Raw genomic sequence first — 72089 nt, forward strand, 5'->3', positions numbered from 1 at the left:
CCCTTTAAACTGCTGTTGAGAAGACAAGGAATTAAGCTTATTTTGAATATTAAAACAGGATATGCACATTTTTTTCATTGGAGCCTTTTTGCTTGTAAAGGGACTACAGAACAAAGTGCTGCCACATTTAAGGTAGGCAAATGTGATCAGAATCGTGTATGCAAATTGAAATTGCCAAAATGTACAATACTAAAAAAAGCACACTATTGTGTTTAGAAAAACGAGAGGCCTTCAAATCAGAAACGCATCGATTCGAATAGCCAGCAAGAACTTGGGTGATTGAAACAACAGTACTCAGGTATAATGGCTTATAATGAAGTAATCGTAGTAGGAAAAACGAATAGAGTGAGAATCTAAAACATTTTTTTGATGTCACATGAATCTTTTACAGATGTAAATGAGAAAGCCCTGATGAGAGTCCTGTGAAAGAGATATCAGTACTCGAAACGAGTGGGCACATTCCTAGAAAATATCGAGGATTTGTGGTTAAATTCCACTGTTCAAATAAGGACTAAATCCCTTCTTGTTCAAACTTTATTAAAAAATATTAAGGAACATTTGTAAAAATTAGATGACCTATTAAGATATGATACAAGAAGTAGATGTTTGTTTTTGCTTTTGTATATTGTTTTAGTTACAAATGTTAATCAAAAATTCGGTGATGTCTTTTGTAGAGCACAATTAATCACTTGTATATTCGGAATGTTTTAAGAAACATTATGTTACTTGGGTATGATTTCACAATGTTTTCACTTTCCATGTGTTAATACATTAAAAAAATCGAAATAAAAGAAGAAAAGGTCAAATAAAAATACGAGGATAAACAAAAATCGTAGGTGTTTGTCTATGGAGCTGAAATCACTTATGCTTTCTAAAAATCCGAGGCAGAGGCGCACCCCCAGTTGTTCTATTCTGTTTTTATATTAAGGCACGGTCTAAACATGCATTACTCTTAGCTCCGAATTTCATCGAGGTAACCCGGGAGCTGCAGGCAGAACAGCTCGGGAACAGGAAGAGGCAACCATGAGCTGTGCTGTCTGCAGCTCATGTGCTCCCTCCAAGAAATGTCGAGTTAAATTGGAAGATGGAGTTCTGGGCCAGCTTTTTTTCCAGTAGTGACCCAAACGCTGTTTCTTGGCTCAATTAAATACTGTATTTACTAAATTGAATGGGTAAGTTTATTCAATTGTCACCTGGTGTTAATGACAACATGTTTCTAGGATTCCTCATCCAACTAAATGTGTTAATATGTAGTTCACATAATCCAACAAGCCGCCTGCCAAATCAATTACTCTCTCTGTACCAGTACCTGTTAAACCTCATTGGGCACCACCATAATGTTACGGAATGGAGCCTTGTGTTGGTTTTTAGTAGTTAGGGCAACATTTAATTTTGCCTTCTGGAGTGCTCCTTATAAGCTAAAAAGAGGTTTTTGTGCCTCTTGAAATAATTGAGAGTCAATTTAAATTTACTAATCTGGCATTATAGTAGCAGCAGCCCCGGTTTAATGCTTAACCATCTGAACAAAAAGGCCTTTTATGCATGTTTTTCTGAAAACCAAGCAAGAAAGAAACTTCTAACATATGCTGTAATAGTACAGTGTTTACGAATCGAGCAGCACCGGGCTGACCCCGGAAATGAAAACTCACAGTCTCTGCCCCTTGTTTATTGAAAGGCCTGTTCTGCTCAGTAGACACAACATCTCCGCCTGAGGCGGGTAAAAACTCCAGTGTGAAAGCTGCGGGAGCCTTAAATAGACTAACTGGAATACTTCGAAGTCCATATAATCTGAAATCAAAGAAGTGCACTGTAGAGTCACTGCACGGCTAGAGCTGGGAGATTTTATGGAATAGAACAACCCATAGGCGAAGGTTCAGGTCATATTTCATCACTCTTACTGCTTCCGACGATTCTGACAAATTTACAGCTGAGCATGACCTGCGCTGACGCAATAATACTATATCTTGCCTTAACATCTGCTGACCATGGCAAGACATTTGTCAAATGTGTGACAAGCTCCTCGTCTTCAGGAGAAAAAAATTATCAATGACAAGCTTCGAACGGAATGCGAAGCCATTGAGCATTTTAAGAGATGAAACTTCGGCTGAGTTGTGACTCAATAAAATATGAATAATATGAAAGTGAATGATCCTAATGTGACATCTACCGCTATTACTACTACTAATAATAATAAAAACACTGCAAGTAATAATAATAATAATCAGAAGAAGAAGAAGAAGAAGAATAACTGGTATTACTATTATTATTGTTATTATTATTATTATTATTATTATTATTATTATTAGTAGTATTATTATTATTATTATTATTATTATTATTATTGCTATTAGTATTGCCATTGTTATAACTTTTATTATTATTATTACTAGCAATATTATTAATGATAATACTACTACTACTAATAATAATAATAATAATAATAATGATAATACTAATAATAATAAAAAGGAGAAGAAGAAGCAAGAACATTTGCGCATTTTTTATAGTATTGGGGTATACTATGAAAGCTTAAGGTACTTCCTGCTGAAGTTTGAATCAAAATCAAAAATGTTGTAAAGCGAGTGTGTTGGGTAGGACAAAATTCAGAAGCCTTCGTTTGGCAGTAGAAACTCATATGGCTGAGATACCCGCCACCCCCTCTCAACACAATCCCCAAAGGAGGGAAACAGGAAACAGTTCTTGAAGTTTTTGGAAGAGGGAGGGAGTGACCCTCCCGGCCGTATTCATTAAAAACAAAATTAAAACATTAAATCAACAGTTTCATATTAATGTACAATTTCATTACCACATTGCGATGTTTGGCTAACCTTAACAGATTCTCTAATACAGAGGTTCTCCTAGCCGAACTAACATCCTACAAACATTTACTTGAAATTATGAAATTGTATATCCTAACGTTTAAGGGCCAACGGCAAGGTCGTAACCGGTGTCAAGATCCCTAACCAGAAATACCCCCCCCACTTGTGAGGGGCGACAGCACTGAGGCGTACCTCAAGTGCAACTACCAATTTCCCTTTGACTTGACGGGGGCACCAATAAAACTCGACGCCACTTAAAGGTCGTTCGAGGACTCGTGTGAGGTATCTAGAAGGTAGCGTAGACCCCCCCCCAAACCCCGCACAACTTACCACATCTGCCGTCGCAGACGTCACTGGCCCCGGGAAATTCCCCAGGAGGGGGCTGTAACCCCTCCTACACAGGAAGGGGCCTTGACCGCCTTTCCTTTTCTTTCGGCGACCCATCCTTAGAAGGGACCGCCTCCCCGTTGAGGGGCCAATGGCCACCTCTCCCGAGCGCTCCCATCCGTGTTGGGTGACGCCCACTCATAGGGATCTTCCAATTAGTGCTCACCGATCATGACCTTACCGCCCGACCAAAATAAATACGACAATGCTAACTAACCTATTAAACTAAAAATACATTGGCTACTACGACCGTACTAAAAGCATGCTTATAAATGAACACTAAAGCCGAATTTCTTTAATCACAAGACATAAATGAAATAGACCATTCTTTATTACACACTCAAAATCCACACGATAATATCACAACCTGTAAACGAATTTAGAGTTATCCATCAACTTTTATTCAAAACAACTGGCTGTCATCAGGGGCTGGTGGGTGGGTCAAAATTGGCTCTTCGTTCCGTCTCGAGCTCACGTGCAGCGAGGATGTGCAGCTTCAGAGCACAGGAACAAGAGGATGCCTTCTGGTCTTGCGTCCCCTTTTATCCGTCTTCAGGGCGGGCGTAAACCCGCCCCTGCCTGCCCCGAGGGCGTGGCCAGCCGCGTCAGTGTCTAGGCCAGCCCACTCTAGGGCGGGAAAAAGCGCACCCCGGCTACGCCGCTTCGGGCATACCAGCCGAGACACGCTTCCCGCCCAAGATGGCTTCCCGGGGGGATCGTGGTACTCTGCCATACGTGCGGGGGGACCGATTGGTCGCCCCTTTCCATATGGCTGAGATACCCGCCACCCCCTCTCAACACAATCCCCAAAGGAGGGAAACAGGAAACAGTTCTTGAAGTTTTTGGAAGAGGGAGGGAGTGACCCTCCCGGCCGTATTTATTAAAAACAAAATTAAAACATTAAATCAACAGTTTCATATTAATGTACAATTTCATTACCACATTGCGATGTTTGGCTAACCTTAACAGATTCTCTAATACAGAGGTTCTCCTAGCCGAACTAACATCCTACAAACATTTACTTGAAATTATGAAATTGTACATCCTAACGTTTAAGGGCCAACGGCAAGGTCGTAACCGGTGTCAAGATCCCTAACCAGAAATACCCCCCCCCCCACTTGTGAGGGGCGACAGCACTGAGGCGTACCTCAAGTGCAACTACCAATTTCTCTTTGACTTGACGGGGGCACCAATAAAACTCGACGCCACTTAAAGGTCGTTCGAGGACTCGTGTGAGGTATCTAGAAGGTAGCGTAGACCCCCCCCCAAACCCCGCACAACTTACCACATCTGCCGTCGCAGACGTCACTGGCCCCGGGAAATTCCCCAGGAGGGGGCTGTAACCCCTCCTACACAGGAAGGGGCCTTGACCGCCTTTCCTTTTCTTTCGGCGACCCATCCTTAGAAGGGACCGCCTCCCCGTTGAGGGGCCAATGGCCACCTCTCCCGAGCGCTCCCATCCGTGTTGGGTGACGCCCACTCATAGGGATCTTCCAATTAGTGCTCACCGATCATGACCTTACCGCCACAGGCCGGATAGTTGACCGGCTATCCGGACCCCCCACAAAGCTCCTACCTAAAGGTCATGTTTTAACGTTTTTAACCATGCTAAGAAGTCTCCTATGAGTAACTCATTCCCCACCCGAGACAAATGCACACCATCCCCCAAATACATACTGTCATCATCAATACAGCCATGCGAAATAGAATGCAATGTCCTGGAACGGAACAACCTACTCACTTTGTTATTAAGCTTTCTCACAGAGTGATTCAAAGCAGGAACAGAAATCGCCCCTCGCCACACCTTTCGTGGGATCATATGGGACCACGCAATTGTGCACCCCGGAACTCTCCTCGCCAACCAACTTACAGTGGAAAGCATTGCCTCCAGGAGAAGTCGTCTACCGGTGGTGACCAAATCATTGCCCCCTAGATGTACTATGACTATAGACGGCGGTGACCTCGTCCGCCCTAACAAACCCTCGAAAAATGCTTGGAACTGGTCAATACAGAGACCGCCTCTTCCGTAGAAGGACACACTGTACCCGTATTCCCCAGCTACGTGAATCATGTCACCTGCTTTGAATACGTCCGCGGCACGCCTCACGTATGAGTGGCCCACGACCCACACCTCCTTTTTCACAGCCGGTGATGTCTGACCGCTGGCCCGGTGTTGGGTCGACTGCATAGTCCGCCCCGCCTCGTAGGCTTGCGCAACTGAAAACCAAACAAAGAGAAGAAGCGTGAGTACATCATTACAGCTTCACAACATGTGCAACCGCACATACCTCTTATACCACTTGGAGGACCAACGCCCCACTCGTTTTACTTGTTCAACATTAAGACCCCTAGCTGTAGCTTCCGTAGCAGCCCCTATCCGAAAGGAATGGGTCCCAAACTCGCCCGGGTTCAAGCCCGCAGCGGCAATTGACATCGCAAGCACCCGCTGAAACTGAAATTTCGTCAGTGGGGTGGCGTCCGCGTGTCTCAACAAGGTCCCCCCCCATGATGCCACCCTTCGTGCTAGGTAGTCTTCTAAACACTTTACCGGACACATGGAGGACCCGGGAATCCTGCGTATGATTACGCAGTCACCCATCCCATCTTGATCGGTCTTGGACCTGACAAAGGAGACAGTCATTGTCTCTCCCCTGATCTGAACGTGTTCCTGGCACAACCCCCCTGTCACATCCCGTTTGTTCCTTGCCACCAGTTCGCTTACCCGCATCGCTCCATGAAATGCCAGCGTAAAAGCGGCTCGGAACAACACCGTCTCAAACTGAAATGAACATGTGGCAGGGAGTGTGGCCAACAACTGGGCCAACCTATCCAAACCTATCGGGCGCCTCTCATCTACTCTGCGACCCTCAAGGCGTTGCCACCCACGCAGCGCTTTCTGTACAACGAAAGACGCTGTCGGGTCCTGGATACCATGAGCCCTGGCAACAAAGGAAATGGCAGCACGATGCCTCTGGGCCGTAGCCACCGATTTCCCAGCCCTACGTAAGGACATCAGAAACTCCACTACCCATTCCTCGTGGCCCCAAAGCCCCTCTCTATCCGTCCCCAAAAAGGCTAAATAGGACCGAAACGCCCCTTCATATGCCTTCCTTGTCCTTGGTGCTAGGCTCTCTCCCACGAGGTGACGAAGTTCGGGGCACCGAGAGACCAGAGAGCTTCGGGAAAGGGTGCCGGCTCTGGGTCCGCTGTGGGAAGGAAACCCGAGAAAGCCTGCATATGAAAACGAGACAGTGCATCAGCCGCCTGATTCATCACCCCCGGGACATGTTTTGCTCTGAAATAGCACATTCAGTTGCATACATAGTAAAACAATTTCTTTGAGCAGTCGTAAAATTAGTTTACATCGTGCTGCCTGGCTATTGATGCACTCGACCACGGTCATATTGTCAGACCAAAATACCACAGAGTGATCTTTGAACCCTTCGGGCCAGGTTCTCAGAGCCACCAAAATGGGGAAAAGTTCCAGGAAAGCAATATTACTTGTCAGTCCATTGTCATGCCACCATGCCGGCCATCTTTGTGCCGACCATTTTGTGCCGAAGATGGCACCAAAACCTATGCTACCTGCCGAATCTGTCCATAGCCCCAGCTCTTCAGAGGACACGGGCGGTTTGTTCCAGACGACTCGACCATTAAAATCCGCCAGAAATGCTAACCAAATGCGCATGTCCTGGCGGACCTCAGCCGATAGTCTCGTGCGATGATGACCCTCCTTTAGGCCGACCATAGCTTGGGCAATAGAACGGGAAAAGGGGCGGGCCATCGGTACAACCCTCAGGGCAAAATTCAACTGTCCCACCAACTGCTGTAATTGATGCAGCGTAACTTTAGATCCATTTATGCACATTTGCAGGGCTGCCCTGAACCTCCCCACTTTGTCAGCTGGTAAACGAAAACAACCCTCACTGGAGTCTAACTCGATCCCCAGAAACTCGAGGCAAGTTGCAGGACCCACCGTCTTACCTGGTGCCAATGGCACACCAAACTGCTTCATTAACACACAAAATTCGGCCAAGGCCTGGCCACATTCGAGATCCCCGGCTGCCCCAAGGAACAGAAAATCATCAAGGTAATGCATTACATGTTGGAAACCCGTCCTCTTTGTGAAGACCCATTGTAGAAAACTACTGAATCTCTCGAAATAGGCACAAGATATAGAGCACCCCATCGGCATACACCTATCCATGTAATAATGACCCTGAAACATGAAACCTAGGAGACGCTGGTCGTCTGGGTGTACCGGGAGCAATCGGAACGCTGACTCGATATCTGACTTCGCCATCAGCGCCCCGGGCCCCAGGCGATTCAAAATGGCTACGGCCTCATCGAAGGATGCGTACCGCACCGAACACACTTCTGGATCTATTGCATCGTTAACAGAAAGACCACGTGGAGCTGATAAATTATGAATCAGTCGGAACTCACCCGGGTCTTTCTTGGGGACCACCCCTAAAGGAGAACAAACAAAATTCTGCACCGGGGGTACACTAAACGGGCCGGCAACCCGACCTCGACTAACCTCTTTCCGGATCTTATCCTGTACCACGGTCGTATGTTGCAGGACCGAAAGTTGATTTTTACACTTCTCCACACCCTGAAAGTCCCCTACTGGGATGCGGAAACCATACGAAAACCCGTTCCGCAGCACCCCAGCAGAAGTACGATCCGGGTATTCACTGAGCCAGGGAATCATCGCCAAGGTATCAATCGGGGTAGGTAGAGGCGCCCCTCGGACTATGTTAGACCTGTTTGGCGCCTCCTCTACCGCCGTTATCACCCGTTTTGGCTCTGCACGTGGACTCAGGATGGGACGACCCGCACCCACTACATTCGTGTTTAAATTTACACGATCCCTGGGGCCTAGTACATTTACCTCTGTTGAAATTCCAGCAGAACCCCCTTTTCCCTGTATTGCTGGCAGGTCTCGAGTGATCGTCGGTACCCGTACCTGATCGAAAGGGCGTCCCCGCATATTGGCGGGAGGATTCGCCAACATTACTCCCTACCAATGGCATTTTCAACATACCTGTCTCCTTCATTTTATCCCATGTCAAAGAATCGTAACAATCCCAGGTCAAGCTTTTATTATGCTCTTTAGCCTTTCTAAAAAGATTATTGTAGCAGAACCAATGGTTACCCTGGTGTGACGTCGAGTACCCCATGATTCGCGACTGATAGGTCGGCAACTCGGAAAGCAACTCGGGCCTACGTTCCCCCAAGATCGACCTAAAAATCCCCCATGCTTTGCCCCAATTGCCAATATTCTCATTCACTTTAAAGGCGGCCATTTTTGCGCGCCAAACACTCGGATGCATGAGGTCTTTCTGGCCCTTAACATGCTCCACCTCATAATGATCAACAAGCAACGAGAAGATGTTCACATATTCCCCCGCCCAAATCTTCTCTTTAATTGCCAAAGGCACATGTTGACCCAACCTTTCTCTACGAGAGGGTGCTGACTCATCCCTCGCAATCGGCAATGGCCGCTTACCTGCACCGGACGCTGCCTCTGCGGTCGCAATCGTCCCTTGTGGCTTGTCAATTACTGCAGCCGGCGCGGACACCTTGGCTGCATCCCGTTTCTCGCGCAATTGCTTCATCAGCGCCTGCGCGTCGACAGCCGTGGCGCCCTCGCTACTTTCGCCCAACCACGCTGCAAGTTGTGCTGCCAGCTCGGGCGGCATATCTTCATTGGACACCGGGGTGACCACCACGGGAATCGGATTCCCCTCCACGGGTACTGGGGTTGGCGCTTCGAGCGGGGTACGGGGAACCGGGACGACTCCCCCAGCTGGTCCCCTCCTTGGCCTCTTGGCTCTCCCTCCTGGGGCTGCTCCAGCCGAAGGACGTTCCGGCCCCCCTTCCCCCTCTCTCTCCGCCACCCGCTTTTTCAGCTCGGTCATCTCCTTCATGAGGACCCGAAGCATCTGTTCAGTCGTCATTCTCTTTCCGCCTTTCTTGGGCATTTCTCCGACAGAGTATCTGTAATACAAAAGAAAGATTAAAACGCTCAAAATTGGCTCTTCGTTCCGTCTCGAGCTCACGTGCAGCGAGGATGTGCAGCTTCAGAGCACAGGAACAAGAGGATGCCTTCTGGTCTTGCGTCCCCTTTTATCCGTCTTCACGGCGGGCGTAAACCCGCCTCTGCCTGCCCCGAGGGTGTGGCCAGCCGCGTCAGTGTCTAGTATTTACAAAAAGGGGTGGTGAGGGACAGAGTCTCTGAATTAAGCAGAAAGCTCTCACCCAGTCAAGAGATCAGGGCTAGATCCAACACCGTTTTTTAGCTCACTGCACCATCCCAGTTTCAGAACCTGGCTGTATGCAAATTAGTCTGTTCCTGTCCCAGTGCATGATGGGAACAGGGCAAACCAAACTACAAAAGCCAATTCTTACACTGGGAAGGAAACAAGCTCCCGGGGACCGGTTTCTGGCATTACAGCCGTCTTCGGCCCGGTTTGCTTGAATCCTGATGGTGCAATGAGCAAGGGTCTCACATCTGAGAATACCCTTCCACGCTTAGGGTGGACAAAAATATTTACAAAAAGGGGTGGTGAGGGACAGAGTCTCTGAATTAAGCAGAAAGCTCTCACCCAGTCAAGAGATCAGGGCTAGATCCAACACCGTTTTTTAGCTCACTGCACCTGCCCAGTTTCAGAACCTGGCTGTATGCAAATTAGTCTGTTCCTGTCCCAGTGCATGATGGGAACAGGGCAAACCAAACTACAAAAGCCAATTCTTACACTGGGAAGGAAACAAGCTCCCGGGGACCGGTTTCTGGCATTACAGCCGTCTTCGGCCCGGTTTGCTTGAATCCTGATGGTGCAATGAGCAAGGGTCTCACATCTGAGAATACCCTTCCACGCTTAGGGTGGACAAAAATATTTACAAAAAGGGGTGGTGAGGGACAGAGTCTCTGAATTAAGCAGAAAGCTCTCACCCAGTCAAGAGATCAGGGCTAGATCCAACACCGTTTTTTAGCTCACTGCACCATCCCAGTTTCAGAACCTGGCTGTATGCAAATTAGTCTGTTCCTGTCCCAGTGCATGATGGGAACAGGGCAAACCAAACTACAAAAGCCAATTCTTACACTGGGAAGGAAACAAGCTCCCGGGGACCGGTTTCTGGCATTACAGCCGTCTTCGGCCCGGTTTGCTTGAATCCTGATGGTGCAATGAGCAAGGGTCTCACATCTGAGAATACCCTTCCACGCTTAGGGTGGACAAAAATATTTACAAAAAGGGGTGGTGAGGGACAGAGTCTCTGAATTAAGCAGAAAGCTCTCACCCAGTCAAGAGATCAGGGCTAGATCCAACACCGTTTTTTAGCTCACTGCACCATCCCAGTTTCAGAACCTGGCTGTATGCAAATTAGTCTGTTCCTGTCCCAGTGCATGATGGGAACAGGGCAAACCAAACTACAAAAGCCAATTCTTACACTGGGAAGGAAACAAGCTCCCGGGGACCGGTTTCTGGCATTACAGCCGTCTTCGGCCCGGTTTGCTTGAATCCTGATGGTGCAATGAGCAAGGGTCTCACATCTGAGAATACCCTTCCACGCTTAGGGTGGACAAAAATATTTACAAAAAGGGGTGGTGAGGGACAGAGTCTCTGAATTAAGCAGAAAGCTCTCACCCAGTCAAGAGATCAGGGCTAGATCCAACACCGTTTTTTAGCTCACTGCACCATCCCAGTTTCAGAACCTGGCTGTATGCAAATTAGTCTGTTCCTGTCCCAGTGCATGATGGGAACAGGGCAAACCAAACTACAAAAGCCAATTCTTACACTGGGAAGGAAACAAGCTCCCGGGGACCGGTTTCTGGCATTACAGCCGTCTTCGGCCCGGTTTGCTTGAATCCTGATGGTGCAATGAGCAAGGGTCTCACATCTGAGAATACCCTTCCACGCTTAGGGTGGACAAAAATATTTACAAAAAGGGGTGGTGAGGGACAGAGTCTCTGAATTAAGCAGAAAGCTCTCACCCAGTCAAGAGATCAGGGCTAGATCCAACACCGTTTTTTAGCTCACTGCACCATCCCAGTTTCAGAACCTGGCTGTATGCAAATTAGTCTGTTCCTGTCCCAGTGCATGATGGGAACAGGGCAAACCAAACTACAAAAGCCAATTCTTACACTGGGAAGGAAACAAGCTCCCGGGGACCGGTTTCTGGCATTACAGCCGTCTTCGGCCCGGTTTGCTTGAATCCTGATGGTGCAATGAGCAAGGGTCTCACATCTGAGAATACCCTTCCACGCTTAGGGTGGACAAAAATATTTACAAAAAGGGGTGGTGAGGGACAGAGTCTCTGAATTAAGCAGAAAGCTCTCACCCAGTCAAGAGATCAGGGCTAGATCCAACACCGTTTTTTAGCTCACTGCACCATCCCAGTTTCAGAACCTGGCTGTATGCAAATTAGTCTGTTCCTGTCCCAGTGCATGATGGGAACAGGGCAAACCAAACTACAAAAGCCAATTCTTACACTGGGAAGGAAACAAGCTCCCGGGGACCGGTTTCTGGCATTACAGCCGTCTTCGGCCCGGTTTGCTTGAATCCTGATGGTGCAATGAGCAAGGGTCTCACATCTGAGAATACCCTTCCACGCTTAGGGTGGACAAAAATATTTACAAAAAGGGGTGGTGAGGGACAGAGTCTCTGAATTAAGCAGAAAGCTCTCACCCAGTCAAGAGATCAGGGCTAGATCCAACACCGTTTTTTAGCTCACTGCACCATCCCAGTTTCAGAACCTGGCTGTATGCAAATTAGTCTGTTCCTGTCCCAGTGCATGATGGGAACAGGGCAAACCAAACTACAAAAGCCAATTCTTACACTGGGAAGGAAACAAGCTCCCGGGGACCGGTTTCTGGCATTACAGCCGTCTTCGGCCCGGTTTGCTTGAATCCTGATGGTGCAATGAGCAAGGGTCTCACATCTGAGAATACCCTTCCACGCTTAGGGTGGACAAAAATATTTACAAAAAGGGGTGGTGAGGGACAGAGTCTCTGAATTAAGCAGAAAGCTCTCACCCAGTCAAGAGATCAGGGCTAGATCCAACACCGTTTTTTAGCTCACTGCACCATCCCAGTTTCAGAACCTGGCTGTATGCAAATTAGTCTGTTCCTGTCCCAGTGCATGATGGGAACAGGGCAAACCAAACTACAAAAGCCAATTCTTACACTGGGAAGGAAACAAGCTCCCGGGGACCGGTTTCTGGCATTACAGCCGTCTTCGGCCCGGTTTGCTTGAATCCTGATGGTGCAATGAGCAAGGGTCTCACATCTGAGAATACCCTTCCACGCTTAGGGTGGACAAAAATATTTACAAAAAGGGGTGGTGAGGGACAGAGTCTCTGAATTAAGCAGAAAGCTCTCACCCAGTCAAGAGATCAGGGCTAGATCCAACACCGTTTTTTAGCTCACTGCACCATCCCAGTTTCAGAACCTGGCTGTATGCAAATTAGTCTGTTCCTGTCCCAGTGCATGATGGGAACAGGGCAAACCAAACTACAAAAGCCAATTCTTACACTGGGAAGGAAACAAGCTCCCGGGGACCGGTTTCTGGCATTACAGCCGTCTTCGGCCCGGTTTGCTTGAATCCTGATGGTGCAATGAGCAAGGGTCTCACATCTGAGAATACCCTTCCACGCTTAGGGTGGACAAAAATATTTACAAAAAGGGGTGGTGAGGGACAGAGTCTCTGAATTAAGCAGAAAGCTCTCACCCAGTCAAGAGATCAGGGCTAGATCCAACACCGTTTTTTAGCTCACTGCACCATCCCAGTTTCAGAACCTGGCTGTATGCAAATTAGTCTGTTCCTGTCCCAGTGCATGATGGGAACAGGGCAAACCAAACTACAAAAGCCAATTCTTACACTGGGAAGGAAACAAGCTCCCGGGGACCGGTTTCTGGCATTACAGCCGTCTTCGGCCCGGTTTGCTTGAATCCTGATGGTGCAATGAGCAAGGGTCTCACATCTGAGAATACCCTTCCACGCTTAGGGTGGACAAAAATATTTACAAAAAGGGGTGGTGAGGGACAGAGTCTCTGAATTAAGCAGAAAGCTCTCACCCAGTCAAGAGATCAGGGCTAGATCCAACACCGTTTTTTAGCTCACTGCACCATCCCAGTTTCAGAACCTGGCTGTATGCAAATTAGTCTGTTCCTGTCCCAGTGCATGATGGGAACAGGGCAAACCAAACTACAAAAGCCAATTCTTACACTGGGAAGGAAACAAGCTCCCGGGGACCGGTTTCTGGCATTACAGCCGTCTTCGGCCCGGTTTGCTTGAATCCTGATGGTGCAATGAGCAAGGGTCTCACATCTGAGAATACCCTTCCACGCTTAGGGTGGACAAAAATATTTACAAAAAGGGGTGGTGAGGGACAGAGTCTCTGAATTAAGCAGAAAGCTCTCACCCAGTCAAGAGATCAGGGCTAGATCCAACACCGTTTTTTAGCTCACTGCACCATCCCAGTTTCAGAACAAAATTCTGCACCGGGGGTACACTAAACGGGCCGGCAACCCGACCTCGACTAACCTCTTTCCGGATCTTATCCTGTACCACGGTCGTATGTTGCAGGACCGAAAGTTGATTTTTACACTTCTCCACACCCTGAAAGTCCCCTACTGGGATGCGGAAACCATACGAAAACCCGTTCCGCAGCACCCCAGCAGAAGTACGATCCGGGTATTCACTGAGCCAGGGAATCATCGCCAAGGTATCAATCGGGGTAGGTAGAGGCGCCCCTCGGACTATGTTAGACCTGTTTGGCGCCTCCTCTACCGCCGTTATCACCTGTTTTGGCTCTGCACGTGGACTCAGGATGGGACGACCCGCACCCACTACATTCGTGTTTAAATTTACACGATCCCTGGGGCCTAGTACATTTACCTCTGTTGAAATTCCAGCAGAACCCCCTTTTCCCTGTATTGCTGGCAGGTCTCGAGTGATCGTCGGTACCCGTACCTGATCGAAAGGGCGTCCCCGCATATTGGCGGGAGGATTCGCCAACATTACTCCCTACCAATGGCATTTTCAACATACCTGTCTCCTTCATTTTATCCCATGTCAAAGAATCGTAACAATCCCAGGTCAAGCTTTTATTATGCTCTTTAGCCTTTCTAAAAAGATTATCGTAGCAGAACCAATGGTTACCCTGGTGTGACGTCGAGTACCCCATGATTCGCGACTGATAGGTCGGCAACTCGGAAAGCAACTCGGGCCTACGTTCCCCCAAGATCGACGTAAAAATCCCCCATGCTTTGCCCCAATTGCCAATATTCTCATTCACTTTAAAGGCGGCCATTTTTGCGCGCCAAACACTCGGATGCATGAGGTCTTACAGGCCCTTAACATGCTCCACCTCATAATGATCAACAAGCAACGAGAAGATGTTCACATATTCCCCCGCCCAAATCTTCTCTTTAATTGCCAAAGGCACATGTTGACCCAACCTTTCTCTACGAGAGGGTGCTGACTCATCCCTCGCAATCGGCAATGGCCGCTTACCTGCACCGGACGCTGCCTCTGCGGTCGCAATCGTCCCTTGTGGCTTGTCAATTACTGCAGCCGGCGCGGACACCTTGGCTGCATCCCGTTTCTCGCGCAATTGCTTCATCAGCGCCTGCGCGTCGACAGCCGTGGCGCCCTCGCTACTTTCGCCCAACCACGCTGCAAGTTGTGCTGCCAGCTCGGGCGGCATATCTTCATTGGACACCGGGGTGACCACCACGGGAATCGGATTCCCCTCCACGGGTACTGGGGTTGGCGCTTCGAGCGGGGTACGGGGAACCGGGACGACTCCCCCAGCTGGTCCCCTCCTTGGCCTCTTGGCTCTCCCTCCTGGGGCTGCTCCAGCCGAAGGACGTTCCGGCCCCCCTTCCCCCTCTCTCTCCGCCACCCGCTTTTTCAGCTCGGTCATCTCCTTCATGAGGACCCGAAGCATCTGTTCAGTCGTCATTCTCTTTCCGCCTTTCTTGGGCATTTCTCCGACAGAGTATCTGTAATACAAAAGAAAGATTAAAACGCTCAAAATTGGCTCTTCGTTCCGTCTCGAGCTCACGTGCAGCGAGGATGTGCAGCTTCAGAGCACAGGAACAAGAGGATGCCTTCTGGTCTTGCGTCCCCTTTTATCCGTCTTCAGGGCGGGCGTAAACCCGCCCCTGCCTGCCCCGAGGGCGTGGCCAGCCGCGTCAGTGTCTAGGCCAGCCCACTCTAGGGCGGGAAAAAGCGCGCCCCGGCTACGCCGCTTCGGGCATACCAGCCGAGACACGCTTCCCGCCCAAGATGGCTTCCCGGGGGGATCGTGGTACTCTGCCATACGTGCGGGGGGACCGATTGGTCGCCCCTTTCCATTTGGCACAGAAAGGCAGAACACACCATGCTATTACTCAGTGTCAGCTCATAATGTGGGGACGGGTGGGGTGGGCACACACATGCACACTCTCTTTCAAAGAGATGCTCACACCCAGCACATACACAGGGACATCCTATTCAAAGCATGCACCACAAACACACAAACATTCATACACACACACACACACACCCAGCATTACAAAAAGACATTTACCTGGCTGCATCGGGGGTCGCAAGGGAGAAGTTTTAGTGATATCTGGAGGACTGAGTCTATCACCTCCTCTCAAAGGCTGCTGACCGTTGCACAATGAGAGGAGGTGGCCGCCACTTACTCATCACAGAGTAGGATGGGGTCAGTGAGACTTGAGAGGTGTGGTGCAGCGGCCAGGGCACAGCGTTCACGGTTTGATCCCTGGCTCTGGTGGCAGCTCAGCTCAGCACCATGTGACGTTGGGCAATATTGCTTACTTAATTTACATGACGGCTCCCAGCACCTTGAGACCTGTAAGGGTGAGTAATACATGCTTTACAAATACGTATTATATATTTTTTGTATTTACTTGCTGACCTCACCCCATTCCACTCTGTGACGAGCATCCCTGATGAACACTCGGCCCTGGGCACTTCAGGGCTTAAAACTGAAGCCCCCAGGTCTGAGTCTACCAGTGATGCTCCCCTTTGCCATGATGGGGGAGGCTCATAGAAGACTTTGCTGGACTGTTGAGGTCACATCCACTAGGCCGTGAAATCTTCAACCCAACACATTTTGGCTCAGGCACCTTGGACGAGAGGGCCCTATAGTTATTGACTCATTTCTGGGTGTCCTGTTTTACAAAACCTAATGAGGATGATAGTTATCCATCAATTACAATCTCATGTGGAGGCCCATGGTGTCCTGGATTAACAATCAGTCGGATGTAGAGCAAACCATGGAACTAAGACAGCCCAGTTTGATGTATAAGCCCGGGGCGTTACAGAAATCCCAGCATCCCCAGCAGTGCACGGGATGGGGCCAGTCTTCTATACATAAATGTGGCCCCCTTACTTTTTCTATGCTATAAATGATGCTCCTTTCTAATGCAGCTACAGTGTGCAGCATGCTCTGAGCTGGCAGGACCGAGGAGAAAACAAATAACTGATTTGTTTCCCTTTCAGTCAAAGCTGGCCCCTTTATTTCAACATGTTACACGTGAGGCCCTCCATACCAGCCCCCACTCCCCTTCTGGCTACAGTTCCATTTTCCCAGGAGCCCCTTGCCTTCTTCCCGACTTTTTCAGGCAAGAAAATGAAAAAAAAGTCACCTCTGAGCAGGGAGGTAACACGAGCTTCTGGCCTCCTGAAGCATGGAGTACAGGGGTAGAGGTAACAGAGGGGTTAGGAGAATGGGAGCTACCCCTGAGTATTACTTCCATCATGCATGCATCTGCACTTGCAGATCCCACTGGACTGCTGCCAGATCCTGAAACGTTTTTCCATTAAATGTACTCTGCTTGGCTCATGCTCACACTGTGATTGCAGTGATGGGCCAGTGAGAGCGTGCATTTTATCTGTCAGGCCCAGGACCCACGGTTGGAGGAGGTAGGAGGCAAGGCTGAGGGGTTGAGTGTGTGAGTACATGCCTTTGCAAGTTTGCCTTTGAGGTGCAAGAGCTGCACACTCGCCCCCGCATCTCGGCCTTGAGGAGTCAGTTACTGCCAGTGCTCGCTTTGTAAGCACAGTACACTTGTTTGATGATCTGTTGGGATGACCATCTTGACCCCTTAAATCAGGTGAGACAGCTGCACGAAACAGCCCGGGCCTTCTACATGTAACATACCCCACACACTCGATTTAAAAAGAATGCACTACAAACGTATTTGTCTCTATCCATAAAAAAAATGGTGCTGATGTTACCGACCATAAAATAATGAACAACTGAATCTGCCCTGACGAGATCGGAGCTGCTGACGACACATTCTAAGTTCCTTCTCTCTAGTGAACTTAGCTTGCTTTAACTTTTTTGTATGAAGTCTCACAATGCACGGAACAGTGAGGGTTGATGTATGTGCAACTAACATGCAACAATTTCATGACTCTGCTTTGCAGAGGTCGCTTGGCCCAGAGAATTCTCTCATCAGCTTGCTTTTCTATGGCACTGCTAAAAAGAATAAGTTACAAGTAAAATATTTCCAACTATCGACTCTACCCATCTTGAATATGGTTGTGTGCCCAATGTGTTTTATGTGGGAGTTGGGAAAGCTTACCTGTTGTACTTATTTAAGGTTGACACACTTGATGGTTTTTATCCTTTACTAATATGTTAATATAATTTGTAAGGCGCCTGAATCACCCCAGAAGGGGTATCTCCGCACTACTGTGAAACACGGGCAGGTAGTATTAGTTTCTGAAAAGCTCAGTTTTGAGAAGCTTTCTAAAGTGAAGGTGATCCGTGCACTTACAAAAGGTGAGAGGGTAGAACATTCCAGTTAAGGGGGGCCAGGTAAGAATAGGCTTTGCCCCCGGAGCGTGCTTTCCTCAAACGAGGTGTGATGAGAAGAGATTTCCCCCCCAGATCGCAAAGATCTGCTCGGCAGGTACGGAATACATTTGTCTGTCAGATAATTAGGTCCTCTGCCATTCAGTGATTTGCGTACTATACAACAGACCTTGAAAGCATTTAGGAAGCCAATGGAGTGAGTGCAAGAGGGGGAGAGAGGCAGTTCTGGCTGGCAAATTCTGGACTAGGCAGGCAGCCTTTTTCTGAACCACCAGGAGTTTGTTAAGTAGAGTCTCACTAGCAGTAGCCAAAAGAGCGTTACAGTAGTCCAAGCGGCTGATCACCAATGCTGAACCAGGGTTTTTCACACAGAGAGTGGGAGCAGTAGGAAAACTCTACGCAGAAGGCATATCATGTGAAAGCAGGTGCCCCTGGTAGCCACTAAGTGAACTTTCATAGTAAGAGTCTGATCCAGGCAAGCACCCAGATTTTTAACCAATGTCAAGTACTGTCTCCAAGCCTCTAGGCCACCACTCCGGAGACCAGAGCACTTGGACTTTACCAAAAAGCATAAATTTGGTCTTACTAGCATTCAGCTTCAGAACAATTTCCGTGATCCAAGGCAAGATGGTTTTCATGTCCTCAGAGAAACGTGCTTTAGTGGTAATTATTTGTTATTAAAGGATAAGAGAAGTTGAGCATCGTCCGCGTATAGGATGGGGAGAATCCATAATCTCTGATAGTTTTGGCAAGGGGGCCACATATATGTTGAACAATGTGGAGCTAAGACAAGAGCCCTGTCGGCCCCCTTGCTGAGCTCTATGGTGCGGGATCTGAATGGTCCAAGATTGATAGTCTGTGAACATTAGAAAAGTCGAAAACGATTGTAGAGCTGGGCTACAAATACCTATCTCTTCTAGTCTCTGAGGCAGTTTAAGGTGGGGCACTGATGAAGGCCACTGCCAGATCCAACAGCACCAGAAGAGCAGCTTGGTTGTCAACTAGGGAATTTCTAATATAGTCCGTTACCGCTATTAGAGCTGATTTAGTGCTGTACATAGGTCTAATTCCGGACTGTGAGTAATACAGGCATCTGATGAACTCTATGTGCTCTGTAAGTTGAATATTAATGTGACCTTCTAAAAGTTTGCTCATCAGTGGAAGTAAAGAGATAGGACAGTAATTTGACAGATACGATGCTGGGAGATTCTCCTTCTTGCAAAAGGGAATCACCTGTGTGGGCTTCCAATCTAGTGGAAGCTGTCCTTCCCCCATCAACAGGTTTAACAGAGGGCAGATGGAAGGGGCAAGTTGATTGACTAGCATAGATGAGATCCTTGGCTGGCACTGTATCTAAAGGCGACCCTGATTTAACGGTTTTCAAAATGTCACAGACGCAGGCAGCCCTAAGGGTGAACAGGCATTATGTACGTTTGATGAAATCCAGAGAGGTACTTCTCTCAGATGGTCACTTGCTCCAGTGAATTTATCGTAGATCAGATTATCCTCAAAGGTGGTTTATTTGGTTAATTCATGTGGTGTACATACACAGGTGCAGCTTGCAGATCACAAGTTTGAAGTGGGCTCAGCCATTCACCATTGTGTGGTCATAAAATAAATACCCTTGAGTTGTTAATAGTAATACATAATATTTACATCAGCAAGATGCACAAGACTAACTATCAATATGTAACTATTATTGTTAGCAGAGGTGGCCTTTAATCATAGGGGTGTACCATAGGTCCCTGCAGTTCCTACTGTGCAGGTTGGCCCTCAACCCATCAAAGGGCCCCCAAACATTTGCGTGGGGCCTACCAGCCCAAGGCCAATGAATATCTGTGTGATATGGGAGACTCATCACATTCTGCAGGGAGCACCATTATGTTGCGTTACGTCACTGGTATACAGTGCTTGAATTCATGCACCATGGCGGATTTGATCTTCCGATATTCTTTGCTCTCGCACGACAACTTCTGATACTGTAGACATGTCATTCTGGTCCAAAGGTTGAGGGAAGTAGTAGGGGTGAACACAAGATCCAGATGATTTCTTATTTCCCTTCTCCAAGTAAAGGATCAGGGAGTAGAAATTACCCTTTTTTCCTCTTTCTTCTCCTCTATGCTGAATGCCACAATATTGTATATTATAGCCATATGTTTTTTACACCTATCTAAGAGCTCTTATGTTCGGTTGAGGAATTATAAGTTACATGTCAGTTATATGCAAACAATACTTAGATGCTTTAAAAGAAACTGAAACTGAACTGCTCCATTCATGTCTAGACGTTATTGCAATATTGATGAAAATATTTCGCTGTATTTACTTTGTGGACAGTTTTTACTCTTGCTAGTTGCCACTCAAGTCATGCTACAGAATTTTGATTTGCATCCTCAGAACACTTATCTGTTGGGTGCAAATTATAGCACCTAAAATAAATGTAGAAAATCTGATGCGGTGCTTGAATGAAAGCCGCTCCATGAAATTCAGGTCTAAAAAATGGGAAAAAGATCATATTCCTTTCAAAATGTCTAAAAAATCAATTATTGTATTCTACCAAAATTTTGTGGATTGCTAATTGAACATGTACTGAATTACTGATATGGCTAAGGCGATGCCCCATAGTTAGGGATTACCAAATATAAGTCAGTACTCCTTCAGAGATCTCAACACAAAGGTATCTGCCTTGCAGTGGGCTGAAAAAGAAAGGAGCTCTTTTCTACAACACAAAGGGCCAGATGTAAAACCAGTGTAAATTGCGAGTCACAATTTGCTCTCAATTGTGAGTTGCAATTTGCCAGCCGCAATTTACAATGTACAGCAGTGTCAGAGACACTGATTGCGATTCCCAATGGCGTTGCAAAATGCGAGCCTCATGAATATTACTGAGCACTCGCAATTTGTGACCCCATTGGGAATGGCTGGCCCTCCCAGGGATGGTGGCCTGCTGGGCTCAGCTGATCTCCATGTCTGGGACTGCTTTTTAATAAAGCAGTTTTTTAAAAAATGCAGCCCGTTTTCCTTAAAAGAAAACGGGAGGCATTTAAAAAAAAAGAAACGTTTTTGTTTAATTTGATAAGGGCAAGTAGTGGTCCTTGGGACCACTGCCTGCCCCTAAAAAATATTTTCCCCTACATTCGCAAAGGGGAAGAGGTACCCTGGGGACCCTCTCACATTTGCACCTGCATTACCACCCTCTTGAAGACAATGGTAAATTGATAGTGTTTTGCAACCACAATTGCGGTTGCAAAACATTTGTACACAGCTTATGAGTCACTATTAGGAAGGGAATGCTCCTTCCTAATAGTGAGTCGCAAAACACTATTTTGCAAGTTGCAAATTATTTGTGAGTCGCAAAATAGTGTTTGTTCATGGCCCTATCAGATTTAGCATGCGCAAACGGGTCGCAAATCCGTTTGCGCATGCTAGATCTCATCGTACATCTCACCCAAAGTCCTCCACTAGCTCTTATTGGAGGCTAAAATACAAATGTCTTGGTGCTCTATTTAAATGTGCGAGATGTGCAAACCCCCTTCCCAATATTTAATTGATAATGTCAAACTCTACAACACTACTAAAACACTGTGCTAAAAGGAGAGACATTTTGGACCAGATGTGTGAAACTGTTTTGTGGTTGCAAACACTACGCTTTGGAAGCTGTGACAGTGAAATTGGTTTTAGCTATGTACAAAATCCATTGTAGGAGTCTATAAAGTTTTACACACTCCTAAAATGGCAAAGCAACTGGATACCCATTTGGAATTTGGAAGTGGCAGGTTTTAGGTATCACATCCAAATATTGAATTGGTTCCAGATGAATCAATTGTTTGCAACTAATATTCACGTTTCAAACCATTGCAAAGTTAACTTCTCTCAAAATGAGCTGGTGATTAGTTTGCAAATGAGAAGTGGGCCCCTTTAGACTCCTTTTCCTGTGTGAATTGAAGTGTAAGTTTTAGAGAGAGTAGGCATGTGGTTCCATCTCATTTAAGGAAATCAGGCTGCTTAAAACAATCTATATTTAAAAGCAATTGCAGGTATGGTGGCCAGTTGATCCTTGTATGCATCCATTGCTGTGAGTGTGTTCAAATGGAATGAGCCACAATGTCTCACAAACCTAATTAACATTAATTAACTAGGTCAGATTATGAACCACTCCAATTCCTCATTTTGTGAGCCGATCTACTAGTATATAGATCAGCTTTTAAAATACGTTTCTGTTCACAAAAGACTAGCAGGAAGATGTGAACACATTTTGCAACCAGAACAATAGTCCATTTGTCCACCAATTCAAAAGTAAACTAATTACAGTTCATGTTTGCAGAAAGGTATTTTTATTTAATTTATTGAAAAACATAAGCTTTATACATCATGTGGTGAAGAGAAAGTTGACAGTCATTAGACATTTACAGACCTGTAGTTTTATTTATTTATTTATTTATTTAAAGAGTTGTATAAAGAGCTGGCTAGACTCAAAGGTATCGGAGCGCTTTACATTAGGTTCCACTATGTAACAGAATATGATAACAATTACACATTATGTAAAAAAATAAGCAATACATTGAGAGAGGAGAGAAGGAGAGACATAAGTAGTGGAGGGTGGAAGGGGAAGTGTGAAGAGGGAGGATGAGGGCACAGACGACAGGAGAGACGAAAGGAAGTCTGTGTAAAGACTGACTGGGTAGGTGACGTCCAAGGAGGGAATCCACGGTTCGTCTCCCCTATAGCTAAACAAGGTAGCTCCATTGGGCATCAGTCAAAATAGCTAGGTCTCAGTTGATGAGGAAATGTTCACAGATAAACAGGGAGGGGACAAGGACAGGTGAGGGCAAAGGTCAGTAGCAGGAAAGAGGAGAGGAGTAGAGCAGAGAGGGGTGGGGGTAGGGTGAAGGGGGAGGGAGATAAGGTCAGGAGAGACGCAGGAGGGTTTGCCCAAAGACTGTCAGGGTAGGTGATGGACAAGGAGGGAATCCATAGCCCATCTCCCCTTTAGCACGCTAGGTAGCTCCTCTGGGCATCAGTCAAAAAGGCTAGGTCTCAGCTGTCAAGGGAAAGGGTAGGACCATTATGAAAAGAGGCAGTTTCCAGAGTGCAAATACCACTTGGGAAGCAGGCACGGCAGGCAGTTCGAGAACCAACAAATGGGATGGGAAAACCACTGCATAATGTGTGGTATTGGGGCATATATAGCCGGGCACGGAGTGGTCATATATGGTGATTGAGTGACCCACCCGAAGATGGCCACCGTAAGTGAGTGTGGGAGTATAGGTAGTGAGTGCCCAATCCAAGATGGCCGCCATAGGTTGGTAGAGCGGAAGGCCCCTTGCTAAGTCCATGCCCTGCCAAGCATCGAGCCCAGGGAAGGGAGCGCCATCTTCAGATCCGAGAGGGATAGAGGGGGAGAGCAAGTCAGTAAATACAAACAACAAAAAATAGGCCAAAAACAAAATGGGAGCTGATAGCACCCCTAAAACAACAGCCCACAAGGAAGATGCAATTCACGAGGGGGAAGTCCAAAGGAGTACTCTCCACAACAATGCCACATCCACTGTTTCCACCAAAAACACTGGAGACATTTGCTCCACAGTGCCCACACACAAATCCCGGCTCAGTCAGTGCAAGAATAGTTCCATGTATAGGTGGGCGCAACACTCAATTAGGCCAGTGGAACTGCCAGAAGGTGCCACAGAGGCAGGGAGAGAGGGAAACGGTCGTGGGAAATGCCAAAATCGCGGGTGGGGGAAGGGACGACCTCGTCCTAGGTGGCAGCCGACCCACCGCCCTCAATGCAATCAAACTGGCCTTCCCCGTGTCCCACAAGACGGCGGCCGAAAACAGACCAGTCCAAGAAGTCAGGATGCAAGCATTTAAGAGGAGTTAGCTTCCCAGCGGGGACTTCATGCCGAGACCGATCTCGGGCAGCAGGCGTCAGGCAGCAGCCGTCCGGAGCAGGGGTCAGGGAGCCGTGGAGATCAAGCCAAAGCAAGCCGGCAGACGAGGCCAGGATGGGGGCTCCAGAGAGGAAGGTGGCCGGGACTGATCCCCGGCAGCAGGCGTACAGAGTCGGTGCAAGAAGGGAGGCGAGGACAAAGGCAACCATCGCGGCAGGATGAGGACAATAGAAATCATCAGAGCAAAAAGGGAGCAGAGGACAAACGCAATTATCACACAGGATGCACCCTGGCAGCCGGCGCCGTTGAGAGAGGCTCCGTGTCATGACCAACTCCAGGCTGCAGGGTTCAAGGGCAGCCCACACAAATGCATCTCAGCTCCGGGCACGGGTCCTCAACTGGGCTCACCCAGCTGGGAGGCTACACACATGCTGTCTCGCCATATGTATCACCTTCAGGATAACATACTGCAATCTAATAGGGGGTTGATAACTTATTAGAAAATATATTTTATGTTCAATCTTTGTTCTTGATTCCTGAAAACTTAAACCACACTATTTCACAATCACTTTTGGGGCCTAATACCTTTGGAAGCAGGGAAGCAGTTCGGTGTAATCTTAAGAATTCAATGCAGTAATGCAGATCATTTGTATACCTGTTAACAGTGTATCTGTGATAAAGTGGATCATTAGTTGAAGTGAATGGTAGTCCCTTTAAGAATGGCACTATTCTTTACTAGGTCCAGTTAGGTCTCAGTAAACAAAATGTCGGATCAACACCCGGTAGGTGTAGTACAGACCAGACAGGTTTAACTTAGAAGAAATGTGCAAAGCATTTATTTAAGAGGTAATGCTCTCATTATTCTTAGGAATATAGGCACAAAATTGCTGTATCTTAGTTTTTTTAAAATACCTATAAATCTTTATTTGATAGTTAATTAAAACCTTTCAAATTTTGTTGAGACTTATACATTTCATTTATCACAAAAGTTCTTATTAAAAAATCCTGAAAATTGTTTAAAGATATAAATATGTACAAAGATAAGAAACAGCAAGATGGCCAATAGTGAAAGTGCAACGTGAATAATGGGGTGAATCAAAGCTGTGCTGTGCTTGTGGTTCTCCCAGGTTTCATCTGTAGAGCTGTTCTTGGGGCCACGTTCTGCATGAACTTCACAAATCACGCAATAATCCTGCAGTTCCTACCCTGAGAGCAGTGATCAATTGCCTCCTGGCATAGACATTGTTTTCAGTTCTCAGTATAGTGGCTTTAACCAGAATCACGTTTTTCCACTCCAACCAAGGATAGGTACACAGTTCATAGGCCAAGGATTCCTTCGAGTAGGGGCAGAAGCACCCAGAAACTGTATTCACGTATATGTTTCCATCCTTTGCTATTTCCCCGAAGTTGAATCAGCCCTGTTAGAAAAGGAAATACTGGGATCTGAGGCTCCCTCCTGGCACAACTACATCCACTTGTGCATCCTCTGTCTCCTCAGCTTCTCTGGCCTCCCACCAGGCGCTCAAGGCCTTCTGCTGCTCCTCTTTCCTAGCGGCGCTCCTCATGGGGCATCCAAGGCTTTTGCAAAATTGTCTGAGCTGATTTACTATGTAGGTATGCAACCTTTCAATGTCAAACTCCAATTCTGCAACTTCACTCACTGGTTTACCATTTAGAGACATAGTGCATGGATACTTCAAGGGTCTATCAAAAATAGAACCAAAAACACGGTATGTGGTTACGTGGTAGTCTGCACTAAACTAGTGATGTACACCAATCACTGGGGGTCAAAGATAAATACAAGTCCAATCCTCACCGCTGACCACCAATTTTAGAACTGGGGGCCTCTAATTGGCAGAGGTATGCACCTTTGTCCAAATAGGGACCTGTGCTTCTAAGCATGATAAGGGGGCTACCCACTTTTAGATAACTCCTGCTCAGCCCCCTGGTAGCTTTGCATGAGCAGATAGGCTTATCCCAAAGGCAATGTGTAAAGTATTTGTACTCAAAACACACAGTAATACAGTGATAACACCACAATGGACACCACACCAGTTTACAAAAATAAAGTATCTTTATCTAAACTCAACAAGACCAAAGCAACAAAAATCCAACATCCATGTAGTAAAATAGCACTCAAAAATTTCCACAATAAAGTTTGTAGAAAACAAATAGCTCTCCCTAGTGCTAATACGATGCTGTGACAGCAATAATTCCAAAGTACAGTGCCGACCGCGAGGTGCGCAACATTGGGCACGGAGTCACACAGCCCCCCAAACAAACAGTACCTTTGGATAATGAAGTCTATGACGATGCATGACATCGTGGAGATGAGGCATCGGTGCCGACGTCATGGCCGGCTCCCTGGCTGCCACCGAGGAGGTGAGGTATCGAGTCTACGAGGAGGTGACATGTTGATTCCAGGACATGGGAAGTTGGTTGCGTCGGTGACTAGACATCGGTTTCAGTGACGTGCGAAGTCAGCTAGTTTGTGGAGTCACCCTCTGCGGTTATCGGCTCCGCTATAACAGGATGCAGGCGCTGGCGGTGATGGAATCTGGGCGACCCCTGGCATCGGGAATGCTGATAACTGCCGGTGTCGGCAGGTAACAAAGGGCATCGGAGCTGTGCTGCAGGTCAGGCGGTGCATCGTGCACTTCACGAGCTGTACCTCAGGTCTCAGTGCAGTTCACAGCATCACAGTTACATCGCTGATGGCGTTGGAGACAAGTTTTCTTTCTTCTTTCAAGTTGCTTACAGCTCCCAACAGTAGAAACAACCCCCAGATGCCCAAAACTGGAATAAGAACTTCCTGGCAGGTCGGAACTCTCAGCAATAGAGTTCACGGGAGCTGGAGATGCTGGGGGTGAAGACGTTTTGACCCTAAGACTTCTGAACAGGTGGCTAGCACACACAGGCCCTTGGAGATTCTTCTTCAAGCAGGTTTCTCAGCAAACTTCCAGTCTATGTCCTTTTCTTAGCAGAAGAAGCAACTGCAGGCCAACACCACACAGCACACTGCAATCGGGTAGCACTCCTCCTCACAACTCTCCAGCTCCTCTCCTTGGCAAAGGTTTCTCTTGAGTCCAGAGGTGATCTAACGTTCAGGGGGTTAATGTCCACTACTTATAACCCATTTTGTATTTGTTCTTCTTTGTGCAAGGGTCTCTGAGGCCAGGCCAAACCAGTTCTGTCCTCTCTGGTGCAGTATGACCATAGGGGGTGGAGACATCATTGTGCAAGAGAGAGAGGTCCTTTCAGGGACAAGGAAAACTCCTCCCACTACTCTAAATGCAGACAAGGTCTATTCAGCTCAGCTCTGAGTCATCCAGGAAGGGCCAGACACACCTCAACCTGCCCAGTGGCTGTCTATAGTGAATGCACACCCCCAGGCTCTGTTACTCCAAAACCAGACAGTCAACACAAAAAAAGGAAGAGGCACACATATTGGTTAAACAAGAAAATGCCTAATTTTCAAACAATTCATTTAAAAATCATCTTTACTAAAAGAGGTGTTATTACATTTTGAGTTCAGAGAGCCTAAACTTTATGTCTCGATCTTTTCCCAATGGAAAGTTATACTTGTAAGATGTTACAAAGTATCTCCTATGTTATCCTATGGGGCAAATATCCTTTCTATTGTGAAAAACAAAATACACTGTATTTCACTATTGGAACATGCCACACAACAGCACATGTCCTACTTTTCACATACACTACACCTTGCCCATGGAGGTACCCTGGGCCTACAATAGGGGTATCCTATATGTAAGAAAAGGTAAGGCTAGGGCCTGGCAAGTGGGTCCACATGCCAGGGTGACATGGTAGTTACAAACTGCATGTGCAAACACTACAGTGAATGGTCTGAGATACATTTACAGGGCTACTCAGGTGGGCGGCACAACCAGTGCTGCAAGTCCACTGGTAGCATTTGATTTACGGGCCCTGGCACACTTAGTGCACTTTACTAAGGACTTACCAGTAAATTAAATATGCCAATCATGGATAACCAATTATGTTCACAATTTACTCCAGGAGCATATGTACTTTAGCACTGATTGGCAGTGGTAAAGTGCCCAGAGTCCTAAAGCCAATAACCACAGGGTCAAAAATAGGAGGCCAAAAAGCAAAAAGTCTGGGGGTGAATCCGCTGAAAAAGCCAAGTATAACAGGCCCATCTGTAATCTTAAGAACTTTAGTGTGAAATAGCTTCACAGGAGGAGTGTCAAATAGAGTTGAGGATTCAGCTCACCGTAGGTCACAGCTGCAAGCTGATTATGGGACTTTATTTGTAATGTGAAACAGTTGTTTTTTAATGAGTGGCTTTTGCCAGTCCTCCATAAAAGGCATTTGAATGAATCATATGGATATTCAAGGGCCAAGGATTTTTTATTTGTAAATCGATGAGGGCCTTCCGAATGGCAGGCTGTTAAGGAGATGAGGGCGAATTCTACATATCTTTACCAAGATGGAATATAAAGCTCCCAATGTCTGCCTCCTTTAATTTGAGCCACAGTTTCATTAGATTGGCTTTCTGTGCCAGTGTTTGATCTATGAGACCATATTCTAATCTGTAACAAAACAGTTAAAAAGTAGAAAACGCAGCACAAGAAAAATCCCACTCCAGTTTCTAAAAATAGATTTTTTTTAAATAAGCAAATAGACATCAATACAAAAAAATCGGATGTAGGGAACCTGATACATGATTTGTCAAGGATTTTAATGTTTCTAGAGCCAAAAAGCACAAACCGTCAACTGCAGGTACCTGGTTGTGCCAGACCGGGTCAAAGTTAAAAGTCAAGGATGATCGCGATGGAGCGCAAGTTGGATGTAGGGGCTAGGTTCGGTCTGGTGGAAAGTTATACCTTATGACTCAGGAGCATATTTACAAGAAGGTTTGTGTCGCATTTGCACGATGCAAAGTGGTATATGTGTGATGCAAACCTTAAGACAGATTTATGAAGCCGCCTGAGGCCACTTTGCATAGTCCTGAGTGGCTCCATAAATTTGGAGTAAGGCTACACAACGCAATTCTCTGTGTTGCCTTACTCTGTGCTAGGGATGCATTCCATGGGTGTTGCATGGGTGTTCCCACGCAACTCCCATGGTTTTGATGCATTTCCAGATTTACCAGAATGGGTAGACCTGGGAATACTCCAAAAAGTAACGCCTTCCAGGGGAAGCGTAACTAAGAGAAATATTTGTATATCTTCTTGTTACTTCATCTGTCTATGTGTTCTGCATTCTATTTTTTCAGTATTGTTTTTGTGCAGGGAGGTGCCCCTTTCTGCACAAAAACAATCCTGCGTGCAACAGAGGCACCCTTGTACCATGGTAAAAGGGTGCCCGCATTGGGGCTAGGCTGCCAAAAGAGGGTCTGTTCAGGGAAAAGGCAGGAATGCACCATTGTTGCTTTAATATGGTGCATTCCTGCCCTTTCCCGGTCATGCAGTGCCGCGCAGCATGGTGAGTTGCTGTGCAGTGTAACTTTTTCATAAATAGACCCCATAAATAGACCCCTTAGTCTGTGGGATGGAATTTGAAAATCCTCAGTGGGGCAAGACAGCAGCTGTAGCAAGGGAGGGTTACACAAGGTTGAATAGCCAATTAAGCTGTTGACTTTGGCTCTTCAAGCAGGAGAAATGCATCATTCTTGCCCAAGGAAGGCCTGTAGCTTGCCAGATAGTGTTGGCACCTTTGCTTGGTAAACATTTCTACCTCTGAACTTTGAAATATTTTGGGAATTCAGGATCCTTTCAGCTGGGCAAGCCTGCAAGTTGGTGGCTATTGCTTGGCGAAGGTCTGGTGATTGCCTCTGGTGTAGTGTAGTTCCTATTTTCCCTATAGGCCTTGGGCATTGGAATAACATAAACAGCAGTGTAGACGTAGAAGTGCGGTCTTCCAGGTCTCTACTGACTATGTTAAACTTAATTGGGTTTGTACCAACTAGCTCAGAGGTCACTGGAAACTTTCTTGACTGAATAGGAAGTGATCAGCTTCCCTGGCACAGACAAGAAGGGATTCAGTTTTCCCACAACCGCATAAACATGACAACTTTGCTCCTTAGAATAAGAGTTGTGTGAAACAATAGACAGTTATTTTACTCAGTCAGATGTGCAGATTACTTTCACCAAGATGCAGAGAATAGAGAGACGGGCGTTTTAAAAAAAAGGTATTATTTATTGAACAGTATTTCTTCTCATGCAAGAGAAATGAATTGCCACAATTGCAAGACTAGTTATTATAAAAAGTGCGTACAGTAAAAAGAGGATTGCAAAATAATACTGTAAAAGCACTGATATGGTTTCTTAGCCATACAATGGTTAAAATGAATAAAATATATACATTCATATATACATTAGGCTAACGTACTCAACTGGTGCTTCTTACTACGCGCCTACCCCAGTGTACCTGACCTAAGCCTAATACCTGGGAGGGAGTAAGTAAGTAGCAGTTTAAGTTAAGTTGGTTTTGCCAAGGTTTGCTTCAAGAATTCTCTTTAAGGGTTTAGTCAACACCATACCTCTGGAATAGAATGTTGGAGGTCTTGTATCTCCTTCCAGGACTCGATATCCCAGTCACTCGCAAGAGTAGGCTGGAAACGCCGGAGCTGGATTTTCTCGGCAAGAGAAAAGACAGCGTCTCTCTCAGCGCGTCAAGGAGGAGGAGGGGCAGCGTCCGTGGGCTGCTTGCATCTGCTGGGCTCTGCAAGGGACAGCTGTTCGGCTCCTGTATTCACCACACCATCGTTCGCGCTTAGCTTAAGGCAACGCTTGTATTATTTATACCTGAAAGGTGCCTTGTTTGACGTAAGTTTTTGGACATAAGATGTCAATAAAGATGTCACTAGGAAGTGATCGTCCTTTCAGTGCTCATTAGAGTTCTATTACTAATCAAAACATAGCAAGCGGGGTTTTCCCAGGTTGCTGGGTTTTATCTTGTTGAAGAACTCGGAGTGTAATCTAGGAATCTTAGATAGTGGCTTCTGCTGTGTCATTTACCGTAATGAGCTGCAGAGGTGAGTTTCTGAAATATGGCTGAATTATGGCTCTGATCGTTTATGCCATTATAGGGGTATGAATGGATTATATCCGTATAGGGGCAAAAGGTCACAGTATTGATCGGGGTCCTAGATTAGAACACGACACCCACCCCACAAATTTATGTCCATCAAATTACTAAAAACTAAAGCAATAAGATGGATGTGTAACATTGCCCACCCCAAAATACATATTTGCATTTGAAATGGCCTATTTTGAAATACATGAAAATATAGGTACTGTACGTTTTTAAACATAGAAACCATTCAAAAATTATAGCATATGTAATCATTTGAACGATTTTGCTAGAAAATTACACATAAAATATCTCTTAATACAGAAAAGAAGGGCGAGATAATTTCATCACATATAAATGCATTTGCTGTCAAATGTGCTAGAGGCTGAGGTAAAGTTATTTAGTCTCTAGATTTACTAAAATAGAAGTTCTGTTCTTTATGAATAGGTCTACTTTAAGCAAAGAATTTCGTGCCAGAAAAAAGGTAAATATTTTGGAAAATAGTTCAATTAAAAAAAAAAAAATTCTTGGTGAACAGGGGAATATAGTTCCAACGCTTTTCAGTAGTTTTTGTTGATCAAAACTGAAGGCCGAATTCAGAGTTCATGGGAACGCTGTGTGTCGGAATGCTTTTCAAAAATTATTGTTTCTGTTCAGGGGAGAACATCATATCAGACAGGCTCTCAAAAAATAGGTCTACAAAATCAGGTGACAGTTCGACCAAGTTCGATAATGCTGTAACTTGGCAGGTGTGAGAATGATTGCTATCATCAAAGTCTGGATCAGCAATGCTCACAGAGGGTCGTACCTGGGTGATGTTGCTTTTATTTCTCGCTCCACTGTTACCCCCTAGTCGTAGCACAGGTGTCTCAACGAATGCCGTCATCAGGATTGGTAGCTGCTGGGGACAACACAATGCGTGAGCCGTTACAGGACTTAGCAAAGTATTGATATCCATTGGTACTGCTGATGGAAGTGCAAGACAGGTGTCCAACACGCATTCTTCTCCGCATAGCATACATCGAAGCACAGGTAAGATGCAGGTCTGCCATATAGGTCTGAATGAAAGAAACCAGGTCATGTTTAGATCTCTCAGCCTGGCCAATCCAAGGACTGTAGTTATACGGTCCCGGTAGCGTACTGCTAGGATCGTATCTTCCATCCCTGCCGGAGTCATGTCTGTGTTTTGGCTTGCCATATCGGAGCAGGAGGGTGTAATGGCTGGATTTTCTGTTTAGATGGGATCAGCCCCCAGGGGCCCCTGTGACCCAGCCAAAACGTACTCACCTTCCCTTCTTAGATCGTATTTACACTGAGTAGATATAAAGATGAATATACAGGTCGCACCTAAGAATGGGGAATGACAATATACATATATGGATTTTCTACAATATCTTATTCACATCAGTTGGCCTCGCGGTCGCCCCGACCCAGACCGTTCTACCCTAGGGCAGATCTGACACACAATCCGGCGTGTCTACACACGGGCCTGCAGAACCCAATGCTCCCTTTTCCAAATCGTTCGCGATCCTGCGAAACATACACGGTGATCTCCCTCTCACCGCTCTCATTAGTCTTATGCCACAATCCGGTGGCTTTACACGGCGGTATCCCTCCCGCCGCTCTCATTAACGCCGCATATCAACGACGACCACATTCCTATGAAACATTATTGGGATGATATCTCAACAGTCTACTTAGGATAAAACTAAAATAATAACTTTGGATATGGATTCAGATTGTATAATGTACTCCGTGCTCATAACATCAAAGGTCCACTCACTCCCTCTTTATTTGGCTACCATTTGTCTGATCGGGATTTCTCATCCGTTCGTCTAAACAATGCTCAACTAGGAGTGCCATTTACCAAGATCGAACACAAGCACCAGGTACACGATAATTCTATATGAATTAGGGTATTTATTGACAATAAACATAAATCACATTACTAGGCAGCATTACATTTGCAAAGGGAATAAAAGATAAAGATTAGAGTGCACGCACTATAAGAATCGGTCGGACTTCACCTGGTTAATGGGAAATCGGGACTCGGCAGTCATCTAGGCTCCTGTCTCGTCTCTGGGTCCTGGCTCGCCTTGCAGTCACCCTCAGCCGTCACAAGTACACGTCTGCACCGATAGGCTCAAACTCGTCTGCTCTCCCTCAGGACCTCGGAACCTTGCTGTTAATTAGCTACCGTCTCTCTCTCTCTGCATTAGTGCGCTCCGCGCCACTTCTCGTTCAGTCTATTTTCAGAGAGTTTCGGTCTTAAATCTTTCTCCGACTTCAAAGATGGCGACTTGTCCACCATGAAAATGAATAATGGTAGAGATGCTAACGGCTAGATGCCGCCTACGGACTAACTGACTGAAAGACTAACACCTTCGCTAATATCAAAGCCCGTTCCTTCATGGAAATTCACGGCCAGTAACCTGCCGCCCACCAAATTCTTGTACCTCCCCGTACCAAGGACACTTTCCCAGCCGGCCGGCCTGAAGTTGTGTCTTCGGAGTGGAGAAAAATACATTCCTTCGATAAGGGTCAGCCTGAACCGGTTCTCTCCAAGCGAACAACAGCTTGAAACTAAAACATCACTCTTAACCTAGAAAGCCTTCTCGAGCTACCAGGCAGAAAGCAAAATGGAGTCTGTCTCGCTTAAGGCCTACGGAGCCCATAATATACATAGCTCCATGAGAAACAGATCGGCATGTTAGCAAATGAGTAAATCATGACTAATACTTATATATCTAACCCCTCACTTAAATTCATAAGCCTTACTCTAAGGGAAATGGCACGAAAATGCCCTTATATTTGTAAGACAGGGTCCCTGTCTATCGGCCTAATCCCTATGCTATGAGGGTGATAGGCTGGAGTCACTCTCCATCATTCTCCTTCTCCAGAGAGCTGGCAAAAAGACAGCCATAACATTACACCCCTTGACTCCAGTCTATTTACCAATAACTAAATGGAACTAACGTCAGTAGACGAATAATATGAAACAAAACTAACTGATCTACGATTCTTCGTAAGTCTAAAAAATTGTAGCAGGGAAGGGATACACTGAATAAAACAGCAAATCGCTATAAGGATGCAGACAATAATAATAACCCCTCCCAAAATTTGTCGTAAAAAATGCATGTCAGGGAGCCAATTAAAAAGCCAGTCAAAGAAACCCTGATCTATGTGTTCTCTAATTTCTGCAGTCAAGTCGTGGAGTTTATTAATATGGGATTGGATATCTTTAGAATGGTCAGACAAATTAAAACAGCATAGACCTTCAAATTCAGAGCATTCATGCCCGTGTTTCAGCAACAAATAATCGATAGCGGCACGATTCTGCAAAATAGCTCTACGTTCACCTTGGGAATCTAATAATAAATCGGACAGAACAGTAGAAGTTTGGTTGATCGATTTGACCATCCAGCAGGCCATCTTGCCGATTGTTTTGGCATTATAAACGGCCAATGCAGGAACACCAATAATAGAAAAAGCTAAACCAAGATATTCTGATCTGGAATAAAGATGAACAGAGGAATCACAATCTTCATGCAATGACATGGAATCTCGAACAATACGGGAATGTGAAGGAGGATGTGAAGAAAACATTAGCAAACTTAATCTAGTGATGGCACACGGGCCACCAGAAATATTCGCAGGAATATAGGGCCAAGATGAATTCCCGCATGAAAAGAGCCATCCAGCCGGTAACAACATTGAACGATAATGGCTAGTGGCAACAACTAAACTTTTGCAAGTCATATTGTTCTTCACTGAAAAACATGAATTAGGAAGTCTTTTCATACATAACAAACGCTGGTGAAATGAAAAAGTAGTAGCGGCTTGGAGTTTCAACCGCAAACATTCAGAGATGGCTTTAGGATTGCAGGTCATCATAAAACAAAGGTCACCAGGGGTAATATTAAAAGTAGTGATTCTGGAATTAATAAGGACATCCTGGTCTGGAAGAAGAGTACATGAGGGACAATATTCATGGGCCAAGAAGTCGCCCAAAATGACATTAGGTCGGGCACTGGATATATTAAATACATGACGAAGTGTATCAGTAGATGCAGGGACAGCAACCAAACAGGTTGATAAAATATCAGTAACGGATTTCATGGGTGTAAGGCAAAAATGCGGAGAGTTCGTCACTCGCTTCGCGAGTGTGATCCAAAAATTGGAGGACTTCTGCCACGCGGATCGCGCGGCTCTTGTTATCCCATCACTCGGCGTCGGTAGATGCTCTCCTCTCCCGGCGTAGCAAGCCAAAAGGAGTCCAACGACGACACATCCTGCAGCAGCAGTCCAAAGAATGATCTGAAAGAATACAAACACAGGCCTTAATCATTCTCGTAAATAACATTTGTCAGCTGGGACAGCTTCCCAGCCATCTTTCCCTGGCTTCATCACCAAAACGGTGTTGTCATGACCGGTCGCAATAATATCAGCCTGTTCAGGAGGATTTTTAGGCGATTGCACCCATATTTTAGCTCCAGGAAGATCAGATGATCCGAAGCCTTTTTGTCCACGCACAGTTAGCAACGTTGGGGCAGAGCCTTTTTTTATCTCACCACTGAAGACAGGTATAATCAATAACTGAGCAACACGGTCAGACTTTTTGATAAACAAATCCATCTCACTGCTATTAAGCAAGAGAACCTTAACCTCTCCCTGATAATCACTGTCGATCACGCCACCAAGGACTTGAACACCTTTCAGGGCCAGGCCAGATCTAGGGGCAATTAATCCAAAACTACCGGCAGGTATAGAGACACCTATGCCAGTTTCAACAATGATTCGATCCTTTCCTGGGAAGTGTGCATCATTTAAAGCATGCAGGTCGAGGCCTGCGGAACCTGGGGTTGCTCTACATGGAGCCAAAGCACCGGGGGTAATTTCCCAATAAGTGACAGTACTTCCAACAGAATTAGGTTTCGCATCAACATGTGGAGGAAACAAACGCATCAAAGGAGATTCAGCATGCAACAAAGGACGATTATTCAGTATTAACAAGGCTTGAAGTAAGACATCTCTCCACTGGCTGTAACGGTCATCAGTCAACTTGCGCAACTGTTCTTTCAACAAACCGTTCATTCTCTCAATCAGTCCTGAAGCTTGTGGATAATATGGAATGTGAAATACCCAGTCGATATTGTTTTCCATACAGAATTCCTGCACCAATCTTCCACGAAAGTGGGATGCATTATCTGATTGAATTTGGAATGGGACACCATAATATAGGATAATCAGCTCCAGGGTTTTAATCGTGTTCACTTGGGTAGCATTCTTGCAAGGGAAAGCGACCAAAAGGCCACTGTAGGTATCAACCACTGTACAAATATATTGACAATTTCTGCTCATAGGGAGCGGACCAATATAATCAATCTGCCAAATTTGGGCGGGCAATTTACCTCGATGTAAGTGACCTCGAACAATTTGAGGCACCTCTTTCTTTCTAGAATGCTGGCAAATGGGACAATGTAGAATGGCATCTTTAATTAAAGAAAAGGGAATATGAATTCCTCTATCAGCAGCCCACCTGTTAGTGGCTTTTTCTCCAAAATGTCCTGCTTTCTGGTGGGCCCATTTCGCCAATCCCGCCAAATCAGAATCTTGCATGTCAACCACTGCCTCAGAAATTTTAGACTGTTCATCTGCAATGTTATGGAAAAATTTGTCAAGGGAATCGATTGGAGTATGAGCATCCACGTGAAAGATTGTTACAGTACTCTGCGGAAGCAGTTCCCAAATTTCTTGCCACAATTCTTTACCCCATAATTCCTTAGAATGCAATTCCCAATTGTGCGAGTGCCATGTAGGCAACCACACCGCTAGTCCATTTGCAGTGGACCAAGAATCAGTGAAAATATGACATGTACCTGGTAACTCTTGTTTCAAAACTTGGTAAATCGCATAGAGTTCAGCATATTGACTACTCTTACCGTCTCCAGTTGTGCTCAACAATTTCTTAGTAGTCGGGTTATAGGAGACAGCTTTCCAATGTCTCTTGTCACCAATGAACTTCGCAGAACCATCCGTAAACCACACATGTTTACTATCCTCCACGGACAGATCATCAAATGATTTACCCCACTGCACGGGAGACTCCTGCACTACGGGAACCGAACGCTCACTTTCAGCCTCATTGGAGGGCGCCTGCGCCACTCGCTCATGTAGAACCGCAACACCTTTCGGACCCACACGTGCCCTGTCCTGAATGTACCATTTCCATTTAATCACACTAGCCTCCTGAGCATGTCCAATTCGATGGGACTTCGGTGAACTCAAAACCCACTGCATGATGGGAATCTCAGGCCTCAAAATCACAACATGGCCTAAAGTCAATTGCTCGGTATCCACCAGAGCCCAATAACAAGCAAGCAACTGTTTTTCAAAAGGTGAGTAACGCTCACCAGCCTCTGGTAACTTTTTGGTCCAAAAACCTAAAGGCACTTTTTGTCTGCCCTGCTTTTGCCACAAACTCCAATTGGCATACAGACCTTCCACCGACACATTCAAATCCACATTACCCTCACTCACGGGCCACAAATCCAAAGCATACTGAATAGCTTCTTTAGCCAAATCAAAAGCAGTCTGTTGAGGTTCACCCCACTCAAACGCATTCTTTTTACGAGTGACTCGATACAGTGGAGCCAAGATTTGACTCAAATGTGGAATATGTTGACGCCAAAATCCAAACAACCCAATGAAGGATTGCGCCTCTTTCCTATTTCTGGGAACAGCAAAATAAAGTATCTTACGTTTAACTTGTGGGATCACCTCTCTGTGACCCTCATGCCAGTTAATTCCTAAAAATTTTACAGCTTGGGATGGAGTTTGTAATTTGTCAGGATTGATTTCCCAACCTTTTGCTCGCAAACAGTCAATGATTTGATCTAAATGGGACTGTACCTGGTCTTGCGTTTCACCTTGAATCAAAATGTCGTCAATATAATGACAAATCTGAACTTGCGGAATCATAGGCACTTCAGATAAATGTTCCGCCACCAGCCGGTGACAGATTGTAGGGCTATGTACATAGCCTTGAGGAAGACTCCGGAACGTCATTTGACGTCCATTCCATGTAAAACTGAATTGTTCTTGGCATTCGGGGGCAATTGGAATCGAAAAGAATGCATTAGCAATATCGATAGAAGCATACCATGTACCTGGATGCTTTTGAATTCTCTCAATCAATGTAACAATGTCAGGCACTGCCACAGTCAATTTAGGTGTATGTTTGTTCAATTCTCGATAATCAACAGTCATGCGCCAAGAGTTGTCACTTTTGCGCACTGGCCAAACAGGATTATTCCAAGCAGATGTGACCGGAGTAATGACTCCTGCGTCAACCAAATCCTGAATCGTAGCAGTAATTTCTTCATGACCACCTGGGATGCGATATTGTTTTTGAGAAATCACTTTCGTCGCTAAAGGGATCTTAATAGGTGGCATGCGTAAACGGCCAACCCGTACGGGTCTGGTCGAAATGTACTGTCTAGTACCAAACTGATAATAACCATCATCCAAATGCAAAGTCATACCTTTCAAAATGTCAATTCCAATAATGTATTCCAAAAGTGGCACAACCAACACAGAGTATTCTCTACGAGGAATCCTACCAATTTTAATCTCAAGTGCAGTTTGAACTGCGGGTGTTTCTTTACCACCCAGGCCGGTAATTGAAAAAGACTGTCCATGAAATTTCCGTGATTTACCATGAATTAAAGTGGCCTCCGCTCCAGTATCAACTAACGCTCGGGCCCTTTGGATATTACGATGTTTCCAAAAAATCTCAATATCTACATATGGTCTGTAATCTCTGTGGGCCCACCTGCGTACCGGAGCTTGACCTATTTCCTAGTCATTTTTCCTGCGTTCTGTCAACCAAGACAGATCAGGGTAGATGTTTTCAGTTTTCTTCGGTATCAGAATTTCTTGTTCATATCCGTCTCCAGTACGAAACGGATTAGTGTCAGGTTCAAAAAGTTGTGAGTTACGGTCAGAGAGTCTGTTACGATCCTCCCTCCTACGTACATCAGGGGAAAAACTCCTTGCATCTCTACGTCTGTTAGAACCACGATCATCTCTTCCCCTTTCACGATCATCCTGTCTCCCCCTCCCATCACTCCGACGGGGGGAATCACCACGTTCTTGGCGCCGATCATCACGGCGATCAAAATTCACACGTCGTCTCTCATCACCACTGTCATCCGAACCACGATCATAATCATTCTTTCGCACACGACGGGCACCTTCCTTCCGATCCAAACCACGCTTACGGAACATATCCCATAGGATATTATTAGGTTCACCATCGATCTCTTCCCTTTTCACACCATCAGCAATGAGAGCAAGAAACATGTCACGTCTAGAGAACTTATAGTCCCCTCCAGTACGACCCTCAGGTCGGGACTGTCTTTCAGGTTTAAACCATTCACCCAGCTCACCAAGCTGACGAACAGACTCAAGCACAGCAGACAAAGGATTGCCAGTTTGATTAATTAACAATGTCATCATGACCTGCTTGTAAGCAACAGGAGAAGTACGTATAATGCGGTTACGCACGGAAGATGTTAACAAACCATCCAATAACCTGTCAGCAGTACTAAGGAAGATACACGTTTTCATGACTTCCTCCTTTAAACGTTGCGACGCATCGCGCAGAGTATACCACGGCTTTTCATCAGAGGGCCAATCAGACTCTGTTGGATATTTATGATTACAGCCATCAGACGCAAGCTGGAGCAAAGAAGTTTGGACATTACCATTAAAATTCCGAAAATGGTCCTGAATAGTAGAATCAGAACTCAAAGAGCAAAATCGTAAGCAATCAACAGCATCGAGCATAATACCGGAAGCGCCAAGCTCATAAAGACGCACCATCCAGGTAAGCAAGGCCTCACCAGGCCGTTGTTTAAATCGTTGCAGGATGTCACTAATCTCCTGCTGAGTAAAATCTTCAATACAGTCAAGAGGGATGCCACCCGGATTACCAGGGGCTTGTTGTAATTTCCGTCGAAAGATCGGGTGAGCAGAAACTGCGGGAAGAGCTTCCGAGGAAGCCCGCATCTTAGATTTAACAGAACAATCAGGGCAAGCTACGTCATCCGCACGGGAAGAACGAGCACAGTCAGAATCGGGAGTCAAATCAATGCATGAAGCAGATTTACAATCACGTCCGGAGCGAGAAGACTCGCGCTTGTCACCCTCCTCTGCCGAGGAGTCAGAAGTATGAGAATCCCAGATATTACCGTCCCACTCATCGGGGTTCCAATCCATTCCAGCTTTCGCTACAATCATACGCACTTTGCGGGACGACACGCGCCCACGACGATGTTTGTATTTATATCGTGCAATACGGACCGCAGCTCTTTCGGCAATGGTCTGATATGTTTCAAGTTTATCGGCAAGCAGTTTATTTTGACAACGCAAAAGAGTATGCGCATTTTGCAACTCAACACACTGTCCTTCCGTATCTTTAAATCGTTTCTGTAGTTGAACAAACTTCTCATGCAATATTCTGTATGCATTAAGAATAATCCACCCTCTGCGTCCTAAAATAGGAAGTTCATCGCCCTTCACTATTGGCGCTTTCTGTAAGCACGAGATCACATCGGCAGGCTCCGCCTGCTCCAAGCATGAAGACCAATTTTCACTCAAACCAGTAGAATCAGCCCACTCGCGGGCTAAGGCCTCATAAGGCGTAGACTCCCAGCCGGGAATCTGAATCGGTAATTTAAAAACCGACGATGATTTTTTCGGAAACATAATCACACACAAAAAATTATATACACAATTATAAACAAAATTTTATACGTACAAGCCGAGCGCAAACCAACGAGATCAAAACAAAACAATGCACACAGGCTTCGTAAACAGTTCGTGACGCCAGATGTAATGGCTGGATTTTCTGTTTAGATGGGATCAGCTCCCAGGGGCCCCTGTGACCCAGCCAAAACGTACTCACCTTCCCTTCTTAGATCGTATTTACACTGAGTAGATATAAAGATGAATATACAGGTCGCACCTAAGAATGGGGAATGACAATATACATATATGGATTTTCTACAATATCTTATTCACATCAGTTGGCCTCGCGGTCGCCCCGACCCAGACCGTTCTACCCTAGGGCAGATCTGACACACAATCCGGCGTGTCTACACACGGGCCTGCAGAACCCAATGCTCCCTTTTCCAAATCGTTCGCGATCCTGCGAAACATACACGGTGATCTCCCTCTCACCGCTCTCATTAGTCTTATGCCACAATCCGGTGGCTTTACACGGCGGTATCCCTCCCGCCGCTCTCATTAACGCCGCATATCAACGACGACCACATTCCTATGAAACATTATTGGGATGATATCTCAACAGTCTACTTAGGATAAAACTAAAATAATAACTTTGGATATGGATTCAGATTGTATAATGTACTCCGTGCTCATAACATCAAAGGTCCACTCACTCCCTCTTTATTTGGCTACCATTTGTCTGATCGGGATTTCTCATCCGTTCGTCTAAACAATGCTCAACTAGGAGTGCCATTTACCAAGATCGAACACAAGCACCAGGTACACGATAATTCTATATGAATTAGGGTATTTATTGACAATAAACATAAATCACATTACTAGGCAGCATTACATTTGCAAAGGGAATAAAAGATAAAGATTAGAGTGCACGCACTATAAGAATCGGTCGGACTTCACCTGGTTAATGGGAAATCGGGACTCGGCAGTCATCTAGGCTCCTGTCTCGTCTCTGGGTCCTGGCTCGCCTTGCAGTCACCCTCAGCCGTCACAAGTACACGTCTGCACCGATAGGCTCAAACTCGTCTGCTCTCCCTCAGGACCTCGGAACCTTGCTGTTAATTAGCTACCGTCTCTCTCTCTCTGCATTAGTGCGCTCCGCGCCACTTCTCGTTCAGTCTATTTTCAGAGAGTTTCGGTCTTAAATCTTTCTCCGACTTCAAAGATGGCGACTTGTCCACCATGAAAATGAATAATGGTAGAGATGCTAACGGCTAGATGCCGCCTACGGACTAACTGACTGAAAGACTAACACCTTCGCTAATATCAAAGCCCGTTCCTTCATGGAAATTCACGGCCAGTAACCTGCCGCCCACCAAATTCTTGTACCTCCCCGTACCAAGGACACTTTCCCAGCCGGCCGGCCTGAAGTTGTGTCTTCGGAGTGGAGAAAAATACATTCCTTCGATAAGGGTCAGCCTGAACCGGTTCTCTCCAAGCGAACAACAGCTTGAAACTAAAACATCACTCTTAACCTAGAAAGCCTTCTCGAGCTACCAGGCAGAAAGCAAAATGGAGTCTGTCTCGCTTAAGGCCTACGGAGCCCATAATATACATAGCTCCATGAGAAACAGACCGGCATGTTAGCAAATGAGTAAATCATGACTAATACTTATATATCTAACCCCTCACTTAAATTCATAAGCCTTACTCTAAGGGAAATGGCACGAAAATGCCCTTATATTTGTAAGACAGGGTCCCTGTCTATCGGCCTAATCCCTATGCTATGAGGGTGATAGGCTGGAGTCACTCTCCATCATTCTCCTTCTCCAGAGAGCTGGCAAAAAGACAGCCATAACAGAGGGTCAAAAATAAAATGCCTGCTACAAGTCCCAAAATCAGGGGTATGCCGCCAAAGACTGAATGGACAAAATTGGGAATGATTCCCAGAATTGCTTTGAATGGTGTTAACAGTCCCGTAAAAATCGTCTTAAATATGCCTGGGATACCTACGGCATCTGACATGTTTAGAATTTGGCTAAGCATTTCTGTGAAATGCACGGGGCAATTTGTTGATAAAAGGTCATGTATCTCCGAAGCTGTCCTTGCAACTTGGAGATCATACGTCTCTTTTGATGACGTGATGGGCACTGTTGTCTGTAAAAGCACAGACTTCATTCTGCTTAAAGTATCAATTCGTATAGAAGAGACATTCAAACGAGGCCATATGGGAGTCTCGGAGTCTCCAGGGCCGTTTGGAAACAATGCTTGCATACAGCATTTTACCATGGAAGTTACTTGTACGAGATATGCTTTCCCTGGCATAAGGCCACAACAGCTGTGATCCGTTATTAGAATGTAACTCCCGTTAGAGAGCTGCTTAAACAAAGGCTCTATCTGCGTTGCAGGTGTGACATGTTGGTGGCATGAAAGGTTGTTTGAAGTTCCTTCACAGGCCCCGTGTAAATTAATACCCTGGCACAAAAGTATACCGCTTAGTGAATGTTTGCAGTTTTCAACCCTAAGAAATCCATTTTTGTTGCTGTCACTGTAGCATGTGTGTGTATATGGTAATTTCCATGCTGACTTAATGTACCCTATACCCAAACGTTCATACTGGCCAGTCGGTATGTATTCAGGGCAATTTTTAAATCAGAAAGTTGTTATAGGAATTGTGATAATCCTGTGTATTATCCATTCAATGACAGGACTTTCTGACATTGTCAATGGTAATCTATCAAGTTTTTCAATGCTCAGGATTGTATAGTCTGCTCCTTTCTGTGCCAAGCTGATTTGTTTATCAGTAAGGTTAAAGATGGAAAACAATGACATTGTGTTGATTAAACGCCAAGGCACATAGCCCGAACGCAGATTTTGCAGCGTCCAGCCTAACTGTAAAATAGAACGCAAATGCGACTGGCCATGCTGTAACATTAGCAAGTCTTTGTCTATTAGATCTATGGCAGATGATACAATACTGTCCAGTGAATATATTCTGGAGGACAGAGTCATTAACCCATTGTCCACTACAGAAAGTGATTTTTCCAAATTAATACAATCAATTTCTCGTATTTTTTCAGCTGTTTCAATTTGTGTGACTTCCAAGCCTCATTGTAAGCCGCATATATACTGGTCGCTATGAAACGTTTTTGACGTTGTTTGCGTGGTCCCAGAATGAAATTGCGCAAATCAGCACCATCTTTAAGTAAAGATAAGTGTTGCTTAATTTCTGCCAGTGTGGATGATTCTAGCCATTCAAGGCATAGCTTCCCTACACTGTACGTTGTTACTATCCCTGGATGTTGTCTCTGGGAGTATCTAGGGTCTGGTCTGGTCATTGTTAACCCCTGTGTTTTGTTCAGGAATCTATCTTGACAGTTATTCGTGTCAGTAGGCCAGATTAACCACTTTTTCCAATCAGGATGTGTTCTGTTTAGATGTAAAATTTGTGATACGTCTATTTCAATATCTGTGGTTGCATTATCAGGTATTGGCTTTGGAATAGACGGTTTGTTAAGTTCTTTATTCTTAGCTAGGCCAAGACAAGTTGTTTGGTGATTGTGTCATTTAAGAACAATATTTGTTCTGGGATCATGCAGGCTCGAAATAATGCTTCTAGGCCTTGTACCTGCCAATCTTTTGTACCCCAGATGGTTTTTGTTTCAATGTTATTTTTCCAATAATCAAAACCAAATGTCATAATTTTTTCATAAAATGCTTCTGAATATATCAATTTAGTATTTGTCAACATGGTTTTCGTCCCTGTTTTATCCAACAGATTATAATAAAACGTTTGTGCATCACTTGTGTTAAATCCTGAGAAGTACTGATATTTCTCATAAAAACTTTTTGAACTACTTCTAGGTGGAGTAGCACAATGTTCCCATTGGTTATATTTAAAAACATTTCTAGGTTGTGCAGATTTATGTAAGTAATGGTCACCGTAGTGTGATAAGCAGTACATCTGTTCATAATTAGACGAACTTTGTAAATAATCATGTTCTGTAAGTCTTGCTGACAACACTAAATCAGACATCATATTATTAATGCTTTCAAAATCCCAATCATCAGAGAATGTACTTGGTTTCACAAAGTCACTTAAGGAAACCTTGAACTGGTGAGGATATTTCAAGATTTCAACCGGGCCATATACTTCATAGTCAGTTTTGTCTCAAACTACCCCGCCGGGTATTGGAATGGCTGTGACATTTACTGTTGATAGTTCTCTTTTCTTCACGTGGGATGATCTGTGTGGTTTCAGGACTAAGTTGATGTTCTGACTTGCTGTGTCCATTGAACTGTATTTTCCCTCAATGAATTTTCCCAAACAAAGTACCAGGATGAGCCAAAGCAAGAGGAAAAATATACCTAGGCCAAACCAAAACTCTAACAATGGAGAAATAAGGTAAATTTCCTTGAGTTGATGAAAAAGTTCTGTTCCCTTTTCTTTAAAAGTCTTTGTTTCTGGCGTTACTTCAGGGTCGTTTTGATCTTCAGAAAAGGTATCGAAATTGATGAAGTAGCCAGAGGTAGTTCTGTCAATTGTTGGAATTGTTTTCTCCAATTGTCTTTCATTAGCACATTCTGATGCCACATCATTGTAGACTGGTGTTTCATGACGAACTGTTTCAATCTGTGTTTCAAGAAGCACGAGTTCCATGGCATTATTGCATAGTCCCTCTCTGTGCACTGCAGGTTTATCAAATGTGATTAGTCTTTCAAATTTGAACCTCTTGGATTGTTGCAAATTTGGGTATTCTGTTGTTTCTCTGGAGTCCACTGGGCCTACTGTTGATTATAGGCCACATGCTTGTGGTTTTACCAGGTCGATTGATACAACTCTGTTCTCCTTTTTACCAGCAAGAGGCGGTAGTACTACTGATCTTGTTCCGTTGATTGCCAAGACAGGTACTGCTTTTCTGTAAGAAGGCCCAAATTCCTTCTTCACCGCTATTTTTTCTCTGACTAGATCCCCAATCTTTGGAATCCAGACAGGTCTTGCTGGGGCAGGTGGTGCCTCGTCAGTGGTAGCTGGCTGTTGCTTTAACTTTATGTTGCTTAAGGATTTTCTTGTTTCATTCAAGTCCTGTAAAACAGCCAAACGATCTTTGATGTCAAAGTCTTTATTCTTATCTTCTACCACTGATACCTGACTATCTAAGTCCTGAATGTGCATTCTAATTCCAAACAATAGTTCGTATGGGCTGAAACCTTTTAGAGAATTTCTTGGCAAATTATTAAGACTAAGCTGGACACTTATTAAATGTTTGACCCACCCATCACCCGAACCTAATACCTTAGCTGTTATAGATTGCTTTATGTCTCGGTTTTTTCTTTCCACTATACTGTTCCCTAGGGGTGTGATGGACAAGAGTATCGCAACCCAACGCCCATACTGGCCATGGCCTCCCTATAAGCTCGAGAGCTGAAAGCAGGACCCTGGTCAGAATGGAACATGGCAATTGCGTATGTGCCGATAAAGACTTGCAGATCTTTTATAACTGTTCTGGCGTCAGCCGAGCGCTGGGGCCACATTTTTTTTAGGTGAGTTTAGTCTTAAATGATTAATAGGACGCTGGATGGCATGTAGACAGCATTACCCGGTCTATAAACGGTAACTAGGCAACAGACTGGACCCGTTCATTACTGCGATCCCTGTCACAGTCGGGACAGTTCTTTACATATATTTGATGTTGCACGCTCATCCCCGGCCACCAGTATACTGATTGTAATTCAGTTAGAGATTCCTTGATCTTTTTGTGCCTTGGACCTTCACCCATGTGTGCGTCTGCTATTAATAACTTTCTCCGGTTCGTGTTTGGAATTACCCTATCCCCCACTCCAGGGATTCGAGTAAAAGGAACAGAGTTTGCATCCATTACGTATGCATAATTGAGTGGATAGTTTACGGGTAGTGCTGCACAGTCGCCTTTTACGGACGTTTTTACTGCCAGCATGGTTTCCCCGTCTATGTATTTTTCTGAACGCTTTTTTGTGGCTACGGAAGCCGGTTTAGTTGCTTCCGCTGTGGCTGTATTAGCCAATGAATTCCCTGCAACGTGAACGCCATCACGTTGATGGCTCAGAGTGTGTATCACGTGAGTCTTTTGTAGTTCTTTCTGTAAAAGAACTACCTGTTTCCTAAGCATTTTATGCTTGATTGTGGCACCTGTGTCATCTTTGTAATCATTTTGAACCCAGCTCTGTAACTTGTTATTGTAAGAGTTGACGCAAAAATGCGAATCGCACACGATTAGTGTCGGGAATTCACGTTCTGCATTTTCAAGCGCCATCTTTAAAGATCTGATTTCAGCTCTCTGAGCCGAACAGTTTCTTACCGATTCAGTTTTTGTTATTTTCGGTCTGAATTTACCGCACAGCCAGCAACCTTTAATAATCGCGCAGGCTGCATCGTAGGATTTGTTTTCTACATTGTAGTGCTGTACAAATCTGTCTGTATAGATTATACAGGCGTACTGTGGGAGAGGCAGAAGTTCGATTGGCAGAGGATATTCTTCTTCATAAGTCAAATCATTCATTTTTTCGAATTGCGGAGCAAAATAGTATTTCACGTCGTCCGCAGCAAGAGAATTTTCCCACTGTATCCATTTCGGATCCAGTGACACTGTAGGCAGGTTTACTGGGCTGAATAGCGCCTTGAAGGCGGATTCCGCTGTGAGGACATTGATCCTTTTGCCATGTGCTAGTTCTCGTTCATTAGCTATTGCAGTTAGTACTGCTTTCACAGTATTTTCTGTGAGACTTAATGTTTTTTCTGCTTTTGTGTACAAGTGAGATTTGTAAGAAATCAGTACCTTTTCTCCCTCATTAGAGGTCAGGTACTTGAATCCGCATCTTCCTGGAATGAGTCGGATTACAAGGTTGCGTGTGTTATCACATGTTTCTAATTTTGTTTTTGCTAACATGTCTGTTTGCAATGATCTCAAAATTTCTGTGTGTTTTTGAGTCCAGTTGATTGGTTTAAAATCAGGTTTAATTAGTTCGTAGAGAGGTTTAACCCTCTCCGCATAATTTAGAATGTAAGTTCTTCCGAAATTCAGGAAGCCTAGAATCGATTGTAAGTTCTTCAGCGTTTTAGGTGCTTGGAGTACAGCGCACTTCTCTAAGAAGTTGTCCGCTAGGCTTTTTCCTTCACTTGATAATTCGTATGCTAGAAATAATACTGTCAGATGGGCAATTCTTGACTTTTTAAAGTTGAATTTGTAACCCTCTGCTGCAAAACCAAGTATTATGGTGTTCACTCTTTTCAAGTGAGTCTCCAAGTCGTCGTCTGTTAGATAGATGTCATCGACATAAGACAATGCCTCATCATCCTATATTTGTAGTAACTCTGTTACTCTGGCTGAGAATAGTCCTGGGCTGTTCTTGAATCCCTGTGGGAGCCTACAGAAATTTTTCTGAGACCCCATTACTGAGAAAGCGGTCAAGTATCTGCTTTCTGGTGCAATATTTTGACAAAAGAAACCATTGGATATGTCTAATGTCGTTTTATAATTTTTCCGAACTATGTTATTCATTAGTGCAGCACTAAGCGAATTCTGTACTGCAAATGTTTTGCAACATGAGTTAAGGTGTCTGTAGTCCAAAACTAGACGATATGAATTGTCTGGTTTGGAGACAGAAAACAAAGGATTGTTCATTTGAGAGGTGCATGTTTCAATCACCCCCTGGTATTCAAGTTGATATAAAATCTCCCTGACTTGTTTTTTAGCTTCTTGCTTAATGGGATTCTGCCTTTGTGCAGTCGGTTGATTTTTTAACTGGATTTTGTGAGGAGGAGAGTCCTCATCCCATCCTACATGATTTTTATTTAGTGCTGGTGCCTGGGCTACTGCCCATTTCCTTGCATATATATATTTAGTGTGAATCGGAATGTGATTCGAGAAGGCAGGCATAATCATTTCTTCGCCACGAGGGCACTCCCTGACAAACTCTGGGGGCCAGTCTTTTTCTGCTAACAGGATGTCATAGCCTTTTGAGAGGTTATCCCAAAATAGACCCCATATTTTCCTAGTCTTATCTCCCTCTATACGCATGTTCGATTACTCTAATACTGGCTACCTTCTTTCTTGGAAATTGTAACTTTTTACTTTGAGCAGGTTCCTTGTCTTTGGACTTGGTGTGCTCTCCTGGGTCTGACCGTCCTCTTCTTTCTGATTTCTGCGAAAAAGATCGAGAGGGACGTGTATCAATACTTTGATATCTATCAGGCTTTTTCAAGTTATCCCTATTTCTAAGGTTGTATCTTTTCTCAGAGGGCTCCCTCTGGGGAAACTGGTGTTCTCGAGTCGGAGTTCTTTTCCTCCGTCGAGGAGACCTTCCTCTGGACTGGAAAACTTTTTCCTTGGGAGTGGATTGTTCATTTCCATCCCAGCTCTTTTTAGGAGTATTCTGATTATTTTTAATAAATAATTTTTCAGGATTTTCGAGCAGTTGGGGTTTTACTGGTTTCCCACCCAAGCTGTCTCTACCTAATTCTTCATAAAATGTTTCTATAATTCTTGCAAGCTCAATTGGTTGATCTGTTATATCTGTTTCTTTCAATTTCTGGCGGATCGTTTTATCCTCCGTTGCCAATTGAACTAACTCTCTATATGCCTTCGTTAATTCTTTTATTTTAACTAAAAGTTCTTCACTTGACATTTTATCAATGTCTGGATGTGGTGTGTAGCTGGCTAGAACCGGCCACGTTGCTCCTGGTCTACCTAGTGGGTGGACCGAGCCTGGTAATATGATCATTATGTTTTAGGGCGCCTTTAAACCAGAGCAGGTGCTCTTGGTATTTTAATGGGATTTCAATCTCCTCGAAAGGAGCGTACTCTTCCGGTGGATCCCCTATTTTGTAACAGTGGAACTCATGTGTTGCGGTGTTTGCCGCTGGAAATTTTATCCAAGAATAGAATACCTCTGTCTGCCGATATTCGTGTGCCTCTATCACGAAGACGACTGTGCAACCTTGTGTGGTCAGCCCATTTTCTATAAGTTTTGACGTTATAGTTTTTCTTATGTTGACCGGGATGATTATCGCACCCGGTTCAGTAGTCCCTGTACCATCGGGACCCTGCTGAGTCGCATTTACTGCGGCATCAACGGTTCCGTTTTCAGTGTCTGACATTTTATTGTCAGAAAGGTTTTGCAGAGCAGGTCTCCAAGGAGACAAAGATTAGGTGCACAAAATTTTGGAACACTGTATCCTTCAACGCTGAATAAACCAGAGCTTTACATAGGAATCTCTTCCTACTAAGTTCGGGCAGATTTTAACCTATCACCCACTCCAGACGTTATTGGAGTATTTAAGGTAGAAAGGGTCTGTGTGAAAAATGCACGACTGAGTTACTCTAACGTCTTGCGTTAGTTTTATCGCCTTACCAAACGTTGGGCGCCATGTAGTGTAGTTCCTATTTTCCCTATAGGCCCTGCGCATTGGAATAACATAAATGTAAATGTACATGTATTTATATGCGCAAATCGCCCACATCGCAGGCATCTATGCGCTTGCTTAGGGAACCCGTCCTGGTATTCCCCTGTGAGACACCCCGGCAGGGTATCCACAAGGTGAAAGCCAGGCATCCCGCCGCGAGGGGCCGTTGTGGAGATTAAGCAAGCTATTGCCCAGAGTCGCAGAGTGTGAACCCGTGAGTCGAGTAGGCACCGGAGCGAGACTTATCGTGTCCGTGGAATTATTGAGCCCAACCCCCGTCGAGGCGGGGAATTGAACCCTGGTCCACGGCCGATCTCAGCTTCCGGGTCTGCCGCCTCTAACCCCTGAGCCACACTTCTCCACATAAACAGCAGTGTAGACATGGAAGTGCAGTCTTCCAGGTCTCTACTTGTTAGACGGGACCTGGAGGGTCGGCCGAGGACAAGGGGAGAGGTCTCCGAGGAGAGCCGTCTCCAGCGATCGTACAGACAAGTAACTTCCCCCCCACAGATGGACACCACAGAAGGATAAGGTTAACGCTCTTTATAGGCAATTCTCGAAGTATGATGATACAATACAATGGAAGCAGGACACGATGATCCTCTTAATTCTAGTCTCTTGTCAGGGAAAGGGGTAGCGGGACAGTCTTTGTTACCAATCTGGTACTGCGATGCGATGATGGTAGCTCACAATCCTCGAGCTCGGCGTTCGAGAGGGACGGGCCGCGGCAGCGCCAGCAGGTCCCGAGGTGGTCGTAGAAGGAACGGGCAGCGGCAGCGCCAGCAGGTCCCGACGAGGACGAAGGTTGCAAGAAGGCCGCGGCAGCGCCAGCAGGTCCAACGAGGATGAAGGTTGCAGAAGGCTGCGGCAGCGCCAGCAGACAGGACGATGGTTCACAAGGCAGGGCTGCGGCAGCGCCAGCAGTCCGTCAAGGATGAGTTCTTCACGGTGTCTCTCGACTCCAAGATACAACTGCCTTCCTGCTCTGGAGCTGCCCCAGTTATAGGTCTGGCGCCCTTTGATGTCCAGACCCTCGCACTTGGAGGTCGGGAGGTGCGGGATGAGGGAGTCCAGACACCCAGCAGGGGGGTGGAGCCAGCGCCCGGGGAGGCTGGGGCAATCGGCACCTGGCGGGGGAGAGCCATCGACACTTCTTCCTCCCATTGACCTGCCAAGTGGTCCGTTCACCTCCTGGGTGGATGGTGGTGCCGGGCTGTCGGGGCCTGGCCAGGCCCAGGGTTGGGGTCGAGATGAGGCCACGCGGCCTCGTGGTGCAGTGTCCAAGATGGCGGCCGGGCCGGGCAATGGTGCTGACGGTGGGCCGGGCCGGTAATACAGCGATGTCCGGGAGCAGGCGACCCGTAGGGGACGGTTTGCGGGTTGCTTCTGTGGGTAGCACCTGGAGAGCCAGTGCCCGGGCCCTGTCGTGCGGGGAGGGAGCGAGCCCTTCATGTGGCCTGTCCAACACTACTGACTATGCTAAACTTAATTGGGAGTGTACCAACTAGCTCAGAGGTCACTGGAAACTTTCTTGACTGAATAGGAAGTGATCAGCTTCCCTGGCACAGACAAGTAGGGATTCAGTTTTCCAACAACAGCATAAACATGACAACTTTGCTCCTTAGAATAAGACTCAATCTCTAGAGTCGTGTGAAACAATAGACAGTTATTTTACTCAGTCAGTTGTGCAGATTACTTTCACCAAGATGCAGAGAATAGAGAGACAGGCGTTTTCAATAAAAGGTATTATTTATTGAACAGTCTTTCTTCTCATGCAAGAGAAATGAATTGCCACAATTGCAAGACTAGTTATTATAAAAAGTGCGTACAGTAAAAAGAGGATTGCGAAATAATACTGTAAAAGCATTGATATGGTTTCTTGAATAAAATGTATATATACATTAGGCTAACGTACTCAACTGGTGCTTCTAACTACGCCTACCCCAGTGTACCTGACCTAAGCCTAATACGTGGGAGGGAGTAAGTAAGTAGCAGTTTAAGTTAAGTTGGTTTTGCCAAGGTTTGCTTCAAGAATTCTCTCTACAGGTTTAGTCAACACCATACCTCTGGAATAGAATGTTGGAGGTCTTGTATCTCCTTCCAGGACTCGATATCCCAGTCACTCGCAAGAGTAGGCTGGAAACGCCGGAGCTGGATGTTCTCTGCAAGAGAAAAGACAGCGTCTCTCTCAGCGCGTCAAGGAGGAGGAGGGGCAGCGTCCGTGGGCTGCTTGCATCTGCTGGGCTCTGCAAGGGACAGCTGTTCGGCTCCTGTATTCACCACACCATCAATAGCGCTTTGCTTAAGGCAACGCTGGTATTATTTATACCTGAAAGGTGCCTTGTTTGATGTAAGTTTTTGGACATAAGACGTCAATAAAGATGTCACTAGGAAGTGATTGTCCTTTCAGTGCTCATTAGAGTTCTATTACTAATCAAAACATAGCAAGCGGGGTTTTCCCAGGTTGCTGGGTTTTATCTTGTTGAAGAACTCGGAGTGTAATCTAGGAATCTTAGATAGTGGCTTCTGCTGTGTCATTTACTGTAATGAGCTGCAGAGGCGAGTTTTCGAAATATGGCTGAAATATGGCTCTGATCGTTTATGCCATTATAGGGGTATGAATGGATTATAGCCGTATAGGGGCATAAGGTCACAGTATTGATCGGGGTCCTAGATTAAAACACAACACTGGTTTGTTTGGAAAAAACATTGAAAAAGGTTTTAAGTCCCATATTTTAGGGTTAGGTAGAAGGATTACACTCTGAGGCCTATCCAAGGGCTCCAGGACCTTTATGGGATCACTTATTGTCAGCATTTATTCCAAATGGCCGCTGGATGGGAGTTCCCCTAGTGAACTCCGGGTTGGGGGATCACCAATTTTGGCCATTATCCCCATATAACCCCTTCGTTCACCACCCTGCGTCCCACTTACCTCCATCACCCCATCTGCTACACAACGGTCGCCTCATCATGGACAGCCGATGACGGGGAGCCTGCACTGTCCGGAGTCCTTCGCTTCGAGTCTGGAGTCCGGAGTCCTTCGCTTCAATCCCCCAGCAGTGCCACGACTCCTAGAATTCCGGGCCATAGAGGCGGGGTCTGGCTGAGGTGGAGACAACTGGTGATTGGTCGGATTCCAGTGGAGCAGGAACTGGTTCAGGAGTTCTTCGTCGGGTCCCCCGTGCCTGTTGACCACTGGGGGACGACCAACGGAGCACACCTCGCACTGCACCGGTGAGTCCCAGTTAGCGGCCCTCGTGGTCTGGGCACCTGCAATCCCGCGGGGGGGGTGTTTCAAGAGACGCATCTCTCTGCGAACCTCTGCTGTGGATAGGATACAGCGCTTGCAGAATGGAGGCTGGCTTGAACTACTCTTAAAGGGACTGCGCAAGAGGAATTAGCCAAAGCTGTATTTACCCTCATTGCAGCTGTGCTCCACACTTTCGGAAGCCTGATTTACCTCAGTCGAAGGCGCATTACTACAAACTAGTACCTTTCTCTATCAACATTACACTTTAACTCTTCTCTCGGTGGAGTGCCTGTGGCAAAGTCACAGATAATTTATCATATTTGCCATATACTCTTTGGGCTCATCTGAAGCCTGACACCACGGGGTATTTCACCTTTCTATTACTCCCAGCCCTTATTATCTACCAAGGATGTGCAAAATGAAGGCTACTCACTAACCTGGAGGGGAAGACCAAAATGGCAGCTTACCCTTAAACCAAGACCCCAACATGGGTGAAGGTCTTGTTATGGTGTTGGAGCACTAAAACTAGAAAAAGGACTACAATAAGGGCTAAAACTTGAAAAAGATTACTAAAACGGAATAATACTAGAAAAAGGACAACAAAAAGATCTAAAACTAGAAAAAGGACTACTAAAAGGTCGAGTTATAGTGCACTAAAACTAGACAAAGGACTATAATAAAATAAAACTAGGACTAGAGGAGCAAACCTGGTTATACAAGGTGGCCATCGTGGAAAGGTACTACCCACAGAATGTTATGATGGCTGGATTTGACCTTTATTAAACTTTTATTGACTTGTATTTACTGGGAACTTTATAGCATTCATTCCCCCCCCTTGTCAATGCTGGAGTGACTAGATTCATCCCTGCCATCTCGGTTCTCACCATGGCTGCCAACACCAGCAGTCTGACTGAAGGATTGCTATCTAAAGTGGGAGTCAGTGCCTATAAGATCACATATCCACCTAACCTCACTAAGAATGCATCAAAAAAATTCAAACATAACTTAAGAAAACTGAAAATTCTCATAAGAGATACATACTTCAGTATGTATAATGGTAATACCATGTCTGGCCTAATCTTCTTCGCGACTAAGAAAGCCCAATGGAGGAAAACTCTCATTTCATTTTTCCAGTGCACACAGATAAGTAAAACATCCCATGGTTTTTGTCTTGCCATCACTCCCTCCACGATCCACACAATAGAGCTCACCATTACTAGCAATAATAAAGGGATCGTTCTCATTAGAGCTGCTAATCGAAACCTAGAGCAGTTCGACAAACTCTTTCTGAAGATCAAAAGCGTCGTAGCTAACTATTCAACCCCAGGCCCACTAGATACAACACTAACCACTTCAAGTTCACTCCAATTCAATGCTACCACTCCCCCCTCAGATTCACACCCCTCCTCTCTCACAACCCTTCCCTTGCCCCTGCAGGCTGCAGAAGGGTTCACATCACTGTTGAATCATACCTCGCAACCATTAACCCTATCACCTCTTCCAACCTCCTTATCAATACTTCCTGACACACCTCTAACATTCAATGACCAACCCCCCTCATGATTCTCCCATTATCCCCACTGGCCCCTGTAACACTCATCGGCACCCTTCACCCTCCGCAGCTCTCCAAACCCAATCAACTTCCTGATCCATGCTTCCCAGAAGACCGCTCATATTCAAGGACACACGCTCTCCCAGTGTATCCCCCATTACCGCTTCAGACCCCTCTAACACATGTAGTCACCCTCCCTCCTCTTCAGGTCTCCACACTCATTTTCCTCCACTTTTCCAACACCCAGACCTGTTGGCATGCTTGGACAACATCTCCCTCCAGCTGCACCTTCTCTCCCTCGAACTACACAGTTTAAAAACCCTTTCACTTGAATATCTCCCCTTGCTAAGCCCCCTCCTCGCTAGGCACAACAGGCCCAAAGCCCCCGCCAATGCTACTGACACACCTCCCTGCGACCATCCCCTGTCACCTGCCACCTCCAAATCTGTTTTTCTACCTAACGCAGCCTATCATACAGGAAGCACGTCCTGTCTCACGCCTAATGAAATCGACAGTCTTCTCAAATCGTATTCGTCCAATACGGACCTCAACACTAATCCAAATGGAATAATCCAAACCATTCATTCTAACCCTAACAGGGAGCCCTACTTCAACTGCAGAGTCATAAATACAGATAACCTCAAGCGAGTCAATATCTTGCAGACCCCTCCCCCTATAGTCCGGCTCCACATACTACTTAATTGTAGGTCTGCTAGCAAACACGCCTCCGAGATCTTCGACCTCATTCAACAGAATGAGATAGACATCATTATCCTCACAGAAACTTGGCTCAACCCTTCATCCACTCCAATTCTCGACCTCTTGGTGCCCCCACCCATGACATAATTCGTCTTGACAGAGATAAGAAGCAGGGTGGTGGCCTAACCTGTATACATCCGAGTATGCTTGCGGTCTCCCTTTCAGAGTCATCTTCTCCGATTACGTGCGAATACCTTTGTCTCAACATCTCTAGTCACAATCATCTGGTTTGCAAACAACATTCATTCTATCACCCCCAGGCGACAATTCCCCCTTCGTTGAACAATTAATGGCAATCATCTCTGGCAATGTGGATTCAGCTCAGTCCCACATCTACCTGGGGGACTTTAACCTTCACCGGTCTAGCACTAATGATAATGCAGTCTCATTCATAAATTCCTTCTTACACAACCACAATTTGATTCAACATTGTGACCAGCCTACTCACATTAAAGTGGAAACCTTAGACCTCATCATCTCCAAAGGTCAATCTATCTCATTTGATTCCATCATACCATGTGATTGGTCAGACCATTACATCATTTCCTTCCAAATCAACTTGGAGGTTTATCAGAGTAAGGCACAAAAAACCAAACCAAATATTTGGAAAAGGGGCCTCAGAGATTTCAATACAGCTGAACTAGCAACCCGCTGATATCAGGCCCTCTCTCCCCAATCGGACTTATCTGAAGTCCATGCTCTCACAGACTTCTACAACCCTTCTATTTCCAACATATTGGACTCTATGGCTCCACTCCAAGAAAAAAATGCACCTGCAAACATTTCCAAGCCATGGTTCAATGGCAACCTAAACTCCGAACGGCGCAATCTAAGGGCCATAGAACGGTCCTGGAGAACCACCCCATCCGCTGACCAATTAAAAATCCTTAGAGCAGCAAGAAGTGCACTTAACAAACAAATCAAGACAGCCAAGGCAGAGTACTTCAGAGCCCAACTTTACCAAGCGGCGAATCGACCCAAGAAACTATTTGAACTAGCTAAACAACAATCGGTAGCAGCCCCTAACCAATAAGCTGCGGACATCAGACCTCTCTCATGTGTTGATTTGGCTGCCTTTTTTACGGAGAAAACTAGGCTTATCAACATTGATCTGGAAGCCAGGAAGGCACTATTACCACCCAATGAACCCGCACCCCCACTGGCCGTACTAGACAAGACAACACCAACTAGCTGGGGTATCAAGAACAATGCTTACAGGGACACCTTTACCCCCTCAATGAAGATGATATCAAAAAGGTACTTTGGATTATCAACCCTTCTAATCCCTTCAATGACCCGTTACCACCTAACATCTGCAAATTAGTTAAGGACGAAATCGGGCCCTTCTGGACAAAGATCGTCAATGCTTCTTTGTCACAAGGCTTGATCCCAGAATGCCTAAAAGAGGTTCAGGTAACACCTACATAAAAAAAAAACACAGCCAATAGTACAGATCCTAACAACTTCGGACCTATCTCCAGTATATATACTCTTGCCAAACTCATGGAAAAATGCGTCCAGTCACAACTATGTGCGCACATCGAAAATTACCACCTCCTGGACCAACATCAATCTGGCTTTCGTAGTGGGCACAGCACTGAATCGGCCCTCACTCATGTGATAGATGACATCTTAACAATGCTTGATCGAAATTAATCCTGCCTCCTTATCCTACTTTTCCTTTGCTCCGCATTTGACACTGTCAATCATGACAACCTCCTTTTCATTTCAGAGCATAGGATGGGTCTTTCAGGTCCGGTGCTGAATTGGTTTGCGTCCTTCTTGCCACACAGAACCCAAAGAGTTAAAGTGAACCACTCATTCTCCCAGCCATCCCCAGTCAGCATGGGGGTTCCCCAAGGATCCTCCTTATCTACCATTCTCTTCAATCTGTTCCTGGAACCATTAGCTAACGTTCTAAAATCCTTGGACATTCGGTTCCATATGTATGCAGACGATACCCAACTCTATCTGAAAATCTCCTCTCCGGAGGACATCACTTCACTCAACTCTACCCTTCTGACTACCCAAAATTAGTTAACTAAGAACCACCTCCTGCTAAACACCTTCAAAACAGAATTCCTCCTCATCTCTCCTCCGAAACATACTCCTAAAATCGACCTATGGATAAACCAACTCACCGCCTTCAACTGCTCCTCCCGTATTATCAACTCAGCTAAATCCATAGGAATTACTCTGGACAAGCATCTGAATATGAAGTCTCACATTAGCAACGTGTGCAAGGGAGCTAACCACCTTCTAAGAACACTCAGGAAGTCTAAACCTTTCCTACCGCAAGCAGATTTCAAGCAAGTGATCCAAGCGCTTGTCCTACCGAGACTTGCCTATGGCAGTGCTACGCTATGTGGCCCATCCTTCGCTCACCCTGGTGTATAAATGATCTATTAGATGCTCACCACTTGAGTCAATTCCAATCACTCATGTTTAGATTTCCTTTTGGTATTGGCTATTATTCCTGTATATGATTATTTCACTTACTTCCCTTATATCGCTATGCTCCATCATATAGCCCACTCCTTGTCAACTCAGGACTCATAATTGAGTTGTTATGTGTGAACTATTGGATTTAATGATTATTATACTCCCCATGTTTGACTCATGTTCTGATTGTTACCTTTCCCTATGACTGTAAAGCGCTCTGATATCCTTCGGGAACTAGTCTGCACCATATAAAACTTTATAAACCAAAATGAATAAGCAGGGTACAGGGCAATTCCATTTCGAATGGGTCAGCTGGGTTCTTCAGGAAGGTGGTCTTCTTGCAGCCTTTGTTTCCCTGTAGCTTAACAAGAGATTATCCAATTAACCTTTGGAGTCCACTCTCCAGTCTTGGGTTCAAGTGACAGCAGGTCCAGCCCTTTGTGTTTCTATCCACAGGTTACAGTAGACACAGACCTCTTTCTGAAGTACAAATGATTCAGCATGTGCAGTCCTTCTTCTGTCTACCCCAGGTCCAGTAGGTTTCTGAAAAAGGTACCCAGGAATGCCATTTTATACCTGGCACCAGCTTTTGGGGAGCTGGGCAAAACTCCCTGGCCAATAGGAAAAATGTTCCCAGGGACAGTCCTAGCAACTTTGACATCATTTCATGGGGCATTTGACCCTAAACAATCCTACAGTGCCCTGCTCTGCCAAAATCCAACATGGCATATTCTTCTTTCCCCTGGTCAGAGCTCTGGGAACACACTTGAGGTGGAATACATTTTCTCCCCACTGGGATTGATGCCACTCTGGCTACTTGGATAATGGCAGGGGCAGGCCGAGGTGTGAGCTACATCTACCTGTGACATGGGATGGCCCTTTAAAGCTTGTGCATTTAGGGGGCACATCCCATAGGTAATTCTTTCATTAGTAGGGCACATCTCCTACCAGCCAAGGCCCTTTTGTTCCCTTTTCTGGGAGCCATTCAACCTCCCAGGAGGCTGCCAGGTGACAGTTGCGGATTAACTTTGAAAAGACTGCTAGCTGGTTTAGGCAGGAAAAGGGCAACTTTCTAAAGGTAAAAAGAACAACTGGTGGACATAATGCTGAACAATGTCAAACATTCATCAAAGTACAGAGACCTGTTATGCGCGGATGTGGGTTCTGTGCTCACTGCGCCACTGGATTCAAGCTCGACTGGCTGATGAGGGGTGATGCCCCGGAACAAGTCCCAGGAAGCTTATTTCTGGTCCATATAGGACCTGGCTAGACAGTTCAGGCTGGACTGTCCCCATGATGAGCAGGGTCAAGACTGCATATGGCCGGTTCCAAACTGGAATGCATGGAGAACAAATAAACAGTGGATTTAGGCCCAGATCTCTGTACTGTTCTTTTTGCATTTGTCACCCCGAGTGGGACCGGTATGCCCAGACATGGGTCCCATGCTCTGCATGCCACTAGGGTCAAGCTAGCCTGGATAATGAAGGGTGATACCCCGAAACCAGTTCTAAGAGGCTTGTTTCTGGTCCAAAGAGGACCTGGCCTGGCAGTTCGACCTTGACAGTTCCTATGGGAAGCAGGGTCAAGCTGATTTGCAATGGCATGCTTTAATTTCTGCCTCTATTGCCATTTCCTATTTTTTGAAGGAATGTTTAATGCATGATTATCATGCATTAAACATTCGTAAAAAAAAATAAGAAATAGCAATTACATCTGTGACCGTTGACCCTTGCTCTGCGCGAGGATCAGGCAAAGCCAGGCACTTTCAATAGTACCAGGCTTTGCAGGATTTTAAGAGCTGACCTGATTTCAGCCCTGGCCCCTGTTGACTTACAACACTGTAAGGCACCTCCCTCTGGTGACGCACGGCAGCCTCGCAGATTGCAAGCAGCCTGTATGCTTTAAGCACAAGCCCTGGGTTTTCAGGGCTGCTTGTCAATCAGCGAGGTTCCAGTGTGTATTACTTCCAGTGCCCCCACCCTTTTCCAAACACGTCACAGCACGGGTGGGAACAAGCCTTCATGGCCCCACCCCTTCCTGGGAAGAGCTAGGAAAGGTTAGAGGTGCGCACAAGGCTCAGGCTGTCTACAACATGGTCCGTAGCACTTGCTTCATATACAGCTGGCAGTTGGTATCCCAGGCTAGCAGTTGGTATCCCAGGCAAGTACGGGAGGGGACATACTGCAGGTTTTTAATGGCATGTATAATTCAGAAGCTAAGCACCTGGGGGGGTGGAATACGGGCCTCAAAATATGCTCTTCCAGCCCTTACGCACCCGGGTGAAAACAGGCCTTAAAATATGCTCTGCCAGCCGTTATGTCTTTCTAATAATCTCTTCGTACCGGCAGTGATTGAGGGAAACAGATTTTTATTCATTTCTTTCCTCCAGTCTTTCCGGTTTTAATTCCTTCTTTTTCTTGTCTCCCTTGGTTTCTTATTTCATTCTCTCTCTATTTTTCTTGCTGTGCGATTATTTAAGAAAATCAGCATTCATGCTGTGATTTCGCTTTTTTGTCCGGGTCACTTGTGACAGAGCAACACAAGCCAGAAAAGAAAGCAGAGTCAAGCGACACCTCAGCATTTCCCTTCCAGTTCTTGGAATGATAGAGGGATGAACTGTCGTGACCAGATAGCTGGGCACTAGGACTCACAGGGACACAGACTCTGGGAACAGACACCGGACATCACATCCGGTCAAGGGGGCAGGGGGAGAGCACTGGGAGCAGGGGACAAGGAAGGACGCATCTACACGGGCTTGTGCATGACGATAAATAAAGGTACCTGAATACAATCACCGCGTGTCCTGTCATCTGTGGGGGGACCCTCCAGGACACCACAACTGGCGACGAAGCAGCGAGAAAACCACGCGTGTCGGATCGACCACGTCGTGATCAAGCCAGGAGCCCACCCTGGATTTGTGCCGAAAAACAAAGTGTCCTGACAAAATAAAGAAGAGCAGCGACGCGGGAGCCCACCCCGACCGCTGCGACAACGAAATAGCCTTTACCGGGTAAGCGCCACAGAAAGAAGCGCGAAATCATAGAAATTGGCGCGAGCTCTCACGAGAGTCTCGGCGGCCATTTGCAAGTCAGGCAGAAGCAACGATTCAGAGCGCTGAGAAGAGGAGCAGCCTTTTTGAGGTCAGGCGAAGCTCGATTGGTCACGAACTCTCGCGAGAACCTTGGTGGCCATCTTGAAGTCAGGCGAAGGAGCCAATAAGAATACAGGAAACGCTGGCGGCCATTTTGAGGTCAGGCAAAAAGTGAAAAAGATCAAAAAAGGGCCAGAAAGAGCTCAAAGGAAAAGAAAAAGGTGGCGAAGGCAGCCAAATAACAAAATAAAGAGCAAAGAAAGGCTCCAGTCAGCAAAGAAACAAAGAAAAGGGCCCGAAAGAGCCCCAAAAGAAATAAGTGCCGCACATAGCATTACAAGAAAACAATAAAAGAACAGTGATCAAGACAGACATGGCAGAACCACGACCAAGCGCCCAAAATCGCAGACCACTACCATTCAATTTATCAGAACCGCAAGTAGGATAAGATGGGAGTGGTGGATTGCTAGGTTCGAGAAATACATGGAGGCTACTGACGTAGTGGATGCCAAGAAACTAGGACTGTTTCTAAACCTAGTGGGTGATGACGTGGATGAACTATTAGTGACTTTACCAGCAAGTGAGACATCAACCTACAAAAAGCTCATCAAGTGCCTGACAAGCAAATTTGACCCTCAAAGAAACATAGACTTTGAAAGATACACTTTCACCATAGCTTTCTAACACGATGATGAATCTTTGGATGATTTTGCAACGCGATTGAGAAAATTGGTGATGCGCTGCGAGTTTGACAAGTATGACAACGAGCAAGCAATTCGCCTGCGGATAATTGAAGGATGTCGCGACACCGAATTCCGCACACAAATATTGAAAGAACCAACATCGCTAGAAAACATCCTGTCGCTAGCAAGAGCAGAAGCAAGAGCATAACTACAATCAAAGCAGATAGAAAGGCGGATTGAAGAAGCACACCGCATGACAGATAACAGTCGCGCCAGCAACTGGAAAAAAGGGCAACACGAACACACAACGAAGAAACAACAAGAGTCACTGTGCTACCGATATGGGTTCGAATTTCCTCACAGAGGCACATGCCCAGCGTTTGGCCAAACTTGCAGAAAATGTAACAGGAGCAATCACTTTGCCAGTGTGTGTCAAGGAATACAGTTCAGAAATGACAGAGGAAGACCAGGAAGGCAGAGGATGACGACAAGCAGGCACGTTAGACACATCGAAACAGCAAACAGGAGCTCATCAATAGAATCAGGAGAAGTGGAAGAAGAAGAAAAAGTGGAGCGACTGTACCTTATGTCCACCGAGGAAGACACGACGGAAGAAAGCATTCGTCTGGTGGACAAGGAGGCAATCAAAAATACGGAATCAGTGACAATAGACGTCGGACCACATAAGACACGGTTCGTGCTTGACATCGGCGCCACATGCAACATCATGTGTTCGTCAGAATACGAAAGAATGGAAATAAAACCGGCGCTGAAACCATCAAGAGTTGAAGTGTTCCCTTGGGGTTCAAAGAAACCAGTAACAAATCTTGGGAAGTTCACAGAAGACATAACATATAAGAACCAAACGCTAAGAGAAGAAATTCACGTGCTGAGAGGAGACATTCCAAAGACCATGCCTACTGAGCAACGTAACAGCACAAACAATGGGCCTGATGGCAATGACATATAACATGTCAGAAAAAGGAAGCATCCTGAAAGAATATCCAAATCTACTTAAAGTACTTGGGAAGCTAAAAGGGCGACAAATTACGCTACATATCGACGAAACAAAGAAACGAGTAGCTCAGCATCACCGACGGGTACCAATACACCTGCAACCTCAAGTAGAGGAAGAAATAGAAGCACTACTGAAACAAGACATCATAGAGCCGGCGGAAGGGCCAACGCCGTGGGTGTCACCAATAGTGGCTGTGCCAAAGAAAAACACATAAAAAATTAGGATCTGTGTCGACATGAGGATATCAAACATGGCAATCGAAAGAGAAGACACCCTGGACCACACCTTGACGACATGATCAGCTGCCTGACAGGAACAAGACGATTCTCGAAGTTGGACTTATGTAAGGGATACCACCAGCTGGAGCTGGATCCGCAGTCGAGATGCATCACAACCTTCTTGACACATCTCGGTCTATTCCGATACAAGCGTCTGAGCTTTTGGATATCGTCAGCAGCAGAAATATTTCAGGAAACGATCAGACAAGTCATAAGGCCAGTGAAAAATAGTCTCAACTACAGCGATAATATCCCAGTGTTTGGCAAGACAGACAAGGAGCACAACAAGGTGCTGGGAGAAGTGTGCGCCCAACTAGAACAGGCTGGCCTCACACTAAATGAAGACAAGTGTGAACTAGGGCGAGATGAGCTTGTATTTTTTGGACATATCTTTTCAAAGAAAGGAATGAGGCCAGATAGCAGTAAGGTAGACACTCTGGAAAAAACAAAACCCCCAAGCGATGTAGCAGATGTACGGTCATTTCTTGGGCTTGCCAGTTACTGTGCGAGCTATATCAAAGACTTCGCAACAGTAAGTGCACCACTGCGGGAGCTGACGAAACAAGGACAAGTATTTATATGGACAAAAGATTGCAGCAAAGCATTTGAAGAAATAAGAGAAGCAGTAACGGCCGTAGACCATCTAGCATATTTTGACTCACTGCTGTGCTCAGAACTAACGGTAGACGCAAGCCCAGTAGGATTGAGAGCAATATTGGCGCAACACAAACCAGGAAAAGACTCGCCAAGATGCGTAGTAGCTTATGGAAGCAAGAGCTTGTCAGACATCGAGAGAGCTTAGTCTCAACTAGAAAAAGAAAATCTGGCCGTTGTGTGGGCATGCGAACACTATCACATGTTCATCTATGGGAAGCCTTTCACGATTGTAACGGATCACCAACCATTAGTAACAATTTACGGAAACCCAAACGCCAATATACCACCAAGAATAGAGAGGTGGGGAATACGGCTAATGGACTACAACTTCAAAAAAATACACAAGCCTGGCAAAGAACACAACCCAGCCCACTATATGTCCAGACATCCTTTGCCACACAAAGCAGAAACAACGACAAGGGCAGAAGAATACCTAAATTTCATCCTGAAGCACAACACACCAGCCTTTATAACAATGTCAGAAGTGGAACAAGAAACAAGATGAGACCACACCATGCAAGCCATCAAGAAGGTAACAAGACAACAAAGGTGGAGGCACATAAACAACAACAGCATTCTGGAGGAAGGGGTGGCAAAAGATGAACTGTTAGCATTTAAGAAAATAAATGAAGAATTGTCAAAGACCGAGAATGGCATGCTGATGAGAGGAACAAGGATAGTAATGCCACGCGCACTGATAAAACAGACAATTGAACTAGCGCACGAATTACACAGAAGAAAATGCTGAGAGAAAGAGTGTGGTTTCCGGGGCTAGGCAGCATGGTTGAAGCGATCGTCATGCGCTGCCACATCTGCCAGGTGATGGGACCACCACCAAAACCGGAGCCACTTCAAATGTCGGAACTACCAAAGGCGGTGTGGACCGAATTAGCGGCAGACTTCTATGGACCGCTAGAGACCGGAAATTATCTACTAGTCATAATTGATGAATTCTCCCGGTTCCCAATAGTAAGACAAGTAGCATCAACGTCAGCAACCGCAACTCTCCGGGTGATGGATGACGTGTTTGCTGCATGGGGCTCTCCGCAAACATTGAAGACTGACAATGGCCCACCATTTTCAGGGGAAGAATTCTGAAAATTCATGGAATACCTTGGAATCAGACACAGAAAGATAACACCTCTGGCCACAAGCAAATGGAATGGCGGAGCGATTTATGGGGACGATCAAGAAGGCAGTTCAAAGAGCAACATTGACACGAATATCAATAGGACAGTACTATGTCAAATATTGAGGGACTACAGGAACAGCCCTCACAGTTCCACAGGACGGTGCCCGGCCGAACTGGTCCTAGGGCGCTCAAGCAGAACCAGGCTGCTACAAATGGAAGCAGTGCCAGATGCAGACAGAAGAGACATAGCGATCAAAGATGGAGAAGCAAAGGCAAAAATGAAGGTCTACGCGGATCAGAGGAGGCATGCTGCACAACCAAAAATAGGAGAAGGTGACACAGTGGTAGTACGACAACGGCAAAAGAGTAAATCAGACAGCACATTCTCGAAAGACCCGCTGACAGTGGCGGACGTAAAAGGACCAATGATAACTGCCGCGGCAGGTCAATACCACATCACGAGGAATAGTTCACATTTCAGAGGTTTGAAAACAGAAGAAGAAGAACCACTGACAACAACCACTACAACAACAAAGGAAGAGGAGAATGAATCGGACAGCGAAAATGACAGAAGACCGAGAAGAGTGTGCAAGAGACCACAGAGAGTAATTGAAGAGATGCGATGTGATCAGCTCTCTAGATATCTCTCTCTCTCTCTCTCTCTCTCTCTCTCTCTCTCTCTCTCTCTCTCTCTCTCTATCTCTATCTCTATCTCTATCTCTATCTCTATCTCTATCTCTATCTCTCTCTCTCTCTCTCTCTCCATCAAAATAATTTGTTTGCAACAAAAGGGGAGATGTCGTGACCAGATAGCTGGGCACTAGGACCTACGGGGACACAGACTCTAGGAACAGACACCGGACACCCACATCGGTCAAGGCGGCAGGCGTAGAGCACTGGGAGCAGGGGACAAGGAAGGACGCATCTACACGAGCTTGTGCATGACGATAAATAAAGGTACCTGAATACAATCACCGCGTGTCCTGTCATCTGTGGTGGGACATGAACATTTGTGCAATGTTCATTTATTGGTGTGAATGCTAAAACATTTCAGTAGGGGAATCGACCTTCCATAGTCAATGAGTAACTTTTTTGTGTGGGAGCAGAAATAGGATCTGCCATCTGCTGCGAGGTCTTGGGTTGTAACCTGATACGGTTCGTATACTGAGAACAGAGTGAAGAGCAGTTGTTTAAGCAGCAGTGAGGAGAAGCATTTGTAATTGTTATCTGTATGTGTGTGAGTGTTTGTGCAAGGACATCTTAAGGATTTTGGGGGCCCTGAGCCAAAAGTATTTTGGGGGTCTCTGTTCGTAACAGCTTTGATTTTATGACACAATTCCAGCTCTTTCATGCCATCTTTGGCCAAGCCACTAACAGTGTCAAGACACACTTCTTTACATTCTAAATGTGTTTACATCAAATATTCAGGGAAAGTGAAGTATGATTTAATTATCATAATACATCAGCATCTCACAAACATTATTGCAAATAATCTTTGTGTGATCCTCTGACATTTCTCATATCCGAGGTCCTGTTTTGATCTAAAAGAAACTGTTTTTATGGAGGTAGCATGGTGTTCAAAAACAAACATTTCTTAGTTCGTGCCTCCGTATATAATGATAGTCTTTAGTTTCCCCCTCCATCCCCCCCTGGTTCCCTTCTTATCCTCCCCCCCCCAGGGCGTTTTCTTCTCTTTCCTATGTAAATTACCCCCCCATGTATATGTTACACACCATATACATGTAAATATAATTTTCAATAAAAAATTACTGAAATAAAAAAAAAAACTGCAAATAGCAAAAGAATCTCTCAGACAAAAGCAGTAACTCACTGACCTATTTACATTATATGCATTTTGTGATCTGCGTGGTACACGATCTTTGTAGGGGACATATTGCCCCACTGTGGCTACCTTACCATGAGTTAAAACTTCCAGTACTCAGACCTCTGATCTCTCTCAATAAATATCATTAATCACTGAAGTTATCTTCACATTTTTATTGTTGCCTGAAAATTTCTGAAGACCAGGAATGCAGCAGCAGTACTTTTCAAGCCATAATGCACTTACAACCATGACGCCCTCACCCGAAGTCAGCATCCTTTTTTGCTTGGTGCATGAAGATGCAAGATTCATATACATGTTTTTTTAACATTTGGTCTGAATGAATGTGAATGTCAACAACAATAAAGCATACATGCAAACTGTGAAAAAAAAACAAAAAAACATTTCTCTGCCTAATACCTTTACTGGACTCCAATACCTCACCCACATTAAAAATAAATGAAAGGAAAACGGTATGTAAAAAAATCTGTTAAGAATTATTCAAGTCGTCAGAGCAAGAACAGAGTTTGCTTTATCAGGTGGCTCCCTAAAAGGATGGGGCCCTGAGCCAAGGCCCACTTTGCACATGCCTTAAAAATTCTATGTGTGTGTGTATAAGCCGGGCAGTGTGATACTCTTTTCAAGGTGATCGGGTTTGCAGGTATTCTAGCTAGCTCTGACTTAAAAAACAGATCACTGACAAAATATCGAAGGTCAAAAAATCGACCTACAAAAATATTGAACCAAAAATATTGATATTGATATCAATAATATCGACATCATATATACAACATGGTAAGAACAAAAATATCGGAAAAAAATATAGCTGTCCAAAATATCTTTATTAAAAATTTTGTTTTTTTTTGTTAAAAAGATATGTAAAATAAACTAAATAATACTTATAAATAAAATAAAGATAATTAAAAATATTTCATAATCTTTCAAATTAAAAAGTAAAATATAATATATAATATATACAGGGTCAAGATCGATTTGCATATCGCTGGGTTAAAACTGGAATGGCATGGTGAGCAAAAAAATGATGGATTTAGGCCCAGATCTCTGTACTGGGGTGAATGTATGACATTGTTCTGCATTCTGTCCCACAACTGTTATTTTTGCATTTGTCATCCCGAGTGCGACGGGTATGCTCAGACGTGAGTCCTGTGCTCTCCATGCCATTGGAATCAAGCTATCCTGGCTGATGAGGGCTGAAACCCCGAAACCGGTCCTAGGATGCTTGGTTCCAGTCCAGGGAGGACCTGGCTTGGCAGTTCGGGCCGGACTGTTCCCATGGGGCACAGGGTCAAGACTGATCTACATATGGCTGGGTACAAACTGGAATGGCATGGTGAGCAAAAAAACGATGGATTTAGGCCCAGATCTCTGTACTGGGGTGAATGTATGACATTGTTCTGCATTCTGTCCATCAACTGTTGTTTTTGCATTTGTCACCCCGAGTGGGACAGGTATGCTCAGACGGGATTCCTGTGCTTTCCATGCCACTGAAATCAAGCTATCCTGGCTTGTTTAAGACGAAAGTTGCTGCTTTGAAATTGTTTGGAGGACGCTTTCGATTAACGACGATTATCTTCTGCTTCTTCTACTTGAGGAATCGAACTCATCACATTTAATTGATCTTCTATCAACTACATCCATTCCCCTCACACTGGAACCCGAATATCCACCAGCCTCATGCTTTTTGTACCGGGCTACCCTTCTAAGATTCCAATGTTCGCCATTTTCCAAAGTTACAAACCTATTGTGAACAGACTTTACTCTAAAGGGTCCCCTAAATTTCGACAAACCACCTGTAACCCTTCCAGGTTTCACTTTCACCAAGTCATTCACACTTATAATGTTCTTCCTGTCCTGAGCTACATCCTCACTAGGCTTTGAAGACACCTCCATACCTGCCAAGTCAATGCACTCTTTCATCCAGGCCGGATAAGCTTGGTACCTGCTGAACGCCCTCTCATTACGTTAAAAGGAATTTGCCCAGTTACATGACTTTCAGTGGTGCGATAAGCCCATACCAAATCATCCACCATATTCTTGACCACACCACCACTGCTAATAGCCATCTGAATCGCCCCCTTCGCCATCCTGTTCGCTCTCTCAACCATTCCGTTCCCCTGTGGGTTGTAAAAAGATGTTCTGGAATGTACAATCCCACAACCACTCAAAAACCTCACCATCTCATCTGAAGTTAATTGAGTACCATTATCAGTAATTAATCGAACTGGATAGCCTTCCTCTCTAAATATCTCTTCAAGCAAAGTTATGGTAGACCTTGGTGTTATCTCTCTGCTAAACTTCACAATAAGCCATTTTGAAGTTACATCAACTAGTACCAGAGCAAACTTCAACTCACTACTCAAACCATTAAACGGCCCAATAAAATCCATACACACCGAGTGCCACGGGGATTTTGGATCAACTATAGACCCATGAGAAACCTGACTGCCAACCTTCAACCTTTTTTCAGATTCTAAACAATCCACACATCTCTTGACCCAATCAGAAACATTAATGTCCATAGCTGGCCACCAAAAATATTCTCTCAACCTTGTCTTGGTAAGAGATTGACCTAAATGGCCTTCGTGTGCCAATTTGAATAATAAAAATCTCAAATCACTAGGTGGAATAAATTTCTCTCCTTTCATCACCATATTCCCATCTTTTTCCAAAACTGATAATTCATCTAAAACCTTCCCAAATGGCCTAACAGCAACCTCCAGAGTACTTTCACGCCTAGCACCCTTAACTATCAAATCTTTAACTTTACGTAAAAATTCATCTTTTGCCATACTCTCATTCCACTGTTCCCTACTAATTGCTCCTGAGCAAAATTCCACCACATCTCCAACGGCGGCAACCGAACCCTCATACAAAAATGACTCTACACCAGATTGATCCACCTCATTCCAAGGCAAAGGAAGCCTAGATAACCCATCTGCTTGATTATTCTTCCACCCAGGAATATAATCAACCCTATACAGGAATTCCTGTAGCCTCGCTGCCAATCTAGTTAACCTCGCTGATCCTTTTCCTGCACCACCCGGTGATAATATCTTAACCAGGGGTTTGTGATCAGTTTCCAACCTGAATTGCTTCCCCCACAGATACATCCTAAAGTACTCACAACCCCATGCTGCAGCGAGTGCCTCCCTCTCAATAATAGAATAATTCCTCTCTGAACTAGTGAGAGACCTAGATGCAAAGGCCACCGTCTTAGTACCACAGGAGTGCACTTGCGCAAGAGCAGCACCTAAACCTACTGCACTTGCATCCACGGTCAAAACAGAATCCAAACTTGTATCAAAAGGCGTTAAAATCCCAGCTCCACAAATCTCCTCCTTAATACCTAAAAACGCACTCTCTTCCTGTTTACCCCATCTGAACCTGCAATCTTTCCTGAGTAACACTCTTATCTTTTCCGTCTTGTCTGCAAAATTACGCACAAACTTTGCGTAATATTCTATAAGACCAAGAAAAGATCTCAACTGATCTCTGTCCACTGGTGATGGCGCTTTTCGTATAGACTCTAACAAGTCACACTTAGGCTTGACTCCCTCAGCCGACAAGGTGTAACCCAAGTACTCTACTTCTTCTACTGCAAACGTACATTTTTCCTTCTTCAAAGTCAAACCAGCATGCTCCATTTTCACCAACACTCTTTGGGAAAGCCCCAGAGTACATTAAGCAACGTCTAAAGAGGTACATTCCCGGGAGGCAATTGCGCTCAGGAACAACCTCCAACCTGTTTCAACCTAGGTTCAAATTAACGACCAAAGGAGGCAGGGCCTTATCTGTACTCCTTCCACATCTGTGGAACGAGCTCCCACCTACCTTGAAAGAGGAATCGCAGCTTCTACCTTTCAGAAAGAAACTAAAAACTTATCTTTTCAGAAAGGCCTTCATGACATCATAGAAGGTGAAACAACTGAGGTTCTAGGGTCATTAGTGTGTTATGTTCTTTCTGGTAAGCGCTTAGAGACTGGCGGTGATAGGCGCTATACAAGTAATCCCTAACATAACATAACATAACATAACATAACTTCCTTGAGAATCAAATCATGTTCATCTTTGTCCTTCCCAAACAACAGTACGTCATCTTGAAAGTAAACAACATTCCTTATCCCACCAAGAACTGACACCATCATACGTTGAAAGACCCCAGCAGCCGAAGCCAACCCGAAAGGCATACGAGTAAATTGAAACACACCCTCACTTGTAATAAATGCTGTCAACGGTTTTGAATCATCATGAAGTTTGATTTGATGATACGCACTGCGTAAATCTAATTTTGTGAATATCTTTCCTCCTTTCAATAGCAATACCAATTCATTAATGTTGGGAAGAGGAAAATTATCCACAACAATATTCCTATTCAAACTGCGTAAATCAACACAAAATCTGTACTTGCCATCAGATTTCGTCGTGATCACTACTGTTGAAATCCAGCTTGACGTCTCAATCTGCTCAATCACCCCTTGCTCTAACATTTCACTCAACAACTTCTTAACTTCTTCCCTGGCTATTATGGGAACCTTCCTGACCTTATGCTGTGCCGGGATTGCATCAGGCTTGAGCATAATCCTATGCACGTACCCCTTCAACTCCCCGATCTCTTCCTTAAACAGGTCAGTCATTCCATCAACAATGGATTCTGTTATCACCTCCTCCACAACCATGACTTGATCCTTTGCCCTTGGGTAATTATGATGTGTAAGTCGTATTGATGACTCCAACCTAGAATTGGTGGTCCTGACTGTGCAACATGCACTCTCCCTTTAACGGATCTGCTCTTAAATATTATATCTGAAACCATATATAGAATTTTCTCAATCTTCTCCCCTTGATATCCACCTGGATTGATATCTTTAGGTTCCAATACAACATTCTGCCATTTCTCTTTAAACAAACATTCAGGTATGATTGTCCAGAAGGACCCTGAATCAACCATCAACTCAGTCTCAACACCATCAATAATAAAAATTGCTTTGGGTCTAACTCTTCTGCCCGACTCCCTATCAGATTCGTCATCCGTTACACACAAGATTTTCTTTGCACCTTCCACACTAGTACCCATACTAGCACACACCCTTTCCTCTTGAATCACAGCTACTTTCCCTCTACTACTAAATTTGCACATTTTACTGAAGTGACCTTTCCTGCAACACTTCCTACATTCTTTATCTAAAGCAAAACACTTC

The sequence above is a fragment of the Lissotriton vulgaris genome, chromosome 8 (assembly GCF_964263255.1).
Source record: "Lissotriton vulgaris chromosome 8, aLisVul1.2, whole genome shotgun sequence".
In the NCBI taxonomy this organism is placed as follows: Eukaryota; Metazoa; Chordata; class Amphibia; order Caudata; family Salamandridae; genus Lissotriton; species Lissotriton vulgaris.